Below are 68,012 nucleotides of genomic sequence, written 5' to 3'. Positions count from 1 at the left end.
TTGCTATCCCCTGATGTAGTCAAGCTGTAAATCATAGTCCCATGATGTTCTCCAAGCTATAGAGCATGATAAATGTGGTTTTGCTATTGCAAGCAACATAAACATTTCCTGCTTTATGTGGTTTTAGATAGCATCAGAAGGTAGCTTGAAACAGACCCAGCTTCCAGAATCTCTGAAGCTGATAAATATACCTTTGGTTAGAAAGTGAAGGAAATAACAAGGAATAATGAGCAAAGTAGAAAGAAATTTGGTTCTCAGCAGAGGTTATGTATATCTATGTTTTTCTTTAAAGGTAAGATATACTACAGCATTTCATTGCAGCTGTGGGGTTCTGGTAACAGACTGAGACTGAGGGTAGAAAATTGTCTGTTATATCCCAAAGAAGGACATCAGCAGGGTATTGTGGTTGTAAGGCCAAATATTCAGTCTTTAGGAAATACCAGAATTAATACTGTCCAGCCTTGATGTAATAAAAATGGCTGTAACAATGGGAATAGGCATGACATGTTTTGCCATCTGTTTAATGACACAGCTGTAGAGACACTCAGAAGTCCTGGTCTCTTGTCTCAGTTCTGGGACTGGATATATTCTAATGGCTCCTGTGTTTCTGTCCTGTACTAACACCTGCCCTCTCTTTCCTCCTCATTGCCTTCTCCAGGCACTTACCCACCAGCTCTCATCCCCACTTTCCTTTTCTCCACTCTGTAAGATGGTTGCTTAATCCTCAGAGCTGCAACCATTTCTTCCCTGAAGCTTTGGTTATGGCAGGGGAGCATTTCAGGAAGGCCCTGCATTGTCCCTCTCAGCTATGGTGCCTTCCCAATGTCTTTCCCTTTGATGGAAAACTAGGTGTGGATGAGCATCATCAGCTGCATAGCAGAGTTTAAAGATCCTCCTAGAAATGGATACCAGTGACATTCAGTAACATGCATCTTACAGGGCACAGCTTTGTTTTGGTGTTCCAAGGATAAATGCAATGGTGAAAGGAATGAATCCAAGGGGACACACACTGGCTTGTGTTTCTTGATTGATTGCCTTTCAGAGTTCCGTTACAGGTCCTGAGGTTGGACTACAGGTTAAAAATCTCAACATTATTGCAGTGCCAGGATGAGCTAAGACCATCTGAATTGGTATCAGTGTCCTTGCATGCATCTCCACTTAAAAAGGAGTCATCCTTCAGTCCATCCCTCCATTTATCTCCTTTCTGGCTCACTGCTAATAGACAAGCTGATCTCTATTATTAATGAAGATTTAGGATTATTGGTATGAGTTTACAGAGCTTGCTAGACTGGAAATACTTAAGTTCCTGTTTTCCATCCTGTAAATCTTATTCACTGTTTTATAAGCTATGATAGACTAATGACCACATGCATTGCTGGCTCTTTTTTTGACAGTTCATAATCCACTCGTAGTTACTTGTCAATGGTTCAGTGATTTACGGATTTTGGATATTACCCTCACTTGAAAATCTGATTGTTGCCATCAGCCTCTTGGGGTGTTCAGGCAATGTGGAATCAACAGGATGCAGATTGTATGTCTCACATCTATGTTATGGGAATGATACTATCACTGCTGAGTGGAATGACAAAACCATCCTATACAATGGAGAGGAGTGCCACAGAGGCAGCCAGATCTGTTAAAAAATTCATTTCCTGCCTTAGTTTGTCCTTGAGTGGTCTGTCCGTATATGATATTCAACCCTGACTACATCCAATGATGGCAGCATGTCCTCTTTAGCACTGGCTGAAAGGTGAATTGGCAGCCTGTTTCGTGTGCTGTCGGCGTCCTTTTCAGTTGCATATGGTACAGAAGACTAACCTGAAGAAACAAGGTATTTGCTGGCCACATGTCTCTCTTTGCAGTCAGTCAACCGTCCAATGTAAGTGCATCCCAGAGTCCTGAGGGAATGCATCCCAGTGTCCTGAGGGAATTGCATCCCAGAGTCCTGAGGGAATTGGCTGATGTAGTTGCTAAGCCACTCTCCATGATATTTGAAAAGTCATGGCAGTCAGGTGAAGTTCCTGGGGACTGGAAAAAGGGAAATATTGCAGCCATTTTTAAAAAGGGTAAAAAGGAGGACCCTGGGAACTACTGACCTGTCAGCCTCACCTCTGTGCCCAGGAAGATCATGGACCAGATCCTCCCAGAAGCCACGCTAAGGCACATGGAGGACAGGGAGGTGATCCAAGACAGCCAGCACGGCTTCACCAAGGGCAAGTCCTGCCTGACCAACCTAGTGGCCTTCTACAATGGAGTGACTACATCAGTGGACTAGGGAAGAGCTATGGATGTCATCTATCTGGACTTCTGTAAGGCCTTTGACATGGTCCCCCACAACATCCTTCTCTCGAAATTGGAGAGATATGGATTTGATGGGTGGACTGTTCAGTGGATGAGGAATTGGCTGGATGGTCACATCCAGAGGGTAGTGGTCAATGGCTCGATGTCCAGATGGAGACCAGTGACAAGTGGTGTCCCTCAGGGGTCCGTACTGGGGCCAGTGCTGTTCAATATCTTCATCAATGACATAGACAACAGGATCGAGTGCATCCTCAGCAAGTTTACAGATGACACCAAGCTGAGTAGTGCAGTTGACACGCCTGAGGGATGGGATGCCATCCAGAGGGACCTGGACAAGCTGGAGAAATGGGCCTGTGTGAACCTCATGAGGTTCAACAAGGACAAGTGCAAGGTCATGCACCTGGGTTGGGGCAATCCCCGGTATCAGTACAGGCTGGGGGATGAAGGGATTGAGAGTGGACCTGCCAAGAAGGACCTGGGGGTACTGATAGATGAAAAGCTGGACATGAGCCAGCAATGTGCATTCGCAGCCCAGGCGGCCAACTGTATCCTGGGCTGCATCAAAAGAAGCGTGGCCAGCAGGTTGAGGGAGGTGATTCTGCCCCTCTACTCTGCTCTGGTGAGACCCCACCTAGAGTACTGCCTCCAGCTCTGGGGTCCTCGGTACAAGAAGGACGTAGGCCTGTTGGAGAGGGTCCAGAGGAGGGCCACAAAAATGATCAGAGGGGTGGAACACCTCTGCTATGAGGAAAGGCTGAAAGAGCTGGTGTTGTTCAGCCTGGAGAAGGGAAGGCTCTGGGGACACTTTATTGCATCCTTTCAATACTTAAAGGGGGCTTATAAGAAAGATGGGGACAGACTTTTTAGCAAGGGCAATAGCAATAGGACAAGGAGTAATGGTTTTAAACTAAAAGAGGGTAGATTCAGACTAGATATAAGGAAGAAATTTTCTGCCATGAGGGTAATGAACCACTGGCACAGGTTGCCCAGAGATGTGGTAGGTGTCCCATTCTTGGAAACATTGAAGGACAGGCTGGATGGGGCTCTGAGCAACCCGATCTAGTTGTAGATGTCCCTGCCAATTGCAGGGGGGATGGACTAGATGACCTTTAAAGGTCCCTTCCATCCCAAAGCATTCTATGATTCTATGATTCTAATTGGTGTTTCTTAGTGGTGGTGTTTTTGTCGTGTATTTTCTAAAAAGCCAGGAGAAAACTCTTCACCAACTCCCCAACCCAGTCACAGGCAACGGCCAACAGCAATGAATGAACAGCTGTATTGACTGGAAATGTCTCACTAGGGTGGTAATGTCATATGTTGTTCTCTAAAGAAATCTAGAGACTGCTCACCAATCACCTGCAGTCTGCTCCCCTTAGGAAAAGACCCAAAACCATTAAACGTGATGTCAAAGATTGTGACTGAGTTATACAGTAAGGCAGAAGGGCTTTCTAAATCTGAACATGGCTTAGCCTGTTTTGAAATCCTGACAGAGAGGTTACAACTCTGGCAGTGTCCCCGTCCCATTTATCGCCCCCCGAGGACCAAGCTAAGAGGGATGGCCTGGCAGGGAGGCTGCACTCCCTGGTGAGCTGTGATGGCGGCTTCCTCCCCTGCAGCCAGACCCAGGCAAGGGGTGGCCTTCACATGAAGTCACAGTGTTCAGCTCCAGCCATGAAGGGTATGGCTCTCCTGCCAGGCACCCACAGCAGCAGGCTTCTCATGTCAATCCACAAGCATGGAAGCAGCAGGAGATACAGTCCCTGCTCCACTCCCTCTCGTCCACAGCCCCACCACCCAGCACTGTTAGCTTGTGTGTGGGTTGGACAAACTGTCCAGAACATCTAGCATCGTTACAGCTTTCTGTGCATCCTCGCTGGCAATTTTTATCTGAACTAATTAATGATTAACGGGGGCAGTCTGCTTAATCCTGTTCAATGGTACTGAAGAGAAGAAGGAGCAGATAAGACCAGATATACACAGCAAGATCCTTTTTGTAGCACTGTAAGTACCCTTTTAGTTTTCCCTTGAATTGTTTGGACTTTTCATTTGGGGGGATTATGTTGTTGCCTGGGAAGGGCATTTTTTTACATGTAAACAAAGGGATGTACCTGTTATGCAAAAAATCAAAATATGCCAAAAGCCAGCAAGAACTAGCTGCTAGTGAAGAAGATACTTCACACAATTAAATAAAAATTTGTTTTGGAAACAAAAGAGATACCTATAGACTTTGCTGCCATAATGATCCAATATTTTGTTTTTGAAGAAACTGTATTTTATGATTTTGGTCCTAGACAGTATGATCTGTGATTATATCACATTTTTGTTTAACATGGATTTAATTCTCTAATTATTTGATGAATTGAGGAAGACTAAGAGGGCTGCAGTGGCCATCCTGCAGTACTGGGTACAAAAACAACTTCTACCAGTTACTCTGGGGGAAAGGTCATAAGTTTCCAGTTATTTGCAAATTTAAAAAAATTCAGTCCTACCCTCTTTTTTAAAAGTTAATATGATCAAAGTTACCTCTTTTGAGAGAGTACTTGATTATACAAATAGTGTATCAGGAGGCATATTTTTTCAGGGGATCACTGGCATGCATCAGGAATGTAAAATATCCAAGTGTGGGATTTTGGAGAACAGGTGTGTTCTAAGAGCCTCATTTTACTCAGCTGGAGCATGCAGCATGAAGACATTAATTTCCATGCCATGTTTTGTACGTCTATCTCTTTTCCAGAAACAGTTAAAAAGAAAATGAAGCCCACCTTCTCCTTGTGTTTATTGGTGGCTGGTTTGTATACTGTTACCCAGTGTCATCAGCGTCCTCATTACCGCAATAAGCAGGATGATCCTAAAGGGACATATTACCCAGGACGCAGTTCTCACAGGGAAGTTTATCCAGTTAAGAACAAAGCCTTTGTCAAACTAGTTCCCAGCAATGCTGACTTTGCATTTTCATTTTACAAGCTGGTCGCATCCGAAGAAACCGATCAAAATATTTTCTTTTCACCCATAAGCATCTCTGCTTCCTTTGCAATGCTGGCACTCGGTGCCAAGTCAGCAACGCTGACGCAGATTCTGGAAGGGCTTGCCTTTAACCTGGGAAAGACTCAGGAGCAGGAAATACATGAAGGTTTTTGCCAACTCCTCCACATGCTGAATCGTTCAGACAGTGAGCTCCAGCTGAGCCTGGGCAATGCCCTTTTCATAGAAGAGACACTAAAACCACTACAGAAGTTCTTGGATGATGTCAAAAGCTTTTATGAATCTGAAGTCTTTTCTAGTGACTTTAACAACTCCTCTGGTGCTGAGAATCAGATCAACAGTTATATTGAGGAAAAGACAAATGGGAAAATTGTTAAACTAGTGGAAAACCTTGATCCTCTCACTGCAATGGTTCTTGTTAACTATGTCTTCTTTAAAGGTAAGAAATATCAAAGGGTGTGAAGGCTGTAACTTAGATGCTTACTGCTTATTACAGGGAATGAAAACCTAAGAGAAAGAAACTGTAGTTTAAATATTTTAAAATGGAGGAAACGCTATTCAGTATCTGGAAAATATTCCTATAAAACTATGTATATTTGTTGTCAGTATAAATGTTTGTGTCCTCACCTGGTTGACTGAAAGGCTGGACTTTTTTAATAAATATCTTTGTTGAGTTTGGTAAATTCTTTAATGTGATGATAGACTCATGCTCTAGAAAAAGATGGCATTTTCAGTATTATCTGTATTTAATTGTCTTCAAGCACTTAAAAAAAAGAGCTACAATGCTGTAACACCTGAGGGTGCAGTAACTTGAAAAGATATTTGTTGTAATCAGAGGAATGTGGGACTAGAACCTGGTTTATTCACCATGACCATTCCTCTTTGTATTCCACTGAATTATTTTTCTTTTTGTCATAAGGCCATTGGGAGAAACCCTTCAGTACTTCATATACAAAACAGGAGGATTTTTTTGTGGATCAGAAAACGTCTGTAAAAGTTGACATGATGTACCGAAAGGGTTACTACAGAAATTACTTTGATGAAGAGCTGTCCTGCTGGTTGGTTCAGATACCTTACAATGGAAATGCTGCAGCATTATTTATTTTGCCTGATGAAGGGAAGATGAAGCAGGTGGAAGATGCTCTGTTAAAAAGGACTGTGTCTAAATGGGAAAAGTTCCTCCAAGACAGGTAAGTGTTTTTGCTGAGGTGAGAGGTGACCATGTTATAGATTAGTAGTGTTTATCTCACCAACACAAAACATTAAAGGCCACGTTATTTTTCTGAACTCTATTCACTTAATAGTCCCTCTCTGTGCAGGACTTCCCTTTTCTTAGTTGGAAAATGAAAAAGACCTGTGGGTAGTGAAAAAATAGGGCATTGAACTTGAGATCCATCTTGGGTTAAGTTCCTGGCTCAACCACAAGTTGCTTAGCACCATGATGAAGTTAACAGACCCTTGTTTCATATGGGCATTGTGAAACTACAATGGAGTAGCTATTTTTGAGGTATTGGGTGTTAGGGTGTTGAGGGCATTGCATGTAAAAGCAGAAATTTTATTCATTCACCATTAATACAGCTATTTCTGGGGTGGCCCAGGCCCTGTTGTATATTCAAACAGCCTTAGGACAGCTAGCTATGATCTTTTGAAAAAAACATGTTACCTGGCAGTAGTAGCTCTATTTGCCGCAGAGTTGCTCTAGTTGTGTCTTCCACCCCACTCCTTGAACCCCACTGTGGAAGCAGAGGATAACATGGGCTCATTCTGCTCCAACCCTCCACGTTAGATAGCTAACCTGGTCAGAAGTGCTATCTGAACTCTGAGAGCAGACTTTTAACATTTAGAAAAATAAATACAAAGTATCACTATACCAAAGCCACTGAGAAGTGTTACCTGGATGACAATTTGTCCTTATTTGTGTTATTTGTTACAGAAAAATACATCTGCACATTCCAAAATTTTCTATTTCTGGTACCTATGATGTGAAAAGGATAGTCAAACAAGTGGGTATGATTGATCTGTTCACTGAACAAGCTGATCTGTCAGGGATTACTGAGGAGCCTGGACTGATGGTTTCAAAAGTAAGTCAGCATGTGAAACACAGCAACCACAGGATTTGTCTGTTCCCAGGAGCCTGACATTAACATCCCATGAAAACCTTATCCCAGTCTCTCTGAAGCATCACTCAGTCATCAACAGCTGCCAGTCTGAAGGCAAAGCAAACCCTATCTTTCCTAAACCTGAAGCCAAACATGCTTACAAGGGGTTAAACATACATGGTTCAAGAACGGGGAGTAAGACATACATATAATTAAATGTTCTTTTGGCTGTCAGACAAAATTATCTAAAGGTAGCACATTGGCTTTGGTAAAATTTCCTCTAATTCCACCTACAGAGGGCAAAAGGTTATTCCTGCCCTTCTAATGCTTTCAAAAAGTTATTTTTTCCAGCTAGATGATAGGGTAAATTCACAATAATACATGAAGTTGCCAAAGGCAAAACTAAATCTAGGCTAAATTACCAGGTTTCTTTGCTTCCAGAGTTTCTTGCCATCAGTCATCTTGAGTGCCCTGCTGTTCGAGGGTTGCTCTCTGCACATGCAGTGAAGGAGGCTAGCAGGAGTGGCCTGATGGCTGATTGCGCTGTGGTGGGAAGGGGAGCGGCTGGTGATGACCTTCCCAGAGGCTGGTGCTGCTCGGTCTTGCCCCAGGAAGGGCTCTCTTTGGCAAGAGCACGGAGGGTGGCAGTCTGTTCTCTTCTTGATGGGTTATCAGCTGGAAGTTGTTTTGCTTTGTGTCCTTGCAGGTGATCCACAGAGCAGTGCTAAATGTTCATGAGAACGGCACTGAAGCGGCGGGGGCCACAGTGAAGGAGGTTACCTGGAGATCTGGTGATTTTCCTCATCCGCCTCGAGTCAGATTCAACAGGCCCTTTCTCCTGCTGATTCTGGATAAATACACCCGCACTGTCCTCTTCATAGGGAAAATCGTAAACCCTCTGAAAAATGACTGATTGACCAGAGGACCAATGTGACTTATGCACATTGCTGGCTAAATTCCTGTGATCCAGCAAAACATTTATGTGTACATACCACTACATACTAGTGCTCATCTTTCAACCATTATCCTTATATACATTATTAATCCCTTAAAACACAAAAACTATTTTTCCTTGTCCAAAAGTCACTGGTATTTCCCCCTAGTCTACAGCCAGGTATAGCTTGTAGCATTAACAAAATACAAGTCCCTTTTCACCAGTTCTGTAAGAAGCCCTTTCTGACATGCTCCCGTGGGGTATTTGAGATGGTTTAAAGTCTCCAGATGATGTAGCTGTTGCTGTACATCCACAGTGTGTGTACAGGAGAGCAGGAGAAGGGAAACGGGGAAAAGGAGGTGGGAGATAAAAGTCCTGTCTGTTTAATCCACTAACCTTTGATGACTAGTGTTAAATGCAGATTCCCTTAATATTGGAGTGAATTTCCATTAATTTCTTTGGGTTTTAACCAAGTATGGCATGAAGCTGCAGGATCAGTGACTGGGACACTGGACGACATGCCAATGTAAAGGGTTGATGAGTGCTGCTGCTTTAGTTTGCCTCCCTCTGTCTCCTCCTCAATGGAAGCCCTCCTCATGAGGACAAGAAGGTTGTTTTTGCTTTACAAATAATGTTTATTCTAGTAAGGGAGGAAATCATACCAGCAAAAAGACTTTCTGTTTTGTCTTGCTAATATAGTTATTATTGCCAATGCCCTGAGATAAAAGTACGGTGGATCAACCCGTGACATAGCATCAGTTTCCTTTTTATCAATTAGTTGTCACTGTCATTTCTCTTTTCTCCTACTGACACCACCTTCACTATCACACTTTCCAGCTAGACTTGTCAGACTGTGGTGCAAAAGAGGAAGAATGACAAATTATAACACCAAAGAGTTTGTATTTCCTCAGTAGGAACAGCAGAGCTTTCCTAGGGACTGTTAATCTTCTTTAAACTATCATAGACACACATACAAAATACAAGTAATATTTGAGAAGTCACCTTTTTAAGTATTAACAGTGGATTACTTTTATATAGTAAAAACATATTGTGACTTGACATTTGTACCTTTTCACTTAAGGTTTCTTGAGTCTAACTTATTGCTATTGCTTTGTTTTATAGTGACTCAATTGATAGGATTTTAACATACGAGCTACACTAGATAGTTGCATGGTTATGAAAGAAAAGAAACACAAATCAGTAAATATTTAAATTATTTTATTATTTTTTCTTTAATTTTTTAAATCAACATCCTTAGCATGTCTTATTAAAATATAGAAAGCCAATGAAAGCACTTAAAGTACAGATTGATTAAATCTTTTGCTATAGAATATCTCAAACCAGTAGAAAAAAAGTAAAACGTAAATTGCAACTTTTTAGACTTTAGTCTCTTAAAATGTCTGTGAAAAATATAACTCAAAAATTATGTTGACTATTTCTAAAATATAACTATCTTGATTGGTTTGAGAATCTTTATTTTCTTTGACATTAAATTACTGCTATCAATATTAGTAAATTGTAGCTGTTAGTATACCAATAAAGAATATAAGAACTTTCCCATGGCTATCTGCCAGCCATATAACACTTGACATTCACTCTCAAAGCCCTCCTCAAAATCATGTAAATGAATGACAAAAGTTTCTTACTCATAAATGCATTTAGTCTGTTCAACATTTAGTAACAAACAGTTGGCTTCGTACCTCTAAACATATAAGGACTTGGTCTTGGTATAATACAGATAAACTGATTCTGCAGAAGATTATTTAAAAGTTCTTGGCAAATCTCAGGGCTAATTCAGGACAGTATGCCAAAGTCCAGCTTTGCAATGACAAATGACTCTGCAGGCAAATACCAAGAGACTTTATGTTTGTTGTTCCTCATGGACCTCAGATCAATAGTCTGTGTTTGTCAGTAGGGAAAAAATATCTAAACGATATTTTGCCAATCAAATCTCACTTTGAGAGGTAACCTTGTTGCTTAACTTATTTGAAAGTGGGTGGAGAAAAATCAAGATGAAGTAACCAAAAAAAATCAAGAAATTATTGTTGGTAGGGAATCGGCTTCAAATGGGAGTAGGGACCATATACATGTGTCTTGCCTTGGGTTTCTTTCTATTTTGACAAAAATCAGGGAATGCCCCTCACTGGAAATGTGCAGCAGACAGCAAATTTCTGTGGTAAATAATGAGTACAGAAGGATTGCACAACCCCCCCAAAACTGTCAGCCTTAAGGTTGTCACAAATCCAGTGCAGTCATGGTTTGTTAAGGACAGTGTTTCTTCTTTCAATCTGCTGGTTTTTTGCTTCTTCTTTCTTGGATTTTTGTTTTTTGGTTTGTTTGCTGACTGTAAATCTCATGACCAAGAAGCCTCTGTGTAACAGAGGAAGGACTTTCCTCCTAGCTAGTCAAGAGTTTCTGCTGCTGTGTGCAAGTACTGTGGTGTGCCACTTCAATGCAGTGACGTTGCTGGAGGATGGAGCTGACCTGATGCACCACCTGAGGGACAAAGTGCGAAGGACATCTTCTAACCCAGCCTGCACTGAAGCCTACACACAAATCTTATGTAGGTGTGCATGCAACCATGCGTGCGCAGGAGCTGCAGCCTCAGCACTGCCTATGTGAACCCTACAAGAAATCTGTGATGGTATGGCTGAAAGTAGTCTTCTGTAAACGCTGTTTTAGGTTAACAGCAATAGAAGAAGAATAGAAGAAGCAGCACAGCAGAAGCTTTGGAACAGCACACACTGAACAGCTATCTGAAATAAGGAGAAAAAGAAAACAAGCATCGTGGGAATAGTAGTAAACTGTGTATTTGTTGTCATAACTAGGAAGAAGTTACCTACAGAAACAAAGTCTAAAAGCATAAATAAGGAGCTCAGAAACCAGGATTAATCCATGGTGGAGATAGATTTAACCCTTACCTACAAACTACATGAAGTTCAAAAGACAGTGGAAGAAAACTAGCAGCAATTTTGAGTAGTGCTAAAGATCATAAATGAAGGAACAAGCAAACAGAAGCAAAGTGTACAAGGGTATGGGGCAGAGAGGGAAATAATATGCTTGAAGTAAATAAAGGAAAATAACATATTTCAAACAGCCAGTGGTTACCGCCAATGAGCAGCTCTGTCATTGTTCCCAGTGCTGTGCAGCATCTGCTAGGAAGAAAATAAAGGCATATAACATGCAACAGCCTTAAAGGTCATGGGCTGAAAAGCAAATTGCATATTCTGCTGGAAAGACCTACTAATGCTCTGTTAAACATAAGCACAAATAAGAACCCATATTTTGACAATGGTAGAAGGCACAGGCTGCTTAATGAGAAAAATTCCTGACAAAGCTGAGGCACATAGTTCTAATGCCAATGTATCCTCATTAAACGGAAGATATCACAGAATCTTATCATAATTCAGGTCCTTCGCAAAGTAATCACCTTTTAATTTGTTTTCTAATATATAAAAACTAATCAGTCACATCTTGTTAGCATTGTCTTGATACTGAATAACCTATTATGTTCTTGTACTGTATGATACTGGGTTTTTTTGCATGTCACTCTTAGGACATAATGACATAGAAAAAATTTAGCAAGGTTTATAAAGTTCTGGTGGGGATTGACCCCATGATACTTCAGGGATGGTGGGCTAAGAGTATCCCCTTAATGACAGCATGCTTTTCCTGCTGCTCATCCTTGATCAGTGCACGCACATCGTTATCTTAATGGGAAAATAGTTATCCCTGCAGGAAAATAGTGCCATTCATGTAACAGACCCATCACTTGGGGGTGTCCAGTTTCTCAAAATCAGATGTCATGTACTTCATTATGTATTCAGAGAGTCTAGCAATTGTCACACAATTAGTAATTAACAGATATTCCTGGGCAATACTATGTGAATCTCTCAGCTCTCAAAGAACTTGGTGATCATTCTGGGCCAAAAACCTGGGTTCTATTGCCACCAGGAACTTGGCAGCTATGAAGGTGCTGTGGCTGAGATCCACATAGCCAGCGTCCATCACCTGCTGATCACACTAACCCCGAGGCTCAGGAAGCCCTTATGAGGAGAGATGTATTGCTCAAGGCAGTGCTCTCTGTGGCCTTCACAGAGCCTTGGTATCCCCAAATACCACATGCATACCCCTGGCATATGTCAGATGGGGTTACCAGCAGCATAATCTCCTATGTGAGGTATGGCTGGGGCTCAGAATGGGGGGTTTGAAGGTATCAACAGTTTCATTGTTGTAATGGATCTAGAAAATGTTTTCTGGAAAGGAGTGTATTTAATTGTACCACTGACTGCAAAGACACTGCAAAAGCCAGACCAAAACAAATTAATGCATTTCACACAAACATTTTGAAGCTTTTTTAATGGAGAGTCAAAATATTAACTCAGTAATTCTGTTATATATTAGATTCCTAGCTTGTGCTCTGTCATGTGGCCAGGAGAAAAAATACCTGCAGGGAAGAATGGAAGGTCTGTGGTTATTTGACTCCTGCAAAGGCTTGGCAAAGAGTTGTATTTCTCTTCTTCAGACACAACATAGTTTGGTCATTTTTGTCTTACGTGATCTTTCTTTCCTATTAGGAAAATACATATGAAGATATTACAGTATTATGATAATTAGATGTTGATGGACACAGGCAAGTCGATCACTGGAAGTACTGTTGCCTTTCACTCCTTTACTTTCTTGTTTGAATCTTCCCTCCTGGGCATGCTGGTTCCAGGCTTTGGCTGCAGCTTTCTTCCAGGTAAAGATTCACAGGATGCTTTTCTTGAGGACCAGTTTGATTTCTGAGAACTGCTTCTAGATTATCGCCTCAGAGGCTGAAGTTACCGAGTTGTCAGAACATCTCACTAGCTCTTCCTACTTCACCTTTCCAGGAATAGCTACATGCTTCAAAGTCCACAAATCTGAGATTGCCATAAACCAGAAACAATTTCATAAGTCAGAAACAGTTTCGTAAGTCAGAAACAATTTCAGTTGTAAACCATTTCAGTCTGGGGAAAAGGGCTGGGAAAGAAATAGGTCACACTGTCCGTCAGAAATGGATGGCTCCATAAGCAAAACATGCCTAGCTGAGGCTGTTGGCTTTCCATCCCATTCTTTATATCTCTCATTCCCTCCAGGTAGCTGACTTTGACATTTCTGATGAGATTTCTCAAGTTTAAATGGACCTGCAAGTGTTTGTTATGACTTAATTGAAAAATACATCTCCGACTTTTATCACAATACCTTTAAAAACACCTAAACCACTAGATGCCTGCAATTAAAAAAAAAAAAAAAAGAAAAAGGAAAAGGAAAAGAGCTTCCTCAGAAGCTGATTTACAGCCTCCAGGATTGTTTTCACCTTCCTATCCATTTGTCTTATACTGTGTGGAGTGCAAGCAATAGAACAAAGAGCAGAAGAGGACACCTTGGCTAAGGGGGCATCCTGCAAGTGGTGTGAACGTGAGATAACACTTGTATTAGAGCCCATGTTACCCATGTTGTTTATGGTACGGTTTCTTATTTCACCTGTGTAAAAAGGTGGGTTTGACAGTGGTGATAAAGGCAATCACCTCTCTGCAAAGCAAGGACAAGGAAAAGAGCTGCTCTTGTGAAATGGTGAGAAAATAGAAACATACTTGGAGGTTCTCTGAAGAAATATGTCATGTCTTGAAGAGCACTGCTCTGCCCTAAAAAAGGCAGAAGCCCATGGGGAGCAGGGGGAAGGGAGAGGGGAATTACCAAGGTGACCAAGACGTCTATGTTGTGCTGTGAGAGGCCGAGGCACAAGCTGAGGTCCCTCTTGCAGCTGCCATGAGAAAGGGAAGTGAGAGCAGCCTGGCAGTATGCTGGGGTTAATTAGCTCATCTGTCTGGGCAGGCCACCATGCAATGTAGACTTCAAGTCTTTCTAAGGCTTGACTGGAACTTAATTAGCAGATGTTAGAGCTTTTGGCATAAATAAGCCAGAAAGTGATGCCAATGGAAAGAGAATCAAAGGAAATTATTGTAGGGGAGAGGATTTAACACTGAACTTTTCACCTCCATCAGTTAGATGTTGTTTAGCTACAAGGCACAGGCTCAGACCTGTGCAAGTGCAACCACACTGTTGCTTCTTCATTGCTTGGAGTCCAAAGTTGGGCTGGGGTTTGCCCCTCACACGCTGGCCACATAAGGTCCTTAAAGCTTTAAAACTTGGAAACATTCAGAATAAAGATTCTGCTTTCTGTTAGCTTTCAACTCCTGTTTCATTTTTATGTGACACTTTCATTTGCGTTGTCTTTTATTTATGTACTCTTTGGCATATGTAAGGTTTTGGGTTTAAGCTTTTGATGCTAGTTTTTGCATATCCTTGAGTTTTTGGGGCAGGTTTCCTGAACTTCTTTCTCCAAGGCAAGCTCATGTGTAGGAGCTGGCAGCTGATGTGACACAATCACTTCTTGCTCCTTCTTCCTCATTTTGGAAGTACGTGGGGCTCTCCCTACACCAAGCTGTGTAGCAGTTTTAGAGCACTGCAGCAAGGAGTTTCTCTTCTGTGACATATTTATATCTGTTCTAACTGCCAGCAGTTGCCACTTCAGTATCTGCTCAAAGCCTGCTCCCTGCCAAGCTCGACGAGGTGATGGTTACCTGTCTCTTTTTGATTTTGTAGATCTGGTACAGTGGAGTTAAACCCAGTGTTTAGTTTAGACCCATTTGCATCCAACTCATTCAATAAAATCCTGTGAATCATAAACGAAACTCAGAGCTATTCCAATCTGAGGTGACTCACTTTTTGGCCAGTTTTTGGATAGTATGACATGTGGAGGCTCCTTAAAGAAATAATTCACTTTCTGCAATAAAAAGAAATGAAGAAAAAGAGGAGGACAAAAACACAGTTGGGGTAAACACATGCAGTTTTAATTCTTGCTTCTTTAAAAAAAAAAAACAACAACCTTTCTGTAGTTGTGTTGCTGTACAAACGAAGGCATCACAGATTCACATCTTCATTTAATTCAGCACAGCAAAATTAAGAGAGCAAATTAGTTCAGAGGCAGTAAGAGGGGTGTGATATGTCCCATCTTTCCATTTTTTAACAGTAAAGACTATGCTTCTTTTTTACTGACATTGATCCCCAAAATATTCTTCCCATGATCCCCCAAGAAATCCAGCTCTGTTTTCTTTCCAAAGCACTCCAGTTGGATGTGACATGTGTGCTTTGGATGGAGGTGGAATTTGGGTGGGGGAAGATGATGAAAGGTCAAGAGAAGTTTAAGGGGAAAACAGCCTTTCTAAACACTTCAGTATTCATGGAGCTTGGCAACACTGAACTAACCACTGAGACCTAAGCCTTGTATCTCATTTCTGTGGGCAAAAATGAGGAATTATTTTTGGCACTCTGTGGATTTAATGGGTGTTCCAGTCTTTCTTTAGAAACTACTTCAAAGACATTAATTAAAACCCTTTTTTCTCATTGTTTGCATGCTGGTCTTTGAGTTCAGTCATAGATCTGAACTAGCATAAAATTAACCTCTGTAACAAATATTGATGGCATTCTATGGAGAGATGGGTAATTTTCATGATGCTTTCTTACTCAGATGTCAATTCCATTCCTCACTATCTTGTAGTAAATGACAGCCAGCAAACAAGAAGTCCACTGTATGATTAGGTTTCACTCCCACATATTAACTGGTCACCCCAGTGAATAGTACAGCTTAAGAGCTGTAAATTACCTAAACATCTCCTGGAAAGCAGCAATGTAGTTGAAACCTGGCTCATCTCAAGGTAGCCACCAGCAATGCTGACTTCACATTTAGGTTTTACAAGCAGGTCATGGCAGAGGAAGGCGACGAGGACATTTTATTCTCTCCTTTGAGCCTTTCTACTGCCTTTGCTCCCCTGGCAGGAGGGGCAAAGCATCCATGTGGAGTTGGCTACACAAAGACCTCACCTAGCAGAGACAGAGGACCAAGAGATCCATGGAGGTTTTTTTTCAATTACTGCTAAGCAAGGTCCAGCTGAGCAAATTTAATGCCCTGACTGTAAATGACAGCCCAGAAGTTTCTGGACAATGGCAAAGAGATGCATGATGATGAAGCTGGCAGAAACTGAAGAGAAGATCAATGAACAGTTTGAATGTAGAAAATTCTAATTAGGAACATATTTTTACCATGCAGTGGTTAAATACTGGAAGAGCTTGCCCAGAGAGGTTGTGAAATCTCATCATTGGAGGCATGTCCCTGAGGAACCTGATCTAAGTAGCCATGTTTTGAGCAGAGGGCTGGACTACATGACCTCTGGAGGTTCCTTCCAACCTATATTTTGATTCTAAGATTCTGTTGCACAGGGGCAAAAACCTGCAGGGAAAACACACTGGCCTGCTTGTTGACTATGTTTGTTTAAAAGTAAAATATGTTGTGCAGAGGGATGGTTTCAGAAGTATAATGTTTTAATGTCTGATTATGGTCCCCAAGTTTTAATATTTCTCTGCCATATTGATTAATTATAAGGTTGCTGCAAGAAACCATTGGACAAGAGAGCTGGACAGAATTTGAACAAGGTTTTATTACTGAATGGATGCATGTGTTTTGTTAGAGGAGCACAGTACACCTCTCTCTTTCTTTTCTACTTCAGTCTCTTTCTGGTATTTCCAGTGCTCTGCTCTCCACTAGGTCTCTTTTCAGTCCCTGGGCTGGGTTTCCTCAGATGCAATCGCTGCAGGGAGTCACTGCACCAGGGACCTCCCGTCACACTTCTGCTGTCCAATCCCTGTTCCTATTAAATTTGCCCCCTTTCTTTGCAGGATGTTCACAAAGCCCTGCTGAATTTTGCTGGGAAGTGCAGGGAGGCCGCACTAGCCAGGGCTGTTGAATATAGGTTTAGTTCTTGTCCTCTCACTATCCAGCGGTCATCATTGATTGTGACTGTAGGTTAGACTGTTTGTAGAAAAAATGAGGAAACCTTGGCTTAGAGTTTTAGGTCTGGAAATCCATGTAAGGCAATTTCCTGATCTCGTACTTGTACTATGAGCATCAACATGTGAACAAAAGAAAAGGTCTCATTTTTAAAGTATAAATCAAGATACTGTGAACTTAAACCTGTGACTATCTCTGTGCAGGCTTAATGCTGTCTTGAGAAGACTAGCTCTGCGCTGTACTCGGGGCTTTTGCACCCTGACACAATGGTACATGTTGGAGATATTACAGACTTGGGAGCTTGGCCATACAAATTGTGGTTTCTTGGGTTATCCAAATTTTTGACATGCCCAAACAACTAGAATATGAATTTCATACAGGCATTGCCAATGTTTAGCTTGAAAACAGCCTCTATCAAAACTCAAAATGAAGAACATGTTAATCTTATTAAGTGAGACCTGTTTTTAAATTGGACAGGGGAAAGCAAAGTTTGTACGAGAAGACAACTTGAAATTGCAAGAATTCTACCACACAATACTTGAAAAGCAAAGAAAACTTGCAAGGAGTGATCTTTATTTCATATGCATACATGTATCTCTAGCCAGCTGTGCTAACAGGTAGTGTGCCAGCAGCAAGCTGTCAGATTAGGCTGGGCTAATTAAACCTTATTACTTTGTTAGGCACAGCCCATTGAACAGCCACTGTGTAACTGTTCACAGAAATTCACCAATTCTTACAGCCCTAACCTAGCAAAAACATGAGGCTAGAGTTTTCTTTAATATCAGTTACAAAAATCAACATGATTGTCTCCCATGAAGGTATAAACACAATACATCAGATCAGAACAACCTTGCACACGAACTGTGTTTATATTAGAGCTAAGAGCAAAATTGTGTTTCTTTAGCAAATGTGCTAAAGAGAAAAACAAAGCAAGCCAGTGAGAGACATTTTAGTGCACCCAGAACCTGTGTTTGCATGTCTAATGTAACATTTTAGGCTGCTGTTTTTAAAAAAGTCTCTTTTAAGCCAATCGTTACTACTCAAAAAAAAAAAAAAAAAAAAAAAAAAGCTTAAATAACAGCTACTTAGGACTAGTAAGACTTTTCCATGGACAAACTTTCCACTAGTATAACTAGAGTTTTCAAAGTCTGACTCTTAAAATTACACTCTAAGTCACAGCAGGGCTCCTGGATAAAAACATGACTTGGTTAGCAAATATCAAACACCTTAACATTTCTTTCAACCATCTGCCAAGTGTAAGCATGAAGTACAGATGATTATTAAGACATTTTTGTTTTGGTTCATAAACATGGATTTAGAAAATCTGTTTCCAGCCATTCTGGTGTAAGAAGTTTGCCTTCCACAAACTAACTTTTTGTGTTACACAAAAAACACTATAAAATACATAAATCCTACGGTTTTTCTCTGAATCAATAAATACTATACATGGACAGGAAATTTTTGAGGGTTTAATGAATGAAATAAAATGGGATCATATCCTTTATTTACTGAGGTTTTAGAGCTGAAATATTATCTTCGAGACTTTGCAATAAGAAAATGAAAACACAACCATTTTGCACATCTCTCTATAACTGAGTTGTGTTTCTCACTGTGCTTCTCCAGTTGAGACTGCTTTTTACATAGGTAACCATCAAAAGAAAACTAAAGAAAATCTTGAATACATTTGAAAACTATGAAATATGAAATTTGTTATCCTAAAGTCATTATTTTAATAGCAGTCAGGAACTGAACTCCTGCTGTATTATGCCTGACTGACATATGAATCCCAGTTCCATCTAGATTCAATGAGAAACATAGATCTACATTCCTTCTGGATAATTTGACAATACCATTCATCATCTGTAACTTCCATAGTCATTGTTTGAAATAGATATGTTTACCTCTCAAATTATGTAAATTGTATATTAAAGACTCATTAGAGTAACAAGCTCCTGACATAGAGGTCTCATTAATCTCCATCTACAGTATAAATGAGCATGCAGGATCCATCAAATGGGATAACAGAGCTAAGACAAATACTTTTGGAAAAAGAAATGCAGGGAAGATTCTTACATGAACGACTACCAGGCTGAGTGTGGCTTATCCATGCATCCTCCTTCCTTGCTGACTTGAAGGCCAGAGGCAGGCAGACCTTGTAGTCCTGTTGTAAGAATAGAAATTCTTGGGAAAATCTGACTGCAACCATGTATGTCTTCAAGACATACTCTAGGTAGGTTCTTCAACCTAACCCTGACTACTGCTCCAGAGCCCTCCTCTGGCTCCTCCACAATGACTGCATCCTTTCAGCTAGAGTTTGGTGCTGGGATAAGCAATGGTGAATTTTGGCAATGAGTATACTGTCTTTGTAGACAGGACATGAAGACAGCCTTGGGCCAGCTGATACAGAGTGGTTCATGTCTATATCAGATATGTGATATATAATGCAGATATTATAGATCTTCTGGAGTGGGGTGGCTGTGTCTGCTCTGCAAGCACTTGGTCTGTGTCTTCCCTTGGCCAATGCTGACATTTTGCTGCCTTGAGACATTGCCATTTTTTGTTTTGCTTTCCTTTCAGAGTGCCCAAAATAACAGGAGAGTTATGTAACAGCCTGAGAAAATGTTTACAGAGAGTGACACTGAGGGTGGGCATTGAATTCAGCAGGGCATGGCTGGGGCTGCCTGAGGTTGCAAGGCTTGCTGATGAAAGGAGCTGGGCAGCTTGTACCAGAGATGCTTGGAGTAAAATAGTATGAGTACAGTCACATGATCAGGAATGAACTACGGTGTAAATCAAAGTGGCAGTGTAGGCACATTTTGCAGGCCCAGAAGCAGCCCCTGTGGTGGACCAGCTGTTGGCTTGCAGAGCCTCTGCTGACCGCCCTGGTAGGACAATGGACCTCTTCTTCAAGCCACCACCTCATGAGAACACTGAAAACTGAAGCAACTTGAAAGAGTTTCAGAAGAAATCCATGTTGACTTTCAACAAGAGGATAATACAGATGAATGTCTGAACAGCAAAAACATTTGCATTTGTGTCTCTGCCACAGATTTCTCACCATACTGAAGCATGCTTTGGTTCACCTCAGAGTCATGCGGGGAATCCAGAAGTACCCCCAGCCCTTGCATACAGCTCTTCTTTATAGCACTGAGCTCTCTTTCCACCTTCCTCTTCAGCTGGCCATGCAGCTGCACAGCAGACTCCACTGCCTAGGCTTCCTTTTCTGATGTCACCAAACCAAGGCTCAAAGAAAGCCTCCGAGTGTGGGACTGTTTCTGAACTGACGCTAAGTTCATTTCGAGGGAAAAAACAAGTTGCATGTTAATTGCTCCTTCTGCTCTGCTTTTCATAGAACAGAAAGTTAGCTTTGTTTAGCATGTTGTAGCAAGTGTCTGAGCTGCAGGGTCAGGAAAGTAAATACCCAAGGCAGGCCATAACATACCTCAGGAGATGTTTTAGCACTTGTGCTGTTAGCTGGCAACAACCTAGCAAGATGTATCTGGTAGAACAGCTTCTCATGGCCATGGACCTCTTCTCTCCAAAGTGTTTGCCTATGGCAATTATGCATGTTTGGGGACAGCAAACATTAAAGCCAGCTGGCCCTGCGATCACTGACTTCTACACGCCCTGCATGACTACACATGGATGGAAAATAGTTTCATCAGCATTTATCTGCATCCTCAGGTAACATTACATGGATGAAAACAAAATTAACAGAAGCGTAAATGCTTAATGCTGCTCAGCTGTATAACTAAAGGAGCAGAACAGAACAGCCAACAGCCTAACAGCCTTGGAGCACTGTGAGCATCTCTCTCATTTTTCCTGAAAGACTTCATTTGTGCAATCAAGCATTCTAGCTTATACATTCATTTAATTCAAATTCAGTAGTTTTGTGGCTGGCAAAAGAGAACAGCCTGCTCCATCAAGCCTCATCTGACCTATACAAGTGATCCAGGGGACAGCAGCAACTGGTACTCTAGTAAGAAAAAAGACAAATTCGAAACCAAAGTACTTAACAGCAAACTTTGGCTATATCTAAAACAAGCATGCAGAGTTCAGCTGTATTCTGAAAAGAAAAGAAAGTGAGGAAGTAGATACTGTGCAGGGAACCTAGCTGCATGACCATGGCTATGTGATCCCAGTAAATAATAAAGTACATCTGAAAGCAGCACAGCTGGGGACTGGGAACAGCCATGCTTATACTGTTTTACTTACACAGTTCCTCAGCTCCTCAGGATCCAGGGAACTGTGCCGCCCCTTCCTAAGCAGAGAGTAAGAAGTCCTGCAAGGTGCAGCAGAGGCATAGAGCAGGCATTCTCCTGGCTGGCTGATCAAACCATGCATCTAAACAGTTCATCCAGCCATGAATGCTGGTTAGCCAGCTTCACAGCACTTATCTTCCTTTGGAAGAATCCCAGGAAATTGAAATACATCTTTACAAGACGACTGAGACTTATGGTTTGAGACTGCCTTGATTTGTTACTGGTTAATGTTACTGGGTTGCTCTCTTCTGTTATTTGCTATTCTTTGAGACATTTGGGACTGTGCCTTGGTTTACTGTTTATATATGTTACAACAGTTGCACTTGTTCAGTATCATGTTTGGGCACTCACAGTGATGGCACACATATTTTAGACAGCTTTTTCAAGTGCTGAAGTCTACATTAAGTACTTTTCAGATCTTGATGTATTAGGCACTCCTTAACAGAGATACAGAGAGAATTAGGTTGTGAGGAGACACTGTGTCTGAAAGATTACCATTCAATATAGAGCTAAAATTCACCATTCTTACACGAATGAAAGGTACTCTATTAATGAGGCCAAGAGGACTCATTGGTTTCTGAATAGTGATCAGTGGGGTCTCTACTGTGTAGAAATAAAAAGATGAGATGTTTACACTTAAGTAGAGTCCAGTAGGCTGGGTAGCATGGCTGAGCAGAAGTGGTGCTCCGTGCAGCTCCCTTGCCCTGACCCTGACCTTCAGAGCTTAGGGCTGGGCAAAATTGTGTGTCTCCAGATGAAGTTATCTCCATCTCAGGTAGTGTATAGGGCAAGGTAGCCGCCCTTGGCACAAAAAAACCAAATCTCATTTCCAATAAATATTTACTTAGGAGTTGCATACCCTTTGGGATGTAACACTCTACTGACCAGCTGGGCCCCATGGTCTTTGCTCTCTGTTTGGAGTGATGTGGACACATGCATATGATTTCCAAGAAAACTAGCTTCATCAGCATTCAGCTTTGTCCTTCTAGGTAATATGTATTTGAAGCCACATAATGTTTAACAGAGGAAAACTGCAGTATAAGTAAAGCAGCAAGAAACAGCGAAGCCACATGAGAGCAAGACCCTTCTGAATGTAATGCAAGTACTGAGTTATCTTTACCTTAACGATTTTAATGCAGCTGAATGGCATTTAGCTAGTGAGTCATGAAGCACAACTGCTTTCAAGGGTGAAATCTGGTTTCTAAACACTCAAATGACAGCAGAAGTTAATTTCAAGAAATATTGAATAGAAAATTGTGGGGATACGTTATAGGAGCTCCACAGAGTATAACTCTGCTCTGAATGTTTATTCCAAATAGCTCTTTCACATCTGCAAGAAACCTGTTTCGTTAACAAGGGGGAAGTATTCCAACTTCCCATCTGTCAATCTTATTTTTTATCATTACTAATATTCCCTAAACTTACAACCAGATAACCAAAACAGAGGTGAATGAGCTGTCTTATTTACACCAACATGGTCCAGACAGGATTCAAGTTGATTTTGCTATGCTGACCTACCCTGTAAGTCCTGATTTACTCAGATCACACAGAGTAAAGCTACAGAAGGACAAGTTGGCTCCTTTTCACCCAAATCTTAGTGGTCAGAGTGCTGACACAGGGTGGGGAAAATCCAAATAAACATCTCATCTGCTCTGCTGAACCCATGTCTTTGATTTCCTTTGCCATTGACTGGGGGGTAAGCAGGTAACTTATGATCTTCTTCCCCAAAGCCATTATGCCTCAAGTAGGACATTAGGTAAAGGCTGTTTGGAGTTGCTTTTCTATTCATTAGTACAAATTTTAATTGGAATAGCTCTTACCTGCTTTCTGACAGGTTAAACATCCTAGACACTACAAATCATCCCAACACATTCTTGGTCTAACCTGTAAAAGAGAAAGCAACAAACAAACAACAACAAAAAACAAGTGGCCACAGGTATCGGAAACAGCCAAGATGCCACGATCCAGGCTCTTTGCTGAGCTCTGCTCTGGCCATGGGGCTATTTGCCTTAGGAAAGGAGGTTTTCCTGCTGATACAATGTTTGAGAAGACAGGAGGTGCCAAGCCCACACCAGTGAGTTCACCCTCCCATGACCAGGATGGTGGGGGTAGACAGAGAGGAATCCATCTGGAAGACATGTGTCACGTGAGTGGTTGTTTAAAATAAAGCAACATATTCTGATCTAATCAGGTACTGAAGCAGAAAATTTTTTACCAGCTCTCTTGTGATTAGTCACTTTGTATATTAAAATGAGTCAGGAATAAGAGAAAGAATACCACTTTGAGTGCTGCAATCTCATATTGTTTTCCATTGATGTAGCACTGTCATTTTATGTAAGCCTCATTCAATCACTAATACCATAATAATCCTGAGAGTTCTTAGAGATAAACATAAAGGAATTAAAAGTTACTCCTGATGTGCTGCCTTACCATAAAACAGATTTACACAGAGATTAAAAAAAAAAAAGTCTTTTCACTTGTTCTCTCCCTCCAACTCTTGTTTTTCTTTAATACTCACATGTTTCTTTCTCCAGTAGCAAGGAACTTCTGTAGCTGGACTAAAGCAGAACTGAAGTAGGCAGCCATGGATAGGAATTACAGATAAACTCAGCAGCATAAGGATTTAAAAAACACTTCCATAGTAAAAGAGCAGGTCAAGAGATAACAGTGATTACCAGATAGCTGTTGAAGGTAGTAGCAGATAGAAATAAAAGACGAGATGTTGACATAGCTGACCTCCAACATCCAAGACCATTTGTTCTTTGTCCACACAGTAGCTGCAAAGGATGACGAAGGCCACCCTCCCGCTATGCTTGCTGATGGCCATGCTTCACTTCACTGTCCACAGCCTGACCCAGACAGACCACTACAATGACAAGCCCAAGGCAACTGGCCCCCAGGAGCAGCATCCTCATGAAGGAGATCCTCTTGAGTCTTGCTAACAGATAGTTCCCAGCAACACAAACTTTGCCTTCCAGTGTTACAGGCAAATAACCACCCAAGAACCTGGCAAGAACACTTTCTTTTCCCCAGTCAGCACCTCCACTGCCTTTGCCCTGCTAGCCCTGGGCTCCAGAGCCACCAGCCAGGCTCAGGTACTGGAAAGGCTGGCCTTTAACCTCTCTAACACCCAGGAGGAGGAGATACACCACGACTTTCATCATCTCCTCCTCTTGCTGAACCACCCTGGCAGCCAGGTGCAACTGAGCATAGGGAACGCCCTGTTCATGGACAAACACCTGAAGCCACTGAAAATATTCCCAAAGGACATCAAAAAACTGTACAAAGGAAGTTTTTCTAGTGACTTCCAGAATTCCACTGAAGATAAAAAAGGGATTAATGACTGTATAAACAACAAAACCCATGGGAATATAAACCAAATGCTTAAAGACCTCAATCCAAACACTCTATGTCAAAGATGACAGGGAACAAGATCTTTAATAAACTTGGAATACCTTTGATCTTCAAGTATGAGTGTAAATCTTCAGATATGGGTTTATCTGGTGTACATTAGTCTGGACTATATTAATATATCCTCCTTGAAATAAGCATTCGATTGTGTTCTTTCTCTTTTGATTTTAAGCCTACTGGGAAAATCCTTTCAATATTAAGGGGACTCACAAGGATTACTTCCATGTGAATGCAAAGACCTCAGTTGAAGTGAAGATGACTCAAGATGGATTTCATAAAACATACTCTGACAGGAAGTTGTCTTGTGAGTTGGTGCAGGTTCCTTACAAGAGAGATGTTGCAGCATTGTTTATCCTGCCCAATGAAGGAAAAAATGAAACAGCCGGAAGATGCCCTGACAAAAGACACTGTGTCTAAATGGGAAAAATCACTTGAAAGACGGTAAATATAGAATTCTGATTTGATGATTCAAGGTAGTCAGAATCCAAAGTCTGAATACTGTGATCAGGTTTTACAGTTATTAGCCTTTGCTGTTGACTGGAGATTTAAACAATGGAATAGGTATAAAGAGACAGACCAAATGATTTCATGATTTGATACTTTCAGCAAGAATTAGAATCAGTATTGCCTTGTGATGAGGGAAGAGATCTGTGAGCTGGGAAATTTTTCTCCCCACGCATTTTCTAGTTGATGTTAAGTGTGTCCATTTCCCTTGTCACAAGCACGATGTATTAAGAGTGGTAATACTGCAACATAGCAATCAGATCTCTCAGAGGGAATGGGGTGTGAATTCCAAAAGAAAAGCCTTCAAAGCTAGAAAGACAATGCAAACTTAGTCCCAAAAATGCTGGCACCACTGCTGCTTGCTCTTCCATCAAGTGACTGTGTTGCAGAATCATGCAAGAAAGCCCAACTGATGTTCGCCTTTACCATCCTCCAGACCATCATCTTCCTATCTTCTTTTTGTTGCCATCTTTTTCCAATGAAAATATTAATATTTTAGCATAGAAGAACAAACAGCAAGTTGGGAGTCTTCAGTCCAAGGCATGCTTTGATTGCAATAACTACCATAATTTTCTTTTGAATTAACAGGAGGATAGAAGTTTATATTCCAAAACTATTGATTTCAGGCACCTATGACTTAAAGATGTTCATGAATCTGGGTGTAACTGATGTGTTTTCTGACCAGGCTGATCTGTCTGGAATCACAGGAAAGCCCGATGCGAAGGTTTCAAAAATAAGTTTGTCAGCAGAAGCAATGGTCTGTGGATTCCTCAATACCCAATTGTCTTGCCCTAAGCTAAGTTGTGAAACTTTACTTAGTGCTAGGACTGGCTGATACTCTGAACTAGAATATTTAGCTGATAAAGTAACTTTAAACACTCTCAGACTTCTCCAAGATCTGGAGATAAGGATACTGTCTCCTGTCTGACAGGCCAAGGTTGGGAGGGGTGTAGCATTTGTCCCAGAAACTAAACACAGTCTAGTTTCTTCATGTGAAAGGAGTGCCCATGGATATCTGTGTTGGGGGTGCTTTGCATCAGAATATCTAGCACAAAAAGTGGGTTTTTTCTAACATGTGTTTTCTATAATTTTAAAGGATTTTAAAACTTCTGCTGCCATTGAAGGCCCTGATGAGTGCTAACCATGGAAGATGGACCAGACTTGAGGAAAATATCCCATTTCCTGAAAATCACGTGAAGAGAAACAGATAAAATGAAGAGAAAAGCTAGCATCTTACAGCCATTCTGAAAGCAGCAATTACAATGTTCTAATATTTTGGGGCTAGTAAAACAAAAAGATTAAAAATGCCCAACAATAAATTTTAAAAAAAACTGATATCAAGGTTGAATTTCTACTCACTAAACTGTAATGCACGTGCTATTAGGGATACATAAAGAGCAGGTTTTGAGCCCAACTTCCCTTCCCTCTGATTTTGTCACTCCTTGTGAATTTGCTTGAATATTCTGCTTTCAACTAATTCCACTAGGTATGCAGTCCTTAAGGTCTGTGTTCGATAAAATTGTGTTGAGGAACTCTGAATATGAGAATACTTGCTTATTGAGACAATATTGCTAAAAAAACCCACCACGGGCTATAGTGGTCTTCTTCCTGGTTCCTGGCTACCAGCAATTTTTATGAAAGGCAGTAGCTGAATTAACAATGCTAATTTTAATCATTTCACACCCCATCCTCCACATACATACATTAATTCTTGCTGTATTTCATTGTAGGCTGCTCACTTGGCCCTGCTGACAATTCACGAGAATGGCACAGAGGCTGCAGCAGTCACTGGCACAGATTTTCTTCCTCATTCTGTTCCTGCTGTTGTTAAATTCAGCCATCCATTTTTGCTGTTCATTGTTGATCAATATACTCAAAGCATCCTCTTCATGGGAAAAATTGTAAACCCAACTGAAAAATGACTGGTCAGTGGCTGGTTTTATTGATTTGAATTACATTCTCCATGCAATTATAGTTCAATGTCATTAAAATTATATCAAAACCGTTATTAACAATTTTCTTTTTCCAAAGAAATGAGGCAAGAGCGTGGTCATTCTTAAAAACACTGTTCTTGCTTCCTCCTCCAGTAGAAAGTAACCACTGAGATGATACACCCATTTGTGAATTATGAAGAGTTTTATAAATCAACCTTTTAATAAGCAGTGTATGCCATGAAGTGTATGCCTTGAAAAACAAGGTAAGTATCCAGCTGAGAGAATGAGTTTAAAACATTTTAAGTAAATAAAAACTGAACAAAGAGGCCACTCCTGATTTGTGGGCAGGAAGGAATGAAAATGCTGAGGTTTGCTCCAGCTGTTGCCAATTCTCCAGGTCCTGGTGCTGGAGTGCTGACATGCGGAAATTTAAAATACAAATGCAGTCCACTCAGGGATGTCTTAGTTCTTCTTTCCCACCTGGACATCATTGTTGGAGAAAGGCCATGTTGTATTTCCATGAGAAAATGATTGCTTGCTTCTCTGAGGATGTCTGTGCCAATTTGACATCTCTCTCCTAATGGATCTCTCCTCTCTGCCTTATGGCTCCAAGGCAGTGTCAAAATCCAGAGCTAAGGCTTGGCACTTGTTAGGATCTGGAGCACCAAGAAAGGGCATGCATGCTGACAGAAACACAGCCAGTCTGATATGGTGTCAGCCCAACTCCCTCTCTGTTCCATCCTGTGGGATCAACAGCAGATGTTTGACAGTGATAAATGCTCAGGGGCACAGCAGCATACACTCAGTTTAAAAAACCCCAGACCCTTCTCAGTGTGTTGAACCTCATTCATTTTCTTTAAATGTATTGGGTTGGGTGATCAGGATTTTAATTTTTTAAATCAGAAGTTTGAGCCTATAGGGTCATGAGGTCAATTTGATAATAAAGCAATTAGTACCTGAGAAGGAGCTACTCTGTAGAGTCCAGCCTGTCCAAGACAACTGTTACCTGCCCACACCAGTCTGTGTAGTTAGAGCATTTGCCTTGGGCACAGGAATATTCATGTTCAGACCCCTCCCTTTCCTAAAGGCCGACAATCCCATACCTTCAACATCCTAAACTCCAGACCGGTCAGGCTGACCCCTGATAAAGGAGAGCTAGCATTGAACCTGGAGTGCTGGTAAGGATATTTGCCTTGAAGATGGAAATCCAGGTCTGCGCTTCCCTGGATGGCGAATGGGTTTGGCAGATAAACCCTAATGAATTCTCTGCAACCTACACTGTTGAGTGGGTGGTGGCTGAAGCAATGATACCTTGTGACATTGGTAGGGTTTCTAGGAAAAGGAAGGCATAGCTTCAAATCACACACTGGGGGACCTAGTTATTTTCAGATCAGGCCTAGGCACTTCATGTGAAGGTCAAGTCTTTTGCCGTGCTCTCCTTTATGACATTCACAGCTGATGGCATCCGCCCACATTGTGTTGGCTTCTTTGAGTCCCCCTTTAAGGTAACAAACTCTCCACAAGCATCCTATTTGGAAGCAGTAACTAAATCAGAGCTGGGGAATATTTTAGTTGGCTAGGCACCCAAAAGGTGCTACTGGAATTGCTTTATAGATTTAATCTTGTGTTTCACCAACAAATAGAAGTTCAGAAAGGATAGGGTGTGAATACCTGAAAGGGGTAAAACGAATGTTGACATTAATTATATCCCCAGAGTTTACACCTGTGCTAGTAAATAAAGTGCTCCAAGGTCTGTTCTCTAGCCATGAGGTCAACTGGCTCATTACAGCTCATATCCGTGTTGCTTAACTCTGACCCTGAAAGACACCTGGGCTGCTTATTGGAAATATCCTCTGGCCTGTGCTAATTCCCAAAACATGCTTAGCACTTGTTTGGAAGAATCGTAGCTAGCATGAGCAAGACCTGTGTCTGAAACTGTACTAAAAATGTAAGAATAAAAGTGACTGCAGGCTGATGGCCAGGCCTGTTCCCCAGCACTGCTCAAGGTATAGTATAAACAGAGCCAGAGTGACCGACTGAGGGGTGGGAAACTGTCCCTCTGCCATTCAGCTCTGTAAGCTCCCTCTCTGCTGGTGATCTGCCTTTTTTGAATGACAATAATTTCCAAGTCATGCTGATAGGTCTTCACCAGCTACTTCCCAAAAATGAGGGAACTGGAGACCCTTTGCCCTTCTGTGGAATAAGGTTAGGCAGTTTAGGAAACACCCTTCAAAACTACTGCAAGTCACAAACTGTGAGACTCCCATGTACTTTCCATGGATGTGTTTTGATGGTTTCTTCTGATCAGTCCTGTGCTTTTCCTGTCACAGTAACTGTGCATGCTTATTTTCAAAAGGCGGTTCCTCATTAAGGATCTGTGCCAGCCCTCAGATGATACAGGAATGCTTTGATGATGCAGATACCTGAAACACTTCACAGCTGAGCACATAGAAACTCTCATGAAGCATAAAATAAGCAAGTTTAATTCTATTACATTGTAATATAAATGAACTTAAATACAGTTTAAAATGTGATACAACTCACTGTGGAGGCATAGCCACGTCCATCACCTTAAAAATATTGAAACCAAGAGTTTTGTTATAAAGTAGAAAGTCTGTCACTGGTTCGGGGACCTGACAGTTTTTTGACAGTTGTGCAAGCGGCTTGCTTGGTGCTGCCCTGACTCTGCAAACTGGAATGAACTGGCAGAAAAAGGCCATTGGAGAGTCTCCCTTGGCAGCTGGATTGCCCTGTTGAGAAAGGCTCAGCACCCAAGGCCAACATCATGCAGCTCTCTGTCCAACGACGGCGCAGAGGCAGGCAGAGATGGAGGTGATGAAGTGCACAGCTCCCCGCTCCTTGAATCTGACAGTGACGTTAAATAGAGCAGACCATGACTGCAGTAATACCACCGCCAAACTAGTGCTGAATCAGAGAGATGTAACCAGATCACCTGTGATCAATTCATTCTCATAGACAGTGCCAGACCAAAGGGAAACTCGTATTTTTTGATTGCTAAAAATTTTTAGAAATGGCTTTACTGACAGATCAGAAAGACAAATGTTGCTATAACCTGATAAAGTAATAACTATAGGAGTTCTCAAAGGGCCAGATGGATGAATTTAGGAGTTGTTTCTGGAGTGGTACTCAGATATGAAATCTATTTACAATTAGATTAAGAAACCTTGAATCGGCTTTACTTTTTCTTTACCCATGACTGCTTGCAATGCTCCTTTGCTGCACTTGAGCCTGTCATCCCTGGCTGTCAACAGTCCAGTGGCCACAAGCCATAGGAGCAGCATACCCACAAGGGAGATCCTTTTGGGTCCTGCCAATGGATAGTGCCCAGCAACACAGACTTTTCCTTCCAGTTTCACAGTTAAGTGACTGCCCAAGAACCTGGCAAAAGCATTTTCTTCTCTCTGGTCAGCATCTCTGCTGCCTTTGCCCTGCTGGCCCTGGGCTCCAGAGCAACCAGCCAGGCTCAGGTGCTGGAAGGGCTGGCCTTTAACCTCACTGACACTTGGGAGGACCCATAACTTTCATTTACTGTCATTTATTCTAATTCTGGGAGTTATACATGCCATCTCTGAGTTCTTGTACCATTATACTTAATTAAGGTTTTTCATCTATACTCGTAACTACTTGAGTTTGATGTATCTTTCAGAAAAAGAAATTCAAGGTACGATTCAATTTTAGAGCAAAATTTTGGTCTTGCAGTCTATCTACTGTTACTTATTTTTGCCCCTCTTTTATCCTAGTGATTTTAAAAAAACTTATAAGAACTAGTTTTGAAAAGCCTTGGCAGTGTCAATTCCAATGTCTTCATCTGGGAACTTTACGGAAAATATATCAGTACAACCTGAGATGAGCTCTCAGTGAGAGATTACCTATCTTGAACATTAAAATGCTGACTGATTGACTCAGTGGAATTCACATCAGGCCTTAAATGCTTTTGTGCTGTTGGAAATGCATTTTCTTTCAGTGCTAGGAGATTAGGTACAGACAAAGCAGAAAACTGAAAATATTGTTTTCTGCAAACTGATGAAAGTGATCATCTGAGGTGAAATGTCTGTTATGAGAAATGGAATCACACCCCGGTCATAAAAGAACTTTATTTCCTTATGAGATATAACACAGAAAAAAAATAATAAGATTATTTGATTCTGTTTATACAGCTTTCATCTAGCAAACTATGAGTTCATATGAAATTTTAGTTCAGAGATTCCTATTGCATTGGTGAAAGAAGCTGAAAACAAAGCAGAAAAGGTTTAGTTTCTATTCCCAGTTCTGTCACAGACTTTTTGCTTAGCCTTCAGCTTTTTTCTTTCTGTCAGTCATGCTGTTCTTTGAAATGGAGCCAGAAGAACTTTCCTTATGTGAGGAGAAAAAGATCAATATTTGTAAGACATGGAGATCATAGTTGGGGTGCCCTTTACAGAAACAGATAAAAATATAGAGAGGACTTGATTTTTATTCTAGTTACAGCAATTTTGCAATGATGCCATTCTCCTGGTTTTAATGGAGTTATTTATGTCAAGAAGTTTATTTATACGAACTTTAGCGGACAGATCTTGAGTGATAAATCTTTATAAGGCAACAAGACATGGCTGCATGAGCATTTATCATGCAAAGCACACATTTTTCTTGCTCAATCCTTATCATCTTGCTGATGTTTTGTTTCCACAGCCAAAAATCCTTTGCCTTGGAAAACCCAGAAATATAACTTGCAAAGCTGGCATATAATAATCTGACGACCAAGCAGCAACATGAGTAAGTTAATGATATGGCATGAAACTCCTGTAAGGAGGGACCAAGACCTATTGCATAACTGAGTCACTGGCAGACAGTAGGGAAAGAGAGAACTAAATTATTCCTTAATTCCTTCCATATAGACCATTATCAGGCCAATGGCAAAAGCACATCTGTCAGTCCTTTATATGACTCCCCTGGCTCCTGGACCAGGAATCCTTCTGTCCCAACCAGTGCTTATCTAGAAGCATCCAGAAGCTCCACACCCACCTCTGTGAAATTCCCCTGGATAGATCTCCGTCAAGCAAAACTCTGCACAAACTTTCCAGTTCAGCCTCACATTTCACAGTGACATCTGTTCTGGGGACACAGCCATTTGCACCAACAGCAATGTGTAGAGAAGTAACAAACTGCTTTCCCCTCCCTGGGTTCTCGAAGACGCTGCCATCTGGCTGGTATGCCGGTGATACCCATGTGTGGTGATTCACCCTCATTTTCCACTGCATTCAACAGGAGAGACTCGTGTTTTCCAAGAGTCTCTGTTTCTGGCATCTATGACCTAAGGGAGATTTTCAAAGGACTAGGTGTGACTGATGCGTTCATTAACCATGCTAATCTATCTGGAATTGCTGAGAAGCTGATTGCTTTGAAGCTTATGGACAAAAAAGGTCATTTGTGGGTCTGATGTAACTGCTGGTCTTAACCTTGCCTAGGAAGAGACTTGGACCAGGGTCAGAGTTGCTGCTGCCAGGGACAGCAGCAACTTTCCACTCCCTCCCTGACATGCTGAGTGCTGCTGCATGTCCTGGGAGAAAATAGAGGAATCACTGCAAGAGCTCTGCTGTTCATAGCAGTTCCTCCCTGAACACAGCAGCATCCTTCAGATGGTTAGCCAAGCATTAGGGCTGGGCTGAGAGATTCATGCTATCTATGTAGGCAGGTCTAGACTTGAGAAAAATAGCTTGTCTTTGCTAGAGTTAAGCAAGAGTATATTTGCCTCTGCTGAATCTTGGTCATTTTACATAATACTGCAATAAACCTTCTGGGTACTTGCACACATCATGGAAAAAAAATATCTCTGCGGAAATACTTTCTGACCAACTCTGCCTCTGTCTTGTAAGAGATAGTAGTTACATAGCAATAACTGGTGGTTATATTCCTATGTGTAGATAAATTATAAATTTACCTGGAGTGAAATCGTGTGCATTCAATTGAAATAATTAGTCATTGTTAATTAGGATGAGTGCCATGCCTTTCATCCTTAAATAACCTTCTCAATAGCTACACTGTGCCTGTTTGTCTCAGCTCCCTCTGAGAGGGATCCCAGTGTAAGTCACATACAGTACGTATATAAATCATGCCTATCCTATGTGTATATAGCAAGGGTTTAAGGAGATCTACTCTCTTCTCCCCAGCTAACGTTTTGCCATGGTAAAGATTGCCCATTTCATTCTTCCATTTGTTTTCTTGTTTTGCCTATTTTTCAAGCCATGCTAATACTTTGCTTTTCACTTTAGTAGTTTCTAAAATGCTTATCAAAGGCCTCTCAAAAAGCTAACCAGTACCCCCAACTATCCTTCATCTAATAATTTAATGAGCCCTTCAAATAATGCTGGTTAGGGTATACCTGCACTGTGATGGCATCCTCGCATCAGGATGTCCCATGCAGAGAATTCAGTAGGAGACAGCATCCTTTTTATAAACAGACATTGCTTCGGCGCTATCTTAGGTTTCCAGTTCTTCTAATATTCTGTTTTCTAAAGCTCATTTACCATGGTTATGCCAGACTACCTTGCAAAGGTCTTTTGCCCACAGTTTAGTTCAAGCCCAAGAGTAGCAAGGTCTCTACTCTTTCTCTCCCCTCAGAGCCCTAGGTGTTGGCATCATTCTGCCTGTGTGACGGGAAAATAGGCTTATAATGTTTGATGTCCAGAAAAAAATAGCTTACTCAGTCTTTGCTTTGCAAATAAATCTTATTTGCTCTGTTTAATATTTACCAGGGGACATTAACTTAATAAGGCCCAGCAAAATGAAGAATAGGGAAGAAGCTCTGTGAAAGAGAGGTCCAACACTGTAAGTACCATATTACACTTTCTTAGAAGTCTTTGAATTCATGTTGTCGCTAATCTCTGCCATTTATTGCACAATATTTAATTCTGACATTAATTTATTTTGTACAGTAACTGGAAATTATTTTAGCTTCTGGAAGCATGTTCTAAATGTTGAAAACTGGATTCAGTCAGTGATCCAGTTCCTAGCTATAGTGGCAGGATGACTGGGAGATGTGATCCAAAATGAGTACTCAACAGTCAATAACAAAGTGAAAAACAAAACCTTGTCTCTGCTCCCAGAGAAGTAAATTTAGTTGCAATCTCAGTGTCATGACTACTCCAGGTTGATGCAGGGCTAATGAGAGTAGCGTCCCTGTACCTCCAGTGTGCTTAAAGACCAAGCTACTTGCAGCCAAGTGGCCTGAAGGAGAAATTCTGCTCAAAAGCAGATTTGGGGAACTATGAAAAGAACACTTACCAGATCAAAACAAATTACCTTCATTTAGAATGTCTTTTTTTTCAGAGTCGATGTTTCTGTCCAGGATTTTAGACACGCTGAGCACAGCTCCCATGCTCAGCACTACCACAGCTTATATCTCCAGTGTTTCGTACTGGGCAGCCAGAAAAGGAGGAACCCAGAATTAAGAACTCCCCATCAAAAGTTTGCTGTAAGACCTAAACCCGGCATTAGACACAGAGCTGAGGCAGACCCTGGAGCAGAATCCCATGCTCCAGAATAAGTATACAGCTACGAACAACATTCAGATCATCTCTGTTTTCCTGCAGGCCACTGCCTACTTCATGTTTTTGAGTTTCTGTCATCTGAGATAATTATTCAGGTGAGGCACCCTGTGGAGAACATTCTTCTCCAGTATATTTCATGGTTCTTCCCATGAAAATGGCAGAAGAGAGACTGTGGGATTATGTAGAATTTGCTTATGTCAGATAAAGGAAGAGGAAAGGTCATCGAATTGTGCACACACAGCAAGGCAGATTCCACTATAGCTTTTCCTAAGCTCTTGAGTCTTGGGCTTTGCAACCTTATGGATAGTTTATGTGCAATAAAGAGAGTCAATAAACTTTCTCAATTTATCCTCAATTTGCTGAAATATTTAAGGTAATGTTTTGAAATTGTATAATTCTTGAGTTCAGTGCTGCTACACAAGAGACAGAAAGACATAAACAGTTTAAGGGGTGAGCATTTAGATGGATTTTATTCACAGATATAAATGATGTTATCTCTGTATCACTGCAGTGCTTGAAAACCCAAATCATAACAAGACCATGGCTACTACAGAAACATATCAGCACAAGTCGGTCTCTCTGCCAAAGTACTTACCAAATACATGGGGGCCAATAGGTGAACTCAGCCACACACCCAAAGGCACTTAGGAGTGCAATGAGGCCTTGCTGATCAGAGGCAAGAACTATTTCAGGCATAATACCTCATAAAAGCCTACATTGCCTATGTGACATTGCCTATTTTCCTGGCAATGTCACATGAATATCTTCCTTCCTTTGCTCATTTGTCAGAAACTGATAGAACTGACTACAAATAGACTATCCAGGAGGCCAAGTAGAAGAGTATTTCTAAATAGAGCAGTAATCCTAAAGACTGACATCTGAAAATCAGTATCTAGAATATAAAAACTATTTTTATGCAGGAAAGATAAAATTCTCTAGATCTAAAAGTTGCTTTATTCTTTCTTAACAGAACTGTTCAGGAGGAAAATGAAGTCTGCATTGTATTTGTGTTTGTTACTTCTTGGACTTCAAGTCCAGGGTCAACATGGATCCAATCTCGATGAACAGCAGGAACAAAAAATACCCCATTCCCCAGAAGACCATTTCCAGGCTGAAGGTGAAAATTTGGCTCATGTCAAGATAGCCGCCAGCAATGCTGACTTTGCATTTAGGTTTTACAAGCAGGTCAGAGAGGAGGTGGGCAACAAGAACATTTTCTTCTCTCCTTTGAGCATCTCCACTGCCTTTGCAATGCTCTCCCTGGGGGCCAGATCGAACACGCTCAGTCAGCTGCACAAGGGCCTCGCCTTCAACCTGACAGAGATAGAGGAGCAGGAGATCCATGAGGGATTTCAGCGTCTCCTCCAACTGCTGAACGACCCTCACCGGGAAGTCCAGTTGAGCATGGGCAATGCCCTGTTCATAGACGATCGACTGAAACTGCTCCAAAAATTTTTGGATGATGTCACAAATTTGTATTATTCTGAAGCTATTTCTAGTAACTTCCAGAATCCTCCAGAGGCTACAAAGGAAATCAATAACTACATAGAAACAAAAACCCATGGGAAAATAGTTGATTTACTCAAGAGTCTTGATTCAGGCACCGTGATGGTGCTGGTTAACTACATTTTCTTTAAAGGTAAGTGACAAACGTGGGTAGCAGTTAAACACATAAGCTCTGGAATTCTTACCCAGATCTGAGATATGTAACTTTTTTCACACTGTGAACCTATTCTATCACCTAATTTAAAATATATCTTTCTACTTTTAAATGACATGAGGAAATATTTGAAAGCCTGGTATGAAGAATCATTTTCTATCTGAGTAAAAAAAAAAGAAAGAAAAAAAAAAGAACTTGTAGAAGTATTGATCAATGTCATATCAATTTTAAACCAGGTTCAGAGATGAAAATGTTTAGAAGGGATGAGCTTGGGAACTTATGATCATTTGGTGAAAGGCACAGGTGTTTGGCTATACAGGACATGATCAAACACAGATGACACTTGTATGAAAGGAATAAGCCTGAAGCCTGTACAGTGCGTGTCTATGGAAGTTTTACCATTGCCTTAACAAGCAAAGGCTCAGGTCTTTTCCACGGCAACCCTCAGCCTATATTTTTCTTCTATGATTTTTATTAGAACCATTGAAATTACATACGGTTTCTTTTCATGGCCAGGGAACGAGCATCCTTAAACTGAGATAGGCTTGTTGTTACCTTTACAGTTCAAATAGAGTATTTTAAGCACCAACTAATGTGACATGCCTTTTAGTCTCTTTTCCAGTTTATTCCATTCTATACTCATTCTTTTGTCAAAAGGCTACTGGGAAAGACCTTTCAACAATTTGGCCACCAGAGACGATGACTTCTTGTTGGATGCCAAGAATTCTGTTAAGGTCAAAATGATGCATCAAAACAAAGACTTTAATATCCATAGGGATGAGAAGTTGTCTTGCTGGGTAGTAGAAATCCCATACAAAGGAAATGCTTCTGCATTGTTTATTCTGCCTGATGAAGGGACAATGAAGCAGGTGGAGGATGCTCTGCTAAAAGAAACAGTGTCTAACTGGATGCAATCACTTGAAAAAAGGTAATCTTTTAACTGCTGCTCTGTTTAAGTATCGAAAAGGCTATAACTACTCATCCAGGCAAAGTAAACCTTAGGATGTCATAACGAGTTGCTAAGCACAGCTCTGAGGAACAAGCATTGCATTGTTTCTTTAAATCAGACAAGGTATTGGGCGATTTTGTATGTAAGGGGAACCCTACCCACAACTCCCCCACTCACAGCAGTGGGAGTGCTACCAGCTGTGAGGATCCTGCACACAGGTACCTTGCCCTCAGGAGCCTGCCTTGAGTAAGAAGAACTCAGTTCAAAAGAAAATACAATTTCTTTTTCTCCAGTCTGAATGGTACTTTCCAGCCAGTCACTTTCATAAACCAGCACTGTGTCCCTGCACCACTGATCAGACTGTGGCTGGTGGGACAGGTACCTCAATTTCTGCTTCTCTAACATGGGATTTATCACTGCCTTAGAAAGCCAAGCCTTAGCTCCACAGGTATTTGAGATGGGTGTATACCTGTAACAGCTATTGCATTGAGGGATCTTGCAATAATAAACTCACATTTGTTGTTTATTTTTGAAAAGAAAAATCTACCTGGACCTTCCAAAATTCTCCATCTCTGGCTCCTATGATGTTAAGAGCCTGTTTGAGAAAATGGGTGTGACAGAGGTGTTCAGCAACCAGGCTGATCTCTCTGGAGTGGCAGAAAAAACTCCTCTGAAGGCTTCCAAAGTAAGTATGCAAACAGAGATGGTAATTAATTTGTCTGTCTCACTTACATGCAGGTTTTATCTCTGCAAATAGGCTGATCCCACTTCTGGAGTGTAATCATGGCTCACTGATGGTAATAAAGGAAGGAGAAGGTTAGGGATTAAATGGCTGTTGTTCCTACAGTTTAATATTAAATTGTTTACTGCATAGCGATCCTGCAAATTCACTTGAAAGTCTCTGAAGAAGAAAACAGATCTGGAAGGAGTAACAGGAATAATTTCACAAATAGCTGGTGTAAAATAATTAATGCATGACAACAGTCATAGTTATGACATAAGTTTGGGAATAGTCATTTTTATCCTATGTTTCATTACTGCATTATCTGAGCATCTCAGAATTTATATGGACAACAGACTTGTGGGACAGGGACAGTCCCATTTCACAAACAAGAAACTGGCACACAGACAAGTAAAGTGATTTCCCTAGTGTACCAGGGAATACATGCCTTGTGTCATGACGGAAATGATCCTTCCCTTATATTCTGCACTTTCAAGACCACCTCTGGAGTATTGCATCCAGTTTGGGGCTCCTCAGTGCAAGGGAGATGTGGACATGCTGGAGCAGAGCAAGTCCAGTGAAGGGTGAGCAGGATGACTGCGTGGCTGGAGCACAGGGTGTATGAGAGAGGCTGGGAGACCTGGAGCTGTTCAGCCAGGAGAAGGGAAGGTGAAGGGAGGTTCTTAGTGCTGTCTACAGATACCTGTTAGGAGAGTACAGAGAAGATGGACCCAGGCTCTTCTTGCAGGTGCATGAGGGTGATCAAAAACTTGGATGAGTTACTTAGAGAGGCTATGAAATTTCCATCCTTGGAAATACTCAAATCCTGACTGAATGAGACCCTGAGCAACCTTATCTAGTGTCAGAGTTGACTCAGTGTAGGGTAGCTGGTTGCACTGGATGACCTCTAGAGGTCCTTCCAACCTATATTATTTAACGATTTTGTGATTTCTCACACTGAATTATTACATGTGTAAACACCTGGATTACAGATATAGGACAAGTGAATAGATGAAAGGCAGCAGGACCTCATAAGAGGAATTTTCAGATGCATTATGGATGGACAAACGCAGAGGGCTGACCAAAGACAATGAAATAAGATCACGTGAATTTAGAAATATGAATTCACTCCACCTACTATAGAAAACCCTGTAAAGTAAAGTCGTATCAGTGGGCTGTGTTACAGAAAGACAACCTATAAAGCTTGTCACTATTGTGTCTTTGCAGAAAGAACTTTTTTGCATACACAAATTTATGCAAAATGAAAAACTTCTTCCATGTTAAATATTAAAGACAAAAATCTTACTCTGAGAAACAACAATAAATGTTATCTATGCTGCTCAGTCTCTGCAAGCAGCCAAGTTTGACTCTGCCAGAGTGCTGAAGAAAACTCTCCCTGAATTCAGAGAAAACTTTACTTGTCTTGGAAAGGCTGGACACGAGTATCTTTTTCATACTAGTTCTACATTCATTTTGTACTTTCTTTTAAAAACTACCTTCTCACAGTGTTAAAGCAAGCAAGTTTGCCCCCAGTTGCTTCTCACTCTTCTGTACTTTGATTTTAATCTTTGCTTCCCTTACAGGCAATTCACAAGGCCATGGTGGATGTTAGTGAGAACGGCACAGAGGCTGCTGCAGTGACCATGATAGAATTGGTACCATTGTCTGCACCATTTCCTCTTCCTCCTCACATCAAATTCAACAGGCCCTTCCTGATGATAATTGTTGACAAAACCACCCACGGCATCCTCTTCATGGGGAAAATTGTGAACCCAGCTGCCAAGGAAGACTAGGCCAGAGCACTTGTACTTGCCAGTGCAGAGAAGAGTGCTTGTGCACATCCCAGGGACTTCTTTGCAAAAAGGGACTAGAATTGACGCCTAATTAACAAATAAATACTTAAATATTACATGAAGTTATTCTGCACTTACAAACAGACAGTTGGGGACAAGCATGAGTGGGACATGTTTACAAAATGTCCCGGGCCAAATAAGCAGCTGTGTAATCTTCAACAGACAAACATTTCCCTACCTCACTCACTCATCACTGGTGCCACAGTCCCTCACAGGCAGATAAACCTTCCTACTCCTGGCTGAGAATATCCCTATGTCTCCCAAGTCCTGCATGTCAAGTCCTCAGCTCAGAAGCCCTTCAGCTGAGAAACCATCCTTTCCCTCCCTCTCATTTCACTGTAAATCCCAAGAGAAGTCTCCTTCCTCTTTGAACTCCTGCCAGGGCTCAGTGGCCAAGAAGGGAAACAGAAACATAAACCTGTGAAGCCTTTCCTGTCCTAGATGGTGGATGCTCCTGGTTAAAGAATAACCTTTTTCCTTCCAGCTTGACAACTGCCTCCTACCAGCTCCCAGCCCCTTGCTCCCATCTCCCATTCCTCATTAGTTGCTCCAGAGTAAGAGGCCCAACTTTTCTGGCATGGCAAGAATTTAGCCTCTGTGTCAGCTAAAGCTGCATATCATTGTGCAAATGGTCATCCTTAATGGTCTTGTGCATGCACAGTAATGCCTAGGCTCCCTAGGAGAACTGGATGTGGCAAAAACCGCCCTCAGGTTTAAGCAACTGGTGACAGCAGCCTGGGACGTCATGCCTCCGTTGTCCAAATGCCAGCTAATCATGCTGTCCTCCACCCGCTTCTGCAAGCTCAGGCTGATGAATGCCTCCAAGAGATCCCTCCCTATTAAGTTGATGTTTGGGGTGCAGCAAGATGACTCGGACACCTTCTGAGCACTGAGTAGGCAGAGCCAGTGTTACCAGCAGCATGATGTGGAGAGCTGCACTGTGGCAGATTAATATAATTTATTGCCCATTAAAAATAGAGTAAGATAGTCAGAAACAAAGACATAATTAAAAACACCTTCCCCACACCCCTCTCTTCTTCCCAGGCTCAGTTTCACTCCTAACTCTTCTACCTCCTCCCCCTGAGTGGTTCTGGGGAACGGGGAATGGGGACTGCAGTTAGTTTCATCTCTGCCACTCCTTCCCCCACATGCCCTTCCCCTGCTCCAGTGTGGTGTCCTTCCCACAGGAGACAGTCCTTCACAAACTGGTCCAGTATGGGCCTTTCCTATGGGGTACAGTTTATCAGTAGCAGACTGCCCCAGTGCAGATCCCCCATGGGTCACAGATCTTGCCAGGAGCCTGCTCCAGCATGGGCTCTCTACGGCCTACAGCTTCCTTCAGGGCGCATCCATTTGCTCTCCTGTGGGGTCCTCCACAGACTGCAATGTGGGTATCTGCTCTATCATTAACCTCCATGGGCTGCAGGGGGACAGCCTGTGTCACCATGGTCTTCTCCATGGGCAATCTCTTCTCTGGTGCCTGGAGCACCTCCTCCCCACCTTCTTCACTGACCTGTGGGGCTGCAGGGCTGCTTCTCTCACTTTTTTTACTCCTCCCCCTCACAGCTGCTGCGCAGTTTTTACCATTTCTTAAATACGCTTTCCCAGAGGCGCCACCATCTTGGCTGAGGGGCTTAGCTGTGTCCTGCGGTGGGTCTGTTGGAGCCAGCTGGAACCACCTGTGTCCAGCACCAGGCAGCCCCAACCTCTCCTCACAGAGGCCACCCTGCAGCCTGCCACTGCCAGTACCTGGGCACGGACACCGGATACACAGAAACGCAATCCTAAGTAAGATAACATTAAGTTCCCTAAGGGTAAGGATGTTTAATGGATAGGTAGAACACTTTGGTGGCACTAATGAACTGTCAGGAGCTGCCATTAGGATCCCTTCACAGCGTCATCTCAGCATCAAGAACAGGTGGGCCTCCACACACTTCACAAATGCGGTGTGAGCTAAGCGACAACACCTCCTCCCAGTGTTTCCAGTCTCAGCTCTGCTTTCCACCTGACAGGGACAGGAATCAAAACTTTACCTGAGAGGACCTGGGGCTCCCCACCGATGCTGGAGGGTTTTGGATTCTGGCTAGGCTGGGTCAGAAATGCTAAATGCTGCTGCCATTGTGGCTTGGTGTGGGAAAGCCCTGACAGGTCGTACAGATGGGAGAAAACCGGAGTGTGCCTATTTACAGTGAGAGATAATAAGGCCTTTCACGTGGGCAAGCACAGACCTTTTCACAGACCTGCGGGCAAAAAAACCCAACCTCTAGTCAACCTATTCACACAGACCTAAAGGTTTGCTTAATCCAAAGTATTTTCTCTATAATCACCCCCTTGTCTCCAGATTTTAAAGAAAGAAAACCAGCAATGCTTGAAAAACGCTCCATGGAAAATCTTAGTCAGCTATACCTGTCTAACTCATTTTCTCTCTCAGGAAAATGAAATCAATTGTTTCAGCAGTGCTTGAAGGGGCAAACCTCTGCTGCTGGAGTCAAGCCAAGGATTTCAGCTCTGCACAGGGCTGCCAAACTACAAGTCTCTTTATCCACAGCTACTAATACAGCTGCACAGTCATTGCTCCCCCGCTTTGGGAGTGGTGAGGTTTAGGTGAGCAGTTAACTGTGCCTATTTGGGACACGTTAGAGGGAAGGGAAGAATGAGAGTAAATAGGAAGTTGTTTGTATTACCTCATTTCTTCCCTCCCCTTCTGCCCACTTCTGGAAAATGAAAACAAGGAACAATCTAAGTATTTTTGTTCAGTTGTAAATATTAAATATCTGAAATAGAAACCTTTGTAAAAATTCTTGATTCTCTTCTTATCAGAACTGTGAGATTTTCTTATGGAAAATAGTGCAAATCCACTTGGTGCCCTATGGGTTAAAAGCAGTTATTTGAGGGTGGAAAAATTATTTCAGCTGAGAGGATAGTTCCCAGCAATGCTTTTGTAACTTCCCTACAACAGCAAATAAGAACAACCACTCAAAAAAGTTTTAAAAGGCAGGCCAGTGATTTCTCAAATAAGCAGTTAAGTTCAAAGACTTGGTTGAAGATTTATATGGGTTTTGGAAAGGGACTTAAAGAGTTGGAAGAGAGCAGGAGTGTTGAGCCGATTTGCTCAGGAATTTTAGCTCCATGGTGAAACTGGGGGGAGTATAGCAAGAACACGATGATTTAACAGAAAAAGTGAAAACTTTGCAGATGTTCGGAAAGCCTGCCATAAAACCAAAGGCAATGCAGTGGCCCAGCTGTAGATACCCTGAATCAGCTCTGGCTGAAATTAAAATTCCACCAAGAGGAAAACATATCACCCCAGGCCAAGATAACACCAGCAAACTGCAGAACCTTCACATTTTTGGGAGCAACATGGAAAGAAGAGGGGTGGGAGAGTAAAATCTCTCTGAAGAGGACAAGGAACCCTTGGCCACATTTAAACATCCTGATGCTCCTTGCACTTAAGGCATACTGACCCAAGAGAGACAAAACTAGGAGCCAGCACATGAAATGGACTGCCGATGTGCTGTGCCCCTGTGTTATCAGGGGATAACTAGCCTCTCCTCATCCTCCTCCAGCACAGTACCTGCAGGCAATTAGCTGAAAAACAAGGATATGGTTTTTGATCCTTGATGACTTCCCTTGTCAACCGAAACAGTAGCATCTTCCCTTGCCATACAAGAGTATTGGGCATGCAAAGTATCTGTAAGCACAATGAGGGATAAAACTAGCCTGCATTAACTTTACAATGTTTTACCTCCATTTTGCATAGATTTTAACAAATAGGTCTCTCTGTGCCTTCGTTAATCACCTATCTCTGCTACTTTTGGTGTCAAGGCCCTATCTGAGAAAACAGGCATTACTCAAGCGCTCAGAGACAGCAATGGTGTTGCCAGAGCCACAGGGAGCCTGACCTGGCACTGCCTACAGTCAGCCATAAGTGGGGACGGAGATTATCTGAGCAGTGGTCAAGTTTTGTATTTCCAAACAGTCTGACCTGGCATCCAGCAAAATTAAGGGTTTATGAGCAGCAATAAGGAACATTGTAGGCAGCAAACTAGCATATTTGAAAAGTAACATATCGCACTTCAAAGTCACTGTGAACTCTCTTGATTTCTCTGAAATGCACATATTGAAATAATAACCATAAATAGCCACCAAATCAGAAAGGGTCAGAAACAACCCCCATGATTTGCCCTTGGCTAACATAAAATTGTATATTAAAAATGTACTACAATAGCTTGTTACATCGGAGTCCTTCTGTTCTAGGTCTTTTCAAGTCCCCCTTTTTCTGTAGGGTTACAGTACCTCTCAGTTTACTAAGGTAAACCGTTATAACTGCCTTGAAAGGAAGGGAATGCATCTGGGGATCTCAGGTCCACGTGGGTTTAAGGAATTCCATAAGACTGTGGAGAAGGCCAATGCACCCACCTTCCTTGCCTGGAGACCCAGGCACTGGGAGCCCACTTGGCATGAGATATTTCTAGCAACACCTGGACCTCCTTGGTGGTTGAGAATTTGAGCAAAGAATTTCTCATGAGCCCTTGGGAAAACTGCTGGCTTAGCCAATAGCTATTATATATACAGTCCAGTGGATTTTCTTGCCAGCTATATTTCTTTAAAGATGACAGTACAGGCAATACTGGGGCAGCTTGTGACAAAGGGGCACCATCAGGTTTTTAGTCTTTTAAAACTGTAGCTACTGCTAGCTCTGTTAATGCTTTCCATGAAACTTATTAGTCCTTATTTGTAAATCTGTGAGTCTTCAGGCAAGTACATCACATTCACATCAAAATTTTGCATGCCTATATGCTGTGTGGAAATCAATGGGAGATGTAGATATGTATTGACTGTACTGCAGGGGGGATTGATTTTAGCATTTAAATATGGCACTGAAAATGGAAACAGAAATCCGCAACTTCTGTCTAATCTAGGAATACAGCCATTCTTTCCAAACCTCTGCGGGGTCTGTGACATTCACTGCATGCACAGTGCCTTTGCACTGCTCTTTGTTCAACTCTCACTCAAGAACAAATTGGCCAAAACTGAGCACTATTTATTTTGCTCTGTGATGGACAGTCTGCAACCCTGGACATTCACCTTAAGACCTAAAAAAATCAATAGCTGAAGTGTCGTGACTGTTCAGAAAGTGATCAAGCTGACCCTTATGAAGCAGTTTACATGGAAGAAACAGATCCCTCCCCAAATAGCAGATGGCATGAGACCAAGCTTGAGATGCTGGTTCCCCGAATGTCCCTGCTTCCCCATCTACAGCCCTGCTGAGGCCCACATGTGCACATGGATGGGAAAGAGAGAAAGCAGCATTATGATTCTTTCTCCCTGGCAGGATCAGTTTTGAACAATTTAATTTCCCATCTTGAAGGCTGCTTGGTGTAAGGATGTTTGGTAGTCTATAAAGGTTGTAGGCAGGGGGTGAGTTATGTGAAAGTCCTCTTGTAACTTAAATTAGTTGGATGACATCAACAATTCTAAACTAAACAAAAGGTATCTTAAATAAAAACTTTGAACACCTGTCACTTTCCCATCTAGGTCCCTATCTCTTGCATTCCCTGTGCTATTACAGAAGGAAAGTAAATTAGATATACACTAAACATGAGCCTGCTCTCTGGTTCAGCCCCTGAACCACATGTTGTAAGGGTTCAGGGGAAGAATTCTCATTTGCACCAAGGAAATAGAGGGTTTATTCATTTCTATATGTTTCTAAAAATGAAACAGTTTGATCTGGAACTGATCTGAAACACATGCAAGGGCTTCAGTGTAACAACAGAAACAATTTAGAAAAACAATTTAGAAAACTAGTTTTCCTAAACCTGCAGATTTAAAGAAAATCAGTTTCCATTCATTTCACATGTTTGCCTTTCAGCAGGAATATTACTAGCTAATAAAACTTTCAGAGCACCAATAATTATGGGTACTGCTTGGTGAATCTGGCCATCTGGTTACAGTGTAGATATGCCCTTGCAGAAATAAGATTTCTGTGGTAAAAAAAAAATTAAATAACTATCTAAACAGAGATTCATTGGATATTTCCTAATGATTTCTCTTTTGCTTCTTTTAGGTTCATTTTCCACTGTTTCTCAAAAGCCTCATGAACAAAGAACTTCATTCTAAAATGACCTAGGATCATGTTTGGTTTTTCCTGATGGTAAAATATCAGTTAAAGCCCAAATGAGGACCAAACTGAGTAAAAATTATAGCGAGCCTCATTAGCACTGAGTGGCTGCCTGCCTGGGTGGTGAAATCCCATAGACATAGTTAATCTCTTGTTGTTTATTTTACAGAAAGGAAAATGAAAGAGGCATAGAAGGGCCATTGGAATGAAATGCTATATAAACACAGAAAAAAATTCACTGCAGTACAAATTTTTATCAGTTGCTATGTTTACATACACTTGAGGCCAGAACAGGCCAGAAACCTATGCCTTGACAATGCAAGTGTAGTCTGGTCTCTTGTTATTCATACAATACTAATGGGGCAATGCATTTCTCACTCTCCTTGGAAAAAGCTCTTTTGCCTCTGAAGGTCTACTTTCTGAGCCCTTTTGCCTCTAAAGGTCTACTTTGCAAAGGAGAAGTTCTCCTTCCCTAGTTTTACTTGGAGCTGGATGGCATATACGGGATGGAGGTTTTTTCTTCCTGGGGTATTCCTCCCCATGGGCTGTGACATCAAGGTTTGCAATTCTCTCACAGGTGGTAACTTCAGCGTCTTGCACAGCTGGTGGGAAGGGGCAGGAGGAATCATTCCTTTAGCATCTTCCCCAGAGCAGTCATGTTGAAGGAGCCATCACACCCAACTAAAATAAGACCATTTCCCTCTCTTCATACCAGATCAGAGCCTTAATATTCGTACTCCAGTATGGAAAACTATAAATACCCCTACTTAGCTCCTCCGACACTATAAGGAGTAGTCTGTTCATGAAATAGTAGTGTTTGGGGGTTCTACGTTCAAGGGAGACTTTTAAGGAGTGATTAGAGTGATTATCTTAAAATAGGTTTGTCAGTCAGTGGATAGGGTGTGAAAAATAAAGTATTCTTTTGGCAGTACAAATGGAAATTATCATAAAGGGCGAATCAGAAACGGGAGCTGACCTCTTCACACTGAATAGAACATGATAGAAAAGGTGCAGAGAATTTGCAAAGAGCTTGGAAACAAAAGAGAAGCAATTACCAATGCAGTAATAACAAAGAAAAGCCAGTGAAATCTTCAAAGGGTCAAAGCCATGGGTCTGAGTGGGGCAAATATGTATTTGTGAAGCCCAGAGAACATAAATGTGTGCCACTCACATTCTGTTGATTTATTAATTTTTACAACAGCCTGGCTGCTGGCTCCAAGTGGCAATACCGTCTCAGGCTCCAGCTGGGTTAACACAGGCACGCAGAGGGTATCAAACCAGCAAGCATACTAACATGGTGGTCAGACTTGGAAACCACAAGGGCTGTGCAAGGGTAGACACTAACCCAAGCATGATTTAGGTCACATTTTTAATACAGCTGAATTCACAATCATTCATGGACATGGACACCCAGGTTTCCCAGTCACATGCTGAGCTCACTGTAATTAACTATGTTCCTCTAACTGAGTATCTGTTATACAGCTCTCTACAATGACCTGTGTTCTTAACCAGTAAGTACCATCCTGGCTAACAGTTAACACGCCTACTCCTCTGGACTGGACTCCAAGACTTTTTACCAGACCTTGCACATAGTTTTTCTTTCTGTGAACTCTGGACTGTTTCCTTGAACTCTTCATCATGCTGAGCCCTATGTGATATAGGGATCAAAACTCTTAGGGATGTTTTAGAGAGGGCACAGACAGACAAAGTAACTCTAGCAATATCCAGGGTACCAACCATCTTCATTTGTCAACTTATCACTTAAAGTCTTCCTACTTAGCCTTACCCGAAGGACATCTCGTCATGACACCATGTTGCTAACTTTGGTCTAAAGGCTTAATTAATCCTAAAGCCATAAACCAGGAAAAGTTGTTCAAACACTCAGATAGGAAAGAAACTAAAATAGGTATGATTTGATATTTGTGATCAGCTTAGTGTCTGTCATTAAGTTTATTCAAAGAACCACATAAAATATAGTTGGCTTCTACTTTGATTGTAATTATGATTTTAGTTAATCTTAAAATTTCTCTAGATTTTTAAATGTAAATGTTTGGGAGGTAAATAATTTTCCATTCTTTCACTGAAATATTATCTCTTTCTAGCAACCAAACACAGGAAAGAGAATAAAAGTGACACTTTGCTTCAAAGGAAGAGGTTGATTTTTCAAGATGCAATTAAGAAAATATGTCTCAAGAACAAATGTTGCATCTGTCACATGCAGCTAGCACTATAACTTGGTAGGATTTCCAGGATTTATGGAGAAAACAGCTTTCCTTGGTATGTCTGAATTTGGAGCCATTGGCTTTCCTCTGAAGACTTTGAATCAGAAAAGGAGGGGAAGGAGAATATTTGCTACAGCCTCTGTCCAAGAGAAACTGTGTGAAAATCCCATTGCCCTTCATTTCTACCATGAACCTTAGGAGACGTCAAGAAACAGTGGAGCCATTGGGACCCAGGAGTGCTCAGTAAGTGCTGGTTTTGCTCCCTTTTCCTGGCATGCATCACATATTTGTCTGTGTCCAGAAGAGCAATGTTGTCACAGCTTGCTCTACAGCTACTGTAATAACTTTATTTGCTCTGTTTAATGTATAACAGTGTGCTCACTGTTTAAGCCTGTTCAAACAACATAAAAACACTGCAAAAAGCAGTAAAGGTCAGATGAATATGATGGGGTCCTTCTGAAAGTGCTGTGGATACTGTTAGATTTTAGTAGCTAGGGACATCAAACTCACATTAGCTATCTGTGTCATAGATGAACTCATTCAATAGATTAATTCACTCATGTACAGCTGACACAGCTGACTACAGCAAAGACAATCTACCCTGTACAAAGAAGCTCTTCTTTATCCAGCTAAGGAAGCAGATGAGGTTTTCACTCTTGTGAAGATGATTTTTGAATGAAACTTTTAAAGAAACAGGAGTGGGTCAAACATGGATCACTGAGCACAAATTACAGAAAGCTGCAGGATTTTTAGGAAGGACTAGTTCTCATCATTAGTAGATAACTAGGGTATCTCTTTCTTTGGTACAGAGACGACAGCTGCCTGTACTTCAGCACACAGAGACTGTCAGAGCAGAGGCCCCCACAGGCAGAAGTAGATCCAGGGTGCCTCATAGCAGAAAACATGCAGAGAGAATCAGGAAAGTCAAAAGCAAATATGCAGCTTTGTATGAATGGACCCCAAAGCAGGCGTCCTACCCCTGGCTGTTGGTGGGGTGGGAAAGGTGGGATCTGTGTGACATGAAAGGATTGGTGCCAATGTGGAGAAGGAAGCTCAGAGTCTCTTCTGCGCAGGTGACGGAGAGGTGGGGAGGGACTGGGGGGAAGAGGGAAGATAGGGTAAATAGACCAATAAGAAGATAAGAAAGAAGTGGTGATGAAAGCATGCTGAGGAGGACAATATGGGGCAACCGCAGGACTTGACTGTTTGGAAAATACTGAGGCAGATTCTCAGATCTGATGTTACTTACATTATCCAGAGAAGCGAATGGTCCCAGAAGAAAGTGAGCACAATCCTTTTTCAGGGTGTTCTGCTGACCAGGCCCATGCTGTAGCCCCGTGTCAGCCCCTATCTGACCACCACAGTGAAGAGAAAGAGCAACGTTCCCCAAATGGAGGTGGGGCTGGCATGAAAACCTGGCTTATCCCAAGTAGCCCCCAGCAACACCGACTTTGCATTACATTCCACAGGGAGGCCTTGGCAAAGGCAGGTGACGAGGTCATTTTCTTCTCTCTTTTGAGCCTCTCCATGGTCTTTGCAATGCTCTCCTGGGGACCAAAATGACCACATGGAGTCAGCTACACAAAGGTTGGAGGAGCAAGAGATCCACGGGGGTTTTCAGTGTCTCTTCCAGCTACTGAATGACTGTGACAGCAGTCAATGACCAAGCATCACTGCTCCACAGGCTTCTGGATGATACCCAGAGTCTGCATGATGCTAACACTATTTCTAGAAACTTCCAGTAAACTTCAGAGGCTGAAAATCAAATCCATGATTACCTAGAGATTAAAAAAAAGGCAAAATTGTGAAAGAGAACTGAGAAGGAAACATTTAAGGCAAAGAGATGCTTTGCCACCTGTGAGAACATGTAACCCTTCCCGGGAAAAACATCTGACACTGCAGGGCAGCTCAGAAAAGGGAGGAGAGAGTTTGACCCCCTGGGACACCTTCCTAAGGTTTCTGCTGCAGCTAAGAATGCCTGCCATAGTCCAGCTTTCACCCACTGCATACCTGCCTAAACACCCACACTGATGCACACATTGTTGTTCTTAACACTTTTGCTTTTTTACATGTTTCTTGTGTTCAGACCCACCAGTCAAATCAATCTTCCTTCTGACCACATCTCTCAGCTCCCTTCTTTCTCTTGTCTAGCTCAGAAGTATCCATCCTAAAGCCTTTTCCTCTTCAGGATGAAAAAGGAAAGCTGCTTACCAATAACTGCACTTTTCTGGAAGAATTTTGCATATATACATTCACTTTCCACTCTCTCAATTTCTTTCTTCATATATCATCTGAATTTGGATCACTAGCTGAAAAGAACTGAGAGCATACATTGACTGTATATATACTCATGATACATACAGGACACTGCCAAGATAAAAGTCTCAAGAGAGTCTATGATTGTGCATGGGGACACTACTGGTAGCTGCTTCTTTTACTATTTTTAACTGATCGTCTGTAAGTAGCTTTCCACTTTGGGTGACTCCATGTAACACTTCTACTGCAGTAATAATTGCCTGTGTTTGGACCCAGAGTCCTTCACTCCGAGATGATCACCTTTGCCTAACGCAGCTCCTGTTCCCAACACCTGTGTAATGGTGTGCTGACTGGTCAAAACATATGTGGAAGATCTTGGTAGCTTATCTGCAAATATCAAAGAACAGAGAGAAAACAAGAAAGAACAGAGAGAGCCCTCACTGGCGTCACAACATGCTGGAACAAACACATGGAAATTCCTGCTGGAGTTCAAGGCAAAAAGGTTGACTTTGTGGTATCCTCAATACTTGTAAATAGTACTAGGATGTCGCACTTAGCAATTATTCCTTACATCTTGAGCTTCTGGCAAGGGATAAAGTCAGGCTGAGCAAACAGCACCTACAGGAGGAAGAGGGTTTTGTAACAGAGGCTGCCCTGTGACCCCAAGCCAGTGCAATGTGGCCACCCTGGGATGGCTGGAAGTGAGTCCAAGAATTATGAAACTCCTCAGGGAAACAAGCTCTTCTCTTAGACAGAACCAGGAACGAAAAGGAAATTAAGTCCTCCCAACAGATTCTAGTGCAGGTTTCCAAAAGACTTTCTGGGGAAATCCTGAGGACCAGAGACCTAAGAAGCTATAGAGGAATTTGAAGGGACAGTTCATTTCCTTATTCCAAATGCTTGTTATCAATCATTTCAGATAGCAGTCACTTGAGAGGCAATGAAGGACATCCCTGCCCAGTGCCAATGAGCTGCCCCTCTGAACAACATCTCACTAAAAGCACCTTATTTCATTTCTGAAACCCTTGTGCCCCACCACCCTTGATTTAAGATGCTTTAGACACCTGCAGGTTCCACGTTGTGGTTCATCATCTCATGGGCTATCTGTGGTTTCTTGTTGGTTTTCTTCCACTGCTATTTTACGGGACATTTCCCTTCTTGATCCTGACCAGAACCACAGCCTTTTTCCTGCACTGTTTTTGCAAATGTGAATTCAATTTATTGAGCAAATAACTGCAAATTTCACCTTGCTAGATCACTCTCCTCTGCTTATACTACCCGAGTCCAAAAGACGCAGGGCCTCCTCTGACTGACTGAGGTGATTGATTTCCATCTTGTACCTGAGACCAGCTCCTCTCTCACACCCATTAATATTGTTCTCCTCAAACACACCTGAAGAAAGCAGAAAAAAAGCAAAACTCAAACAGGTTTCTTAAGAGCAATGCTATTAATAATATCTCATAGCAACTGATTATTACCAGAATTTTCCCCGCATCATTTCTGTCATCTATTCCTTGTGCTTTCATGGCATTCAGGAGTTTCAGTCACCAGGAGCAGGACTCAGCTGCTGCTGAAGTGAGTGTGCGTGGGATGGGAGCCTTTCCCATTGGAGGCAGGCTGGTGCCTGTTCATAGTCCTCCACACCCTTCCCAGTCTCATTCCCAGATCTGCTCTAGTGAATCAAACACCATGGCAGAGCAGTGCTTACAACCAGTTTCAAATTTGCCCTTTGAATGAAAAACATAGTCAGAAAACCAGTTTTCATTTTCTCAGTAAAGAGCCGAAAGGTTCTCCAAGCGATCAGCATGTTTTGTCTGACCCCAGCTGAAAAGCTGTGCATTACTGAGCTGGGGGAGGTATAAGAGTCAGACAAAATTTGAAAGAAACTTTTAAAAATACTTTTCCAGTTCAGAAACTGTCAAAACTAAATGCTTTAAATTTTCATCTAAAAACTATTTGGGGAGAAACTATTCAGTAGATTCAGCAAAAGTTTCAGGCGTTGCTCTGGGCAACCCGACACAACATGTTTGGATGAAGACGAGTTTTGACAGGAGGATTTCACCCTGTCAGAGGCTCTTCTCTCTTCACCAGGCAGCTGACCTCCCCCTAAGTGGAAAGTCCCTCAGCATTTGTGAAAAAAAGAAACACAGGCAATATCTACATTATTTGCTGTTCCTCAGGAATGATTATCTGTCTTTGATCTGGTTAATGTTTATGATATAGTCTGGGTTTATAACACTGTTCAACAGCAGAAAGAATATGAAGAACAGGACAGACTCAAAAAGCTCTGCTGCTCTGATCTTCTCCCTGTGTAATGATTTTTCTGATTGGAAAAAATTGACTATAGTAGGAATAAATGTCTACAACAAATGGCCAGATTTAGAAACAGCTACTGAGCACCGGATCTTCCACAAACTGAAACCTTCAGGGGCCCAAAGGGACCACTGATAGCAATGCCCAGCTGCTCCTTTTAGCTTGCCGTCTCCAGTCACCTCCACGGCCACCATCCTCTAACAGCTGGGTGAGTTTCTGAGCTGTCAGAAAGCCAGGAGGCTGCATAAAACCACACAAGTCTTCTCAATATAAGCAAAACAAGGTTAACAATTAAAGTAGGCATAAAAATGCATTTTTACTGAATAAGAGATATTTCAGGCCATTCCTCTTCACCAGAAGACATAGGGTAACTCTTGCCTGCTAATATCAGTGCGCACTGGGCAGCCTTTGGCCAGATTGTGCTGGATGTATCTGGTATGCCCAGGTTACTCATGGTGATGGTCAAGACCAGCTGTGTCTGTTTGCTACATGTCTGTGATCACCATCTTGTAAATAGTAGCAAACAAAACACAATCAATGTCAGCTAAAAACAGAGCTAAATCAATGCTGAATTTGCACAACTCTCTGTTTAGGCATTAGGAAATACAGAAGTTAATGTAGCACTGACAAACATGTCTCAAGACCCCCTGTGCAGGTATTCTGTGTTATTATCTTTACATTTGCTTTTGGGGAGGCCTTGTTTTTGTTTTGAAAAAAATGCTGGTTATTGCTTATCTCAAGTATATGAATATTTGTGGCTGGAAGTGAGACTGAGTTCTCAGAGTGGGGGATTTTCCAGCTTGTATCCATACAACTTAAGAGTTACTACTTAGAGTCATGCTGGAAAAACAAAAGTCATGGGTTGCTCAGACAGCTGATAACACAGCAGAGGAATATATAGATGGCAGGACGAGCTGAGCAGAAGTGTAAGATGCATTTTTCCTCAGGCCTGGGAAGGCACCTAGAAAAAAGCACTCCCTTTACTAGGGGGGGGTGAATTCCTTCTATCCCACAACAAGCTCATGTCATCTCATTAAGATGCTAAATTATTCATAAAATGTCCTCATAAAATTAAATATGGGAAATGTCATGTTCGCAGATAAGTGGCTGCCGCTGCTACAGATGTGAAAGATGTTTATGAAGCAGATGCTTTCTCTAGTGACCATCGGCACTTCACCAAAACTGAGCAGCAGATCAGTAACTATAAAAAGCAGAAAACACATGAGAAAATCACTGGTGAAGCCAAAGGTTTTGATCCCATAGGTAAGGCAATAATTCTTGTCAACAACATTTTTCTCAATTGTAGGAAGCACAATGCAAGAGTAGTAGGTGCAGTCCTGCCAGGTCTCACTCACTGATGTCGCCCAGCTCTCCCAGGCTTGTGCCCAGCCACCTCTGGGGTGCCAGGGAGGTCCTGGCAGCACTGTGTGATGCTGCCCCCACTCAGGAGCATGTGCTGTGAGCAAGGACTCCAGCTCAGGGACACCTCGGAAGAAAGCACCTTCTTATGGGAGCTTGTGGCCCTGCCTGACCCAGAGCTTGGAGCCTCTTACATAGAACCAGAAATACACTGAGAACTCTCTAAATCAGGAAGTCTGATGCGATATAAACTCCCGAGACATCAGCCTGAGGCTTTTTGCAGAGAGGGACCACGCAGTTTTTAGCTGCAATATAGTGAATAATGATGAGCATTTATGAACACGAGTGCAGTAACTCTTTCTCTAAGAAGCATGGATCTACAGCTCATGTTTGTAAGAAAGCATATAGAAATTAGATATCTTGGCCAATTTTTTTTTTTGTCATTTGCAGCAACAACAGTGTTAAGGGTACTTCTAAAAGATCTTAATTTGCAAACATACAATTATATATTCAATGGTTATATGGTTCTGAGCTCTGTTGATGCTAGAAATACCAGTAATCCACCTAAAAGCTTTGGAAAAGCCTGAAGAGCATCACATTTCTAATGCTACCTGTAGTCTCAACTCTAAAAGTTTTCACATTTGCCTAAAGATGCTTAAAGCGGGAAAGTTTTTCCCAAGGAAAATTATCTGGAGTTCTCGTGGCTGATCAGCTGTTTAAAAGTAATTTAGGGCAAACAATGGTGTAACTAACTTATAAAGACGTAATTGTACTGTTTTAAAAATGTTGAGAAACTCATTGAAGAGCTATTGAAGAGTGCACAGGTATTTCGCTGTCAGATACTTGCACAACAAGACCCAGCAGGGGATTATCACTGGGGACTTCCCAAGAAAATTCATAATGCACGGTCACCACGGAGATTTTAGAGCTGTATTGCAAACATCTGATAGAATTAGAATTGTATTGTTATATACTACACATATAGTTGTATACAGTATTTAACATGTACTATCAAGACCTGTGGATCTAACTAAAGGGCAAGAAGGAAATGCACAGGCAGTGGAAGCAGGGACAGGTATTCTGGGAAGAGCATAGGGACGCTGCCCGGTTGTGTAGGGATGGGGTCAGGAAGGACAAGGCATGGCTGGAGCTGAACTTGGCAAGGGACGCAAAGAATAATAAGAAGGGCTTCTATAGGTATGTCAGCCAGAAAAGGGAGGCCAAAGAAAGTGTATGCCCCCCCAATGAACACAACTGGCAAACAGATAACAACAGATGAGAAGAAGGCTGAGGTAGCCAACAGCTTTTTTGCCTCAGTCTTCACTGGCAGCCTCTCTTCCCACACCTCTCAAGTGGATGGACCTCAAGGCAGAGACTAGGGGAGCATAGTCCCCCCCACTGTAAGAGGACATCAGGTTCGAGACCACCTGAGGAACATGAACATATATAAGTGTATGGGACCTGATGTGATGCATCCCAGAGTCCTGAGGGAACTGGCTGATGCAGTTGCCAAGCCACTCTCCATGATATTTGAAAAGTCATGGCAGTCAGGTGAATTGCACTCATTTCTAAAAAGGGTAGAAAGAAGGACTCTGGGAACTACTGACCTGTCAGCCTTACCTCTCTGCCTGGGAAGATCATGGAACAGATCCTCCCAGAAGCTAAGCTAAGGCACATGGAGGTGATTCGGACAGCCAGCACAGCTTCACCCAAGGGTAAGTCTTGCCTGACCAACCTAGTGGCCTTGTATGATGGAGTGACTACATCAGTGGACAAGGGAAGAGCTACAGATGTCGTTTATCTGGATTTCTGTAAGGCCTTTGACATGGTCTCCCACAACATCCTTCTCTCAAAATTGAACAGATGAATTTCATGAATGGACTATTCAGTGGATAAGAAACTGGCTGGACGGTCACATCCAGAGAGTAGTGGTCAATGGCTCAATGTCCGGATGGAGACCAGTGACAAGTGGTGTTCCTCAGGGGTCCATATTGGGACCAGTACTGTCCAATATCTTCATCAATGACATAGCAGGATCGAGTGCACCCTCAGCAAGTTTACAGATGACACCAAGCTGAGTGGTGTGGTTGACACGCCTGAGGGACGGGATGCCATCCAGAGAGACCTGGACAAACTTGAGAAATGAACCTCATGAGGTGCAAGGTCCTGCACCTGGGTGAGGGCAACTCCTGATATCAACATTGGCTGGGGGATGAAGGGATTGAGAGTGGACCTGCCAAGAAGGACTTGGGGGTACTGGTGGATGAAAAGCTGGACGTGAGCCAACAATGTGCTCTCGCAACCCAGAAAGCCAACTGTATCCTGGGCTGCATCAAAAGAAGCCTGGCCAGCAGGTCGAGGGAGGTGATTCTGCCCCTCTACTCCACTCTGCTGAGACCCCACCTGGTGTACTGCGTCCAGCTCTGGGGTCCTCAGCACATGGACCTGTTGGAGAGGGTCCAGAGGAGGGCCACAAAAATGATCAGAGGGATGGAACATCTAGGGTATCTCCAGGCATCAGGATGCACTGCAGACCAGCCAGAACACGGGTGAGGACTGATGGCCCCTCAGGGAGCCATGAACAGCTCACACTGAAATGAAGACTTGCTTGGTCTGTGCAAAGCAAAACTCAATTTCCTATTCTGGGAAAGATTAAATGGCTTTTTTCAGTACACACTGCTGAAACAAAATATACATTTCCTGACTCTTCTTTCAGTTTTCATTCTAGGGAGGAAGTGTGAAAGTCTGACATTTTGTTCTCTTTGGAGATTAAAACAAACATCTAAACACTGAAAACATAAGCTTCTATCTTCTATCTTCAATTGCTAGAAGCCAACTAGAGAAAAGTTTTGCTGAACTCCCTGAGGAAGAGGATTTTCTTGCAGATCACCAAACAAGTGTGTTATCTCCAGGAGGACAATGTATTATGAGCACCCTGGGGGAAAGTGGCCAGCTGCTGGGCCTTCCCCTGTGGTTGTCTTCCATGGGAAATGCCAGCGGATTTTTCACCCCACCTGATAAAGCACAAACGAAGACAGGGGACAGAAGATAACCTGCTGGAAGAAACTCTGAGCCATGGGGACAAAACAATTTCACAAGTGACCCTTCAGTTACAAGTATTTCACAAGTATCCCTCCTTTCTTCGTGGATATTTTAGATGGGGATAAAGCACTGAATTAAGCACCATAGTTTACTTTTCCCTTGACTAGAGGACGAAGCAATAAAGAAAACAAAAACAGTTCAGAAATGTGAGATACCTATAGGGTAGGAATAACAGGCTCCATGGACACCAGAGCCTCGGCGTGTGAGGTGGCTCCCCTCTGGGCAAAGTTGGATGGGGCGATGCCTTCCAGGACCTCCCTGTATGTCCGCTCAGTGCTGGGAGACACCCAGTCCAAAGGGAAACTCCCCTGAAACAAGTCTAGTGGAAGACAGTGGGTCCTCAGCACCAACTGGTCTGCTGCCCAGACATAAAATAGCTCTATATTAATGCTGTGCTTACTAAAGAAAAAAGATTAAATAAGACTAAATTATCTGGCAAAAACAGTTTTGAAAATCTGTGTTTCCTCTTGTTGAATGCTATAGATCATCAAGTTCACCTCCTTCCCGGAGAGATTTCTCTTTTTTATTTACCACTTATGTACTGGGAAAAGTCTTAGGCACCACAAGGGAAATGGAATAGATACTAATATTCAGTCATCAATCATTGTTACTTATGTTTTCAGTAAATGTTCATACTGAATCTTTTCCATACTAAATTTCACTGAAACTATTCACATGTCTTTCAGACTGAACCTTGCTATTTGTCTCCCCATTCTCTCCCATGTGTGCTTCCATAGTTTTCTGTGGGTTTAACAGATCACCACAGTATGTTTTAAGCTTGAAGTTGAGGGTAGGGAACTAATAACTTTCACTGCCCAGCATTTCTAGAGCAGATGGGCGATTATGTAGTGTGTGTAAGCTGATACTGGTTTAGGCATGTCATAAATACAAGGAAGTGAAACTAAACTTTTGCCAAAATCTTCACTCAGTTACCCTAATTATGTGTACAAGTGCCAGATATTGCCACCAGTCTCCTTATCAATACAAACAGCAACTTTTAGTGGTCGTGAATAAAGACTTTGTCTACATGCATGCAAAGTATTCTATAATATTTTAAACAATACAGTCACTTAAATGCTTTAATCTTTATTGTAGGTTTCTTCTGCTGAGCAGTGGCAAATGTTTGTGTAGCCCAAGATTGTCCAATTGGCATGAGCTAATGGACCTGCTCAGGAAAATTAATCGGACCAAAGTACTGATCAAAGCAGCCCATGCTTGTTGGGAATTACTGGGAAGTGAAACTGTGCCGTTCCAAGCTGGTTAGCAATGCCTGGACATACCTCTGGGTACATCCCATACATATTTTAGGAAGGGTCTGCCTACCTACAAGACATTTCATCAACCCAGACCCAGGCAATTCCTTCTTGTTTTGATGAAAAATAAGTTAATAACGCATCATTCCTAGCTAAGAACCTTCATATGCTCCAGGGACGACTGCGCCCTCTCTCTCTGTGCCTGCTTGGTGTGAGTGTCAGCACCGGCTGCCACCCCAGCCCTAAGGTCAGCTCAACAAGGCAATTTCTGTCTGCTGTGCCCACGCAATCCACAGTGCCATCTCATGGGTTGCTTGGATTAGACCAGGGACAGATATCTGCCAGAACGAGATTTATTTTAACTTGCTTTTTTTTAATTAAAGATGAGAGCAAACCACTATGCCTGTTATCCAGCTGTTGGGACACCGATGCACAGGACAGGCCTGCCAGTCTGCTTGGACCTCCTGATGGTGCGTGGTCTTTCCACTATCTTTTCCCAACAGTACTGGGAGACATTATTCTGTACCAAGAGTGCAAGAACAGTCCTGTTTGCTCAGTGAAAATTGTCCATGATTTGCCTGTTCAGGGGACAATGCTCTTACAAACAGTTCATATCTACAAGTACTTCTTCATAAACCCATGTCTCACATTCAAAAGGTGAGGATTACTTCTTGTTATTTCACTGCAAGCTGTTCCTAAGGCTGTGCTCCACATCGGAGAGATGACAATTGCTGCAGGAGATCCTCACATACATGCAGGAGCAGGATCAGTTTGCCCTTCAAGTACAGCTCATCATCCTCTGTCTCTCTGTGTTTGTTGATAGGCCAACCAGCAGCACTCTCGATCTGTGGAAAACAGTTAATCCTTCAGAAAACTCTATACCTGGCAGTACAATACATACTGTTTACCTTTGATTCATTGATTACAGCGGGTCAGTAGAGCATGTTCACATCGACAACAGAAGGTGGCTATTAAGGTGTATTTCCATGGTGGTTAATCTGTTACTAATTAAAAACCTTCAGCTGGAGTGGTTAACGCTGCCAGCGTTGATTATAATGAGTTCTACATAAACAGACACAACTTTGTCTTTACCCTTGTGTGTAATTCCTACTCAAGCAGTAGTTTGGGGAAGTGGATAGAAAAAGTGTGTATGTGGGGGTCACCCTCACACACATGTCCCTCCATTTACAGCTTTCCCCAGCTCGCCACCCCAGCTACGGACACCCCGTAGCCCCTCTGAGCTCCCCAGGTCCTTTCCAGTCCCTGCAAAGGGGCAGAGGAGACTCTGTGCTTCTAAGTGAAAACAAGCCAACATTAAAAAAAGAAAAGAGCAATAAATTTTCAGACCATTGAAAAGGATAAAACGTATCTTTCTTCAAAAAAAAAGAGAAAAAAAGAGTTAGGGAATTATAGGCCACTCAGCCCAACCCCAGTTCTTAGAAAAATGTTGGAAATATTAGTAAAGCATCTAGAAAATAACAAGATGATAAATAGCAAGAAAAAAAGCAAGATGACAAACTGAAAATGGTTTTGTCAAAAACAAACCACATCAGACCAACCTAATCCCCTCCAATGGCAGAGTAACAAGCCTTGTCATTAGGAAATAGTTGAGCTAAAGTACAGCTTAGCTAAGCAATAGCTAGGTTATATTTAGGTTTAGTAAGGCATTATTGTCTTACATGACATATTCTTACATAAGGTACAGAAATATGCACTATAAGTTTGGTGCAAGACTGGAAACCATTTTCAAAGTTTTTAGTGACCCAGTGTTAAGGAGAAATCAGGCTTTCCTGGGGGTGTCCTCTGGGTGTAGACTGATTCAATATTTTCATTATCACTGGTATGAAGACACCAGGTGGGACAGGAAGGGGAGGCAGAATGCAGCCCAGGGGCTGCAGCATGCAGCAGCTGGGTACAGGAACAGGAGGGCTCCAGTTTTGCCTCTGGAGAAATGTAACATGAAATCAGTGTCAGCTGAGCAGGACTCCAGCAGTCCCGTCTCTAGCCAAAAAAACACAGCACGGCTGCCTTCGTCCTGGCACTTCCTGACTGCAGGAATTTCTAATGTGTCCCACTAAGGCACCTGGCATGTGACAGCCCATCCAAGAGTCCCAGATTATATCATTTGCAGTACCCGTACTACCTGTTTCTAGGCTGTCTAAGTACATGGTAATCACCACAGATGGTGGATGGGACAAAAAAATGAGATTCTGGGGGAAGAGAAGACAATGCAAATGCTGAAGCAATCAGCCTAACACACAGGTGATGGTAGGCTTATGCGGTTTAAAATCAAGCCAAAGAATAAGCTAGTTTTCAGTCTGCTGGGACAGGTATTTCTGTAAGTGGCAGTCTCCAATTTCCTAGCCGTTTCAGGGAGATCTAAAGGCATCTCGGCAGAGGTGATGTGCTTTTTAAGGAGGGATTTGAAAGAGGAAAGTGCCACAGAGCATGTACAGAAGTTGGCACCCCCTGGGCAGCTTCCAGGGTTTAAATCTCTTATGGATCATCTGTCTCACAGCGTGGGGCAAGAGGTGTACAGACATTTTAAACCTGCAGAAACCTAAGGCTTTTCTTTTGTGAAAGAACCAACTGTTATCAGAATAAAGATCTAACACTGAGTATGTTCAGACCACATCATTTTAGAGCATAGAAGCAACAAGTTCACTGAATCTTCCTCTTCCCTACAGTTCTTCAGAGGGAACAATTGCAAAGAGACACAGAGAGGAATGAAATTTGCCCAGATAAAAGGTAGAGAACTGTTAACATTTGTTCTCAGACCCACTCACATATATTGTTTATGGATGGCACAAGAAAGCAGAACATAAGTCTACTCAGATAATAAAAAAATTTTAAGTGTACGAAACAAATTAGCACGCATTTGAACATTTTCCAAACTCTGCTCTTCTGTGCTAAAGGATTTTGTCAGAGAGACAGCTCTCCCCGCTGCAATCACGCAAGTTCATCTTTGGAGATGCTTTATCTTGTCCTGAGGCTAGACAGAAAAGAATCAGACCTGCTGAGACACCTGCAGTCATGCTTCTTGCATCTCTAAGGCAGCAAATGGAGTTAAATCTCACCTGCTTGAACACCCCGCTAAGGATACATCTGAAAAATTACTATCTTAATGGAAATATGTGAAGGAAAATGACAATATCAAGTGGTTTTTTGGCAGCAACTTACTTCTAATTTTGAAATAGCCCATTCAAGTTTCCCTGTTCCAAGGTTTACCATTTTCCTTCTCCTCTCCCACATAGGTTTTTAAAAAGCATATCATTAGCTGGTCTTAATTACAGGCAGATCTAGAGAAATCAAGGCAGCTACATGGATCCCTACTGAGATCATGATCAGTGCTGGAAACTTTCGAAGTCTCAAAGGAGAAAAGCACAGTCCTGTGCAGGGCTGCAAGCCTGAGCCCAGGCGGCATCACGGAGGGGTGCATGCCACCTGCTGCGGCTGTGGCATGCCGGGAGCACGGCAGATGGTCCACCAGATTTGTTTGTTCCCAGTGTGCATACTGTGTGCTGTGCTCTGGCAGAGCCTGCGTCTGGGCAGCGGGGAGGGAGGCTGTCTACTTGTCTTGTGCTGGCTCTGCTGGGGCATGCCAGAGGATGAGGGAGATGACACATTCCCGGGGGGCTGAGTGTTTCAGGGAAAAGCCTCTGGAGTTATGAGGTGAAAAGCAGTGGGAGGTTTCTCTGCAGGGTGAGATGCAAACCTGCAGTGTGAGTGGAGACAGGGACTTCTGAGAGCATGGTTTCACAGTCATTTTTATTAGAAAAGTAGAATAATTTAAATTGAAAGGCACCTCTGGAGGTCATCCAATCCCACCACCTGCTCACAGCAGCACCAGCCTGGAATCTAGCTCAGGTTGCTCACGGCCATGTCCAGCCAGATTTTGGATGCCTCCAAAGATAGCAATTCCACAGCCTCACAGGGTGACCTGCCCTTGTGTTTCACCATCCTGTGAACATTACTTTCCTTATATCTTATCTGCATTTACCTTGCTGCAGCTTGCGTCCCCTGCCTTGCACACTATCCCTGTGCAACCTCTGGCTCCCTCTTCTAATGTAGCCCATTACATAGGGGAGGATAGCAGGTACAGCCTTCCCTTTCGCCTTCTCTTCTCCAGGCTGAACACGCCTAGGTCTCCCATCCTCTCCCCACTTGTCCTGGGCTCTAGCCCCTGGTACCGTCCTGGAGACATGGGAGGGATGCAGGAAGATGTGACACCTCTGGCAGCGGCATCCTGCACTTTGGTCAGGTTAAAGCAATTGTGAAACCATAGCCTGAGAAGAGGAGAAGCGGACTCAAAGCCAAATTTCAGAAGTTATGGAAAGTAAGAGTCTCTTTGGGACCCAGAGGGTCTTTACTGCATTGCAGAAAGAAACTAATGCTAGAGTGAAAGCAAAGGTAGGGACTCACTGTGGTGTCTCAGGGGACAGCGCTATGTGTGCATTCCCTTATGGGAGCTGGAATTAATGTCTGAGCGAGACACTCCCCCTTGGAGTGAGCCCCGACCTCCTGTGCGGGGCTTGCAGGGGGCAAGACCAGTGTACAGCACGAAATCAAGAAAGAAGCAACTTAAAGGTGAAGATCTGTCGTATCTTTGCTTGGAAGGACTGGAGCAGACACTTGACAGAGTTGAACCTGACCTGTATTGGCACTGTGGGTAACTTGTTCCAGCAGGTCACTGCTGAACTCTTTATGTAGCCACAACTGCATTTTTCCTTGAAACACAGCGAGAAACAGAGTTCCACAAATCAAACATAGCCTGGCAGCGGAGAGAAAGATACAGCCTTCACCAGCTCCACACTGGCATTTAATCTCAGCACCATCGTAGGAGGGACTCGTGCTCTCTGTACTCCAGAGGGCAACATCAGAACAACAACAACCCATCGTGTTTTAAAATGGCTTTCAGGGTAATTAGTTAAATATTTAAAATGATGAAAGTGTTTCTTTGCCAGAGAAGCAATCATACAGTTCTTCTAATTTAAATAATTAATACTTTTTGGACTACAGCCAGCCTGTTTCCAAGGGAATTCATGCTGGATGACTCTTGTTAATGTTGCCGATTTACTGAAAATGAAATAGTATTAATAAGATCTTGCAGTAATAGTAATAATTTTAAAACCCCCAAAGTAACTTGGGGTTCAAAGTAATAAGATGCCTAATGTTCCAGACGAAGAGGAGCAAATGGAAGGCTTCCTAACAGCATTGTTGCTAGCGAGCTGTCTTTCAAAATATCAGACAAGTGGCTACATAAGCCTGCTGCCTGCACAAAAAGAGAGCTGCAAGTTCATATGCAACATATTCTGCTATCAAATATTGAAACAGAGTCTCGGCAAATTTCAGGATAATTTACATGATTGGATGAAATTGTTGTATACATGAGGGAAAAGAAATCAGGTATCACATTGCATATAACATTGCAGATTGATATGGATTAGATCTAACTTCATTCATTTCCCTCTTGCACTCCCATACGTCAGAAGGTAAAGGGCACTTTCAATTGCAAGACTAAACTGCTCTTAAATGAAGTCATGTTAAGTCAATTGGGTTTTTTTCACTTTTCTCAGTGACTTTACTCATAGCTGCACTTTTTTTTCTGTAATTGTGTTCTCATTTGTCTCTTGGTGCACGTATTATTCATCTTCAGTCTGCACAGGTTCTAGGTAAGGCTTTGTAACTTCAGAGGCTGTTTTCATTTGATACTTTAAAGAAAAACAGGCTGCATGTGCCCAGCTGCTATTTTACCAGCTGGTAAACAACTCAGACACATGTTCTAGCAGCCTGGATCAAAACTCATATTGAACTGTTCTGCTTACCTTTGCAAAGGTGAAAGGCACCCACAGGGAGAAAGAGAGGAGAAGCCAGGAAAGAAAGGACTTGCAGTAGCCCCGGCATCCCTACATGCGTAGAACCCTCCATGCTGCACCTACTGGTAGTTTCACATGTCTGTCAGTCCATTAGTGCTTGAGGTACCAGGTGACACCAATCCAGCTGGGGTGTGCTGGGTACCATGGGCTCCTGAGTGTCCACCTCTGCCATCATGTCGCCATCCCTACAGCAACCCTCAGCCACTACAAACATCAGTACTACTGCTTTAATTTTAAGTTTACTAGTGATGTCCCCAGAAATTGGCCCTCATTAATGGCAATGTAGATAATTAAGATACAGTGGATCATTTAAAACAAACATGCCAAATAAAAGCTATTAAAAGTCTGGTGTAGAGGAAGCAAAATATCTCTGTGCAAAATATTAAGATGAGATCTGGCTGCTGCATGCATCTCACCGTCTTTTCCTAAGGCTCTTGTCTAGCATTATGTATGTATCTAATTTTACTCATTTCAGTATTTCTACTGTATGAATTCATGCTTTTATAGAAGTTAATGATGCACATGAAGTATTTGCTAGAGTGATGGGCTGGATTCCCAGAAGGAGGATCTGCAGAAATGCAGGAGGACTTTTACAACTGTTGTAAGCAAAGGCAGGGTTCGGCCATGCACATACAGCAAAAATCAGGTGCTTCCCCAAAAAAATTGTCTTCACTGTTTACTCTGCACCATTCCTAAAGTAATAACACTTGTCTGCCCTGGTTAATGTTTTCTAGAGGACGCTTTGCTTTCATAATGCTATTTAACAGTATAAATAAGAGACGGAGCTGCAGAGTAGTCCTAGTGAAGACAGCAGGATCCTTGGAAGCTGCTGTAAGTAGTGATTTCTTTGTTTCATATAGAGACTTCAAAAGTGTATCCTCTTGTTGCATGCAATTGATTTTAAGTCTTGCCTAGGGTTGTATCTTATATTGAAATCTGTCTTAGCAATTGTTCCAGTGATAAAGAGGCTTTTATTGGGTCAGCTGGATATAAAGTACATAGGCATCACAATGTAGGCATGGAGTTGCCTGCACGTTGTCAGGTAGCTGGCAGGAGGAGTAAGAATCTAAAAGCCAGAGTGGGGTGTCTACTTGCCTTGCAGGGAAGCAAGGTGCTCTCTAGAGCCAGCAAATCCTAAGCACCTGAAAGTGGGTCTTTCCCAGATGTAGCTCCTGCTAGAGGTAATAGGCTCTGCTCCATTAAAAGCCTGAGGATGGGTGCTTAGAGCTTTTCTTTTTAATATATTGGTGATTCTTTTTAAGTAATTCTGCTGATTTTCATATTCAAGGTCTACAAGAAATATCTTTGTTTAGAGAATGGGATATCTAACGTCTGCTTCCCTTTTAGATGAGACATCTTACTATAGCTCTAATCATCAGATTACAGGATCATTGAAAGGGAAGGAGAAAAAATGGTGTTCTCCACATGCTCAGGGAAGGTAAGATCACAGTGACACCAACAAGTTCATAGAGCCAGAGACCAGGCAGTGGTCAGGTGCACAGAGGAAAGCAGAAACTGGGAACCTGGTCTGATCTGTTCTTGGGACTGCTGATGCTTTGCAGAGAGGAGAAAAATCTCCTCTGTCCCATCTGACTGCCCTAACCACTGCACTGGTTCTTTTTTGTCTTCTTTTTTACCTTCTGGCCTCAGTGGCCCTTCATCCCTGAGTATGTGCGGTAATTCAGGTTCAAGAGCAAATACTGATGGTGGCCTGGTAGAAGAGTGAGAGCTTATGTTCACCTGTTTCCAGGTAAAAGGAGGCCTAGAAGTGGGTGATGCCACTCTTGGAGGGTGCACTTCTCAGGTGAGCTCTCTAATGCTAAACTGTTTTACAGAGGATAGGTGACACTGGGAATAGCTCTGTGAACAGTCAGTCACATACATTTCTAACCGATAGTGTAAACTTGGCTTCCATGTTTCTGCTGCAAAAGGAATTACTTTTAATGAAATACTTGCAGTGGTTGGATTCTCTGCAGAATCCAGTGCCCTTGGCTTGTGCTTGTAATCTTCTCAGAGGCCTCAGGCATCAAAACTCTGAATCACAAGAGAAGTAAATATCTAGCTGATCAGTCTGGAAAAGCCCCTGAGCATGTCCACACACATACAATGAGGTATACAGAGAGCTTTCAGGACAGCCAGGAAAGCACATGTGAGTTTCTGGTGCTCCTGTGAGTAGGCGGTCCTGGACAGTAGGCTTCTGAGGTCTTTTTCTCACACACAGATGTGACTAGTCCAGTCTTTCTTTTGTGACTTTCTGGTGTGCTTGGGTGATTTTTTTTTTTTATATGGCCCTGAGTAGCTGAGATTAGTTCAGCAGACACCACTGGTGATGGTGGGGCCATGTCTTGATGTTCCTGGTGCCCTCATGCAGCTTTCAGGAAACAGAGTTCTCAGATTTCCTCCTTTAGAAGCAATCAGGAGGCAAGCAGCACCATCTGGTGAGCAAAGAGCTTTTCTATTTTTGAGCACTGCAAATTTTCATGTGTAAAATGAGATTATCGGTGAGGACCACTTATGGGAGTAGCATGGGATGAGTATTCATCTCCTGGACTATTACATGGGACTCTAAAGGCAGAAAATTGTCTTCAGAATTGTCTCTCTAAATCACAGAGATAAAAATCAATCCTAAAGTGGACAAATTATCTATATCCACAAAGAAGCAAGTTCTGTAAGTCAGAAAACTTAGTCCAGCTCACTTCCAGGTCTTCTGGTGGAATTATTCCAGAGTAACTTCAGCTAACTCCAGTTTTCTCCATATTCTTTCTAGGATATACTGTCCAAAATAAATACTGCCATTCTGGGTTGCATGGTAGGGAAGATTGTGTGATAGGGAAGAGGTAATATATTCAACAAGTGTTATCACCAAATCTATTACAGATAAATTGCTTAAAGGAACACTGTCCTCCAGGTGTTGGCATGCTCTCGTGCCATTGTCTGGTTTGATTGAAAGCTCTTCATGAAAGCAACCTTTTCTTCAATACCAAAAATGTATTGTTATTGTGTAACATAGCCAAAGAGGAACAAAGAGGCAGAGACGTAAACAGGTTTCCTTCCAGGCTATTTAACAAGTCAGTGTAGATTTGGAATTAAAATTGAAGAGGACTTCTACTCCCATGTTTATGGACAAACTGTTTTTCTGGAGATTATATGAGTAAAGGTCTTAAGATAGGAAGCTTCCTGCAAAATTAGCCCCTTCAGATAGGGGGCTAATTCCATAAGGGCATTTTAGTACAGGTTCACAACTATTTGCTTTTTGATAAATTGTTAGCAAGTATGCTTCTTAGGAAAATCCCTCAATCATTAAGACCACATGAGAATCTGCATCTTCTGCTTCATACTGAAAGGTTCTCTGTTGTCAATTTATCACTGGCTGATCACTTGCTAACCTAGAAGCTGCAATAATATCAAATGGAATAGTAAATATCAAGTACAAAGTAACAATTCCCAATCATATTCTAAAGGCTTACAGGATGCAAATTCT

The 68,012-nt window shown here is 42.2% G+C and overlaps 4 protein-coding genes and 1 pseudogene across 6 annotated transcripts in view; all 5 read left to right on the top strand.

The window, feature by feature from the left end:
* Nucleotides 1-4,109: 4,109 nt before the first annotated feature.
* Nucleotides 4,110-11,507, top strand: LOC104014800 (alpha-1-antitrypsin). Of its 2 annotated transcripts, XM_087747613.1 has the most exons (5): nucleotides 4,110-4,302; nucleotides 5,036-5,722; nucleotides 6,203-6,473; nucleotides 7,217-7,364; nucleotides 8,089-11,507. In XM_087747613.1, the coding sequence occupies exons 2-5, from the start codon at nucleotides 5,053-5,055 to the stop codon at nucleotides 8,293-8,295; spliced, it is 1,296 nt and encodes a 431-aa protein (XP_087603739.1). In that variant the 5' UTR covers nucleotides 4,110-4,302; nucleotides 5,036-5,052; the 3' UTR covers nucleotides 8,296-11,507. The 2 variants fall into 2 exon arrangements, with proteins under 2 accessions (XP_087603739.1, XP_009465753.2); XM_009467478.2 differs by lacking the exon at nucleotides 4,110-4,302 and having other exon boundaries at nucleotides 5,008-5,722.
* A 12,729-nt stretch (nucleotides 11,508-24,236) lies between these two features.
* LOC148056839 (thyroxine-binding globulin-like) lies at nucleotides 24,237-24,872 on the top strand. The gene is given in 1 exon segment (XM_087747079.1): nucleotides 24,237-24,872. A coding segment is annotated over 1 exon segment (636 nt).
* A 350-nt stretch (nucleotides 24,873-25,222) lies between these two features.
* LOC104014825 (alpha-1-antiproteinase pseudogene) lies at nucleotides 25,223-27,287 on the top strand (annotated as a pseudogene).
* A 6,816-nt stretch (nucleotides 27,288-34,103) lies between these two features.
* LOC104014799 (alpha-1-antitrypsin) lies at nucleotides 34,104-40,048 on the top strand. Of its 2 annotated transcripts, XM_087746983.1 has the most exons (6): nucleotides 34,104-34,124; nucleotides 34,626-34,941; nucleotides 35,817-36,485; nucleotides 37,164-37,434; nucleotides 37,993-38,140; nucleotides 39,760-40,048. In XM_087746983.1, the coding sequence occupies exons 3-6, from the start codon at nucleotides 35,834-35,836 to the stop codon at nucleotides 39,967-39,969; spliced, it is 1,281 nt and encodes a 426-aa protein (XP_087603109.1). In that variant the 5' UTR covers nucleotides 34,104-34,124; nucleotides 34,626-34,941; nucleotides 35,817-35,833; the 3' UTR covers nucleotides 39,970-40,048. The 2 variants fall into 2 exon arrangements, with proteins under 2 accessions (XP_087603109.1, XP_009465752.1); XM_009467477.2 differs by lacking the exon at nucleotides 34,626-34,941.
* Nucleotides 40,049-65,323: 25,275 nt separating this feature from the next.
* LOC104014798 (alpha-1-antiproteinase 2) overlaps nucleotides 65,324-68,012 on the top strand; it is a 9,657-nt gene continuing 6,968 nt past the window's right edge. The window contains exons 1-2 of the mRNA XM_087746981.1: nucleotides 65,324-65,362; nucleotides 65,879-65,969. The gene's annotated coding sequence lies outside the window, so the exon portion shown is untranslated. The remainder of the gene's footprint in view (nucleotides 65,363-65,878; nucleotides 65,970-68,012) is intronic.

This window comes from Nipponia nippon, unplaced genomic scaffold (assembly GCF_047370975.1).
Source record: "Nipponia nippon isolate SJK-2023a ecotype South Korea unplaced genomic scaffold, ASM4737097v1 scaffold_11, whole genome shotgun sequence".
Taxonomy (NCBI): Eukaryota; Metazoa; Chordata; class Aves; order Pelecaniformes; family Threskiornithidae; genus Nipponia; species Nipponia nippon.
The sequence above is the reverse complement of the archived record's forward strand: the minus strand, read 5'-3'. Positions and strand labels throughout refer to the sequence as shown.

What these genes read in the sequence shown, in the direction of transcription:
- LOC104014800 (XM_009467478.2), top strand. Translation starts at nt 5,008, where the DNA reads ATGTTTTGTACGTCTATCTCTTTTCCAGAAACAGTTAAAAAGAAAATG. An exon ending in TAACTATGTCTTCTTTAAAG is followed by an intron (nt 5,723 to 6,202) that starts GTAAGAAATATC and finishes TTTTGTCATAAG; the next exon opens with GCCATTGGGAGAAACCCTTC. An exon ending in CTGGACTGATGGTTTCAAAA is followed by an intron (nt 7,365 to 8,088) that starts GTAAGTCAGCAT and finishes GTGTCCTTGCAG; the next exon opens with GTGATCCACAGAGCAGTGCT.
- LOC104014799 (XM_009467477.2), top strand. Translation starts at nt 35,834, where the DNA reads ATGAAGTCTGCATTGTATTTGTGTTTGTTACTTCTTGGACTTCAAGTC. An exon ending in TAACTACATTTTCTTTAAAG is followed by an intron (nt 36,486 to 37,163) that starts GTAAGTGACAAA and finishes TTTTGTCAAAAG; the next exon opens with GCTACTGGGAAAGACCTTTC. An exon ending in CTCCTCTGAAGGCTTCCAAA is followed by an intron (nt 38,141 to 39,759) that starts GTAAGTATGCAA and finishes CTTCCCTTACAG; the next exon opens with GCAATTCACAAGGCCATGGT.